General features: G+C 48.3%; 1 long non-coding RNA gene across 7 annotated transcripts; it reads left to right on the forward strand.

The window, feature by feature from the left end:
• The first annotated feature begins 5,285 nt into the window (after positions 1 to 5,285).
• LOC113905372 lies at positions 5,286 to 47,505 on the forward strand. Of its 7 annotated transcripts, none has more exons than XR_003514645.1 (7): positions 5,286 to 5,366; positions 18,539 to 18,655; positions 29,286 to 29,826; positions 31,016 to 31,076; positions 37,648 to 37,798; positions 38,530 to 38,692; positions 39,122 to 39,420. It is a non-coding gene; the product is annotated as an uncharacterized LOC113905372 (long non-coding RNA). The 7 variants fall into 7 exon arrangements; XR_003514647.1 differs by having other exon boundaries at positions 31,062 to 31,076; XR_003514650.1 differs by lacking the exon at positions 37,648 to 37,798 and having other exon boundaries at positions 29,286 to 29,385; positions 29,574 to 29,826.
• Positions 47,506 to 71,708: the final 24,203 nt, after the last annotated feature.

A 71,708-nucleotide genomic window follows, 5' to 3' on the forward strand; every position in this document is an offset into this window, starting at 1 on the left:
CCGATGATTGCATGGGCCATCTGCGTATGAAGCTGGCTCTAGTTAGAAGAGGTGAAGAGCGGTGAGAGGTCCCTGCCACCACCTGATGCCTGGGGACTGGGCTGGCTTCATGTGGAGGCCAGACCTGCAGCGGTGGATTCTGTGAGGGGCTGGTGGATGCAGGAACAGTGGATAGTTTGGGGGTGCAGAGCTGAGAAGGCTGGGGAAGGAAGCGATGGTGCAGGGGTGAGCACAAGCCCATCGTGCCGACCCTTCCCTGTAGAGACCCTCTCCTTTTGTTCTCCCCAGGCCTGCCTCTGAGCAGGCAGGGCCAGGGTCTCCCTTGAGAAGACTGCAGCCCAGCGGATGTGCCTCCATTGTAGCTGGCGAGAGAAGAGACCCTGAGCTGGAGACCCAAGTAAGCGGTGCCTGGGCTCCAGGACTGTAAAACCTGTGAACTGTCAAATGAGGGTTAAGCTGCTAAGTTTTAGGATAATTACTAATACATCCCATAACGGTAATAACAACTGGACTCGCTGATTGATTCATCCATTCATGACCTTAGTCCTCATCTATCCATCCATCTATCCATCCATCCACTCATTCATTCACTCACTGAACCAACAACCCTCTGTTACGTACTCACCATATGTCAGGAACCAGGGTCATGTCACCATGAACTCTTGACATGTGAGCACTTTACAGTTTACAAAGGACCCTGTTGAGTGCCATCTACTCTTACAGTGTAGTAGAAGCAGCCTGAGGCCCTCAGGCCCACCCCTCTGACCAAGGCCAAGGCCAGCTCCCTGCTTTGTCTTTTTCCACAGCAGACGATGCTGAGCTCAGACTGTGACCCCTACTCCCCTCCCATCTGTTTGGTCCGCATGCACCAGGATACGGTCAGTTCAAGCTTATCTTGACCAGGGAGGCTGGTGTAGGTTGGTTTCTGAGCCTCAAGTCCCCAGAGAGTCAAGGGTGAGAATCAGAATCTTCTAGGCAACTGGACAAAAAACACATCTATAGTCCCTCTCCAACATGGGAGTGTCTTTCCTGGACTCTCATTCCTGGGTCCAGGACCTTGGAGAGTGGGGGAGGGGTCGTTTCCCATCTGCCTGAAGCCCTCAGATGTGGAGGAGGGGCCACTGGTCTGATCCGGCTCCATTCCTGACCCACACTGACCTGGGCAGGAGAGAAGGTCAGGCCAAGATGCTGTCAGTTAAGATGCTTTACTTAGCTGGCAGAGGAAGAACCAACTACTGCAGGTATAAGCAAATAAAAAATGTGTTATCTCGTGAGATAGGCTGTGTCCAACAAATGCAAGCATAAACAGATAAAAGATGTGCTATCAAGTCCAGAGGCAGGTTGCTTAATTCTGTGACTCAACAATATCACCCACCTGCGGGCACGATTCTTTTTTTGCTTTCCTGGTTCTGCCATCCTCAGAGTGGGCCATTCCCTCATGGTCATACAGTAGCTGCAAATGCTCCAAGCATCACAGCTTCACACAGCTGCAACCAGAGGCAGAAGACCTGTTGTTCATTTTTTCTTAAGAGCAAGGAGACTTTTCCTCAAATTCCCTGGCAAATTGTCTTGCTGGCTAGAATTATACCACATGTCACAAAGCAGGGTGACTGGGGTTACCAGGACTGGCTTAGATCAATTGTGATTCACTCCCCAGAGCTGGGAGGGGCCCAGTCTTTCCTGGCCTCTAAACAACACTGAGCTTGGTTAGCTACAAAGGTCCACGCTGCCCTTCGCCTTCCCACGCTGGGCTTTAGCCGTCAGGGATTCTGTCCTAACTCTATGGCCAGGCCCCTCCCCTCTGGTCAGCCAAGGACAGGAGGGTATCAGAGTTCTCCTGAGACAGAGGGCTCAGTGTGGGTCAGAGTCCTGGGCTGACGCAGAAAACTTGTCGCTGTCCAGCCCCCAAGTCCCGGGGGTGCTGATCTCAGCACTCTGCCAGCCCCAACCTGAACTCACTGCTGCTAACACTTACATCATTTATCAGCTCTGCCCTCAAGTCTTTACGTGGGCTAGCTATTCTTACAGCCACTGTAGATGGAGTGCCATCGTCACCCTCATTTATCAGAGAAGGGAATGGAGACAGAAAGGTGGACGGCACAGCTAGAACTCGGTAGAGCTGGGATGTAAATCCAGGCAATCTGACTCCAGAATCTCCCCTTGTATCAGCTGCCCTACTGCCTCCGAGTCCTGACTCTGTCCTCTCAGCACAGGTCCCGGGATCACAGACCTCCTGGGCCAGATGGGGCCTTCCTTAGAGGCTGATGAGGCAGTGGGGCAGGCAAGGAGCTCTGGTGCAGGGCTGGGCTGCTCATCTGGTGGCCTCAGAAAAGCCACATGGCCTCTCTGAACCTCCGTTTCTCAGGTTTGAAAGGGAAATTATTCTTGCAGCAAAGGAATGTTGCGAGAATTAGAGATAATATATGTAGGTAGGTAGACATTTAGCTAGTCTATGTTGGGAAGATAACAGCTATTGTTTATGAAGCCAGATAGAGCTAGGGTTAAGTTACAAGATTTACGGGCTGTGTGACCTTAGACAAGTCACTTTACCTCTCTCATCCTTTAGTGTCTTCATCTGTAAACTGGCGATAACAACATTGACATTATAAGGCTGTGTTGAGGAGGAAATGAGACAATGCCAATGAAAACACTTTGTAAGCTGTTAAGGCTCTCCCCACATGCACAGTGTCATCAGTATCTCCTGGTGACTGGTCCCCTCTTTTGTGCTTGGAGCCCTTCAGGGTCACTTCCCATCACAGCAGGCAGCCACTTCCTTCTCTTTCCCTGCATGTGTTTGCCAAGGATCCCAGTGATGCCATCAGTTCATGCATCCGTCCACAACTCATTCAACAAACCTATGTACCTGGCGCTGGAGGTCTGGTAGATTAAAACCTTCAGTGTCTGGTCTTGGAATTTGCTGTCTAGTGGGAGAGACAGTTGTTAACCCAGTTGCCATCCAAATAAATATATTATTACAAACTGTGAAAAGTGCATGAAGTTGCACGGTGAGCTAGAGGAACTCACAGCAGAGAGGAAGATCACAGGAGGCCTCCCTGCGGAGGTGACACTCAGGCTGAGACATCATTCATGTGGTGGTCTTGCTGTGATGAGTAGAGAGGGATACAGGAAGGATCCAAGGCTCCTTCGTGGCCCTGTGGACCAAGGACTGTGATTCAGCTCATCCCTGGGTACCATAGACCTTCTCACAAGGGCCAGGCTGGCTCCAAACCTCTTCTCCTTGTAACCCCAAGTCTGGGATGGGTCCTTGAGCTCTCCTGGGCCTTGCCTGGGAAAGCCAGAATCTCAGTCCATGACATGGAAGCAAAATTTCCTCTCGCTCTAGGAGGAAGTCTCCAACTTCACATGAATGTATGCTTGGGCTGAGCCTCAGTTTCCCCATTTGAAGGGGTAAGGATTCCTGCTCCACATACCTCCCATGTGAGCACAGGGAACCTGGGGCTGGAGGTGCTCTGCAAAGCCTAAGAGGTGCCTGCTTACATCAGAAACTTCTTTGCCTCCCTTTTTTGTATGTTACTAATCTTTTCTTCACTTCTCAAACTTCTTTGTTGTATAGAACCGAGAATGCGGGCGCAGGGGGTTAAGCCCTGGGTCCTGTGGCTGGTGGGGAAGCTGGGGGCTGTCTGGCCCCAGAGCTCAGGTCCCCATTTTGGACCTTTCCCAGAGCTGGGGCTCAGGGGAGTTCTCAAGGGAATGGGAGGGTGGAAAAGGGGTGGAGGATGGGCAAACAGGGGTCACTGGGGGCTTCCCCCATGCCTGGAACCCTCTTCCCCAGACAGGCACACGACTCGCTCCCCACTTCCTACAGATCTCTGCCCAGAAGTTGCCTACCCAGGAGGTCTTTCCTGACTGCAGATAGGAAACAGAACACTCACCCTGGGGTTTCCTGACCCCTTACTTAGCCCATGAATATAGCATCTCTTCACCATCTGACCTGTCTAGTGACTCATTAACACGGTTATTGTCTATGGCCCCTGACTGGAACGCAAACGCTAAGAGAGCTGGGCTTCTTGTCTGTCTTGTTTGTTGCGGTATCTCTAGTGTCTGGAATGTTTTCTGGTACGCAGTAGTTGCTCAGCATATAACGGTGGGATCAAAGTGAATGAAGGGATGAATGGAGAGAAGGATGGAAGGATCCATGCGGGGATCTGAACTCTGGTCTTGATGAGGAAAAGAGAAACTCAAGTCCAGGGAATCCCACAGCTGCTGTTACTGGTAAATCTCTGGATGGGGAAGGAACTCAGGCTTGACTTTTGCTCTTGCCAGTTCCCTTCTGGGCATAGCATCTTGTCCCAAACATGCTCAAACCTCTTGTCCTAGAAAATCCATCAGAATTTCAAACTTCAGGAGCAATAGGTCAGGAGCCAGACTGAGGGTCAAATCTCACTTCTGTGGCTTCCTTGCTGTAGGACTTTGGGTAAAGTGACTTGGCTGTCTAAGCCTCCAGTTCCTCATCTGTAAAATGGGTACAATCTTAAGTCTGCACGGAGAGTGTTGGTGTGAGGACCAAGTGCTTACATGTAGAGTGCTTAGCCTGGAATGTGAGAAGGGCTTAATAAAAAAAATTTAAAACAAACAAACAAACAATTTGCTAAGTGCTAACCCTGTGTGCTTATTTCTCACACCCACTCCCTGGGTTAGGTACTGGCATTATTCCCATTTTAAAGATGAGAAAACTGAGGCACTGAGATTTTTGAGTTATTCACCCAAGAGCTCAGATCCAGTGAGTGGGGACTGAAACAAAATGCAAACAGCTGAGACAGATGTGATGATGGAGCTGTGAAAGGCCTCCTGGGCTGGGGTCAGGAGAACACGCTCTGGGCCCCTAACTTGTCAGGTGACCTGGACTGCTTACCTGGCCAGGTGCTGAGGAAGCCCAAGGGAGGACAGCGTCTCACTGAGGGGGTCTGGGGAGCAGGCCCTTGAGATGATGACATTCTGTGTTCTGTTTCTAGGAGCTTTTCTTGGGGGTGGGGGTAGGGTGAAGGAGGAAGCTTCTGGTTATGAAATCCATGCTTGCCCATTTTAGAAAACATGAAAATGACTTAAAAGTATTAAGAAGTAAATTAAAGTGATCTGAAATTTCCCTACCCTGAATATCCAGGGTTGGCTGTTCCGTGCATCTATTTGTTCAACAGTGTTTCTTGAGCCTCCCATCAGCCAGGCTCTGTTCAGGGTGTGTGAGAACAAGCCAGTCCCTGCCCTCTTTGATCTGACGCTTAGAGTGGCTAAGACTTGGGACGGCCTTGATGGGTGTGGTTCTGCGAGGGGAGAGGTGGGGCTGGCTGGAGGCACACAGAATCAGGACCTTACCAATTATGAGATTTGCTGTTCCGCGTTCTCCACTAGTAAGTGTGAATGCTTTTCATCAATTATTGAATGCAGCTGGGGGTGGAGAGGAGACGCAGGCGGGGCCTGGCAGGAGCGGAGGCTCGGCGACACTTTGTCTTTGGGCCAGGCCCTGGGACAGATGCCGGATTTCTGAAACTTCTGACCTAGTTTCTTGTTCCTTCTGGGTGTTTGTGTCCATCAGGGCCTGGACTCAGCCTCACCCCACCCCTTGTGGCCCAAATCCTGGGGTCGTGTGAGTCATCCAGGGGGATGCCCTGAAAGTCAGCCTTCCAAGTCACCCAGCCCTCCTGTCTTGCTCAGCTCAGAGTGGGCTGGGGCCCTGCTGAGGCTCACAGCAAGCAAGGCCACAGCCATGGCCAAGGTTAGAGGCCAGGCTCCTTGTATTCTGTATTCTCTTTCTGCTGCCAGCCAGATCTGCCCTAAGCCGGGGTCTGGAGACAGGCTAAGTTCAGCTGGCCAGCCCCCTGCCCCTTTTTCCCTTCCCCTGCATGATCAAGCTTGCTAGAGAAACGGCATCTTTGCCAACAGCTCCTTCTAACGCCTCCTCCTCATGGTGACATCAGAGTACACAGGAGAGGGCAGTGACTCTGCCCTTGCCCTCATTTTCTTCAAGAGCTCAGGAGGCCACCATGGGGCCTGTTTATCTCTCGGCCTTCCCCTCAGCCCAAGAAGCAAGGAAGAGTCATCTTGGCTGACCTGGGCTGGTGGCTCCAAGATGGGACAAGGTCCAGGCTGGGAGGGGGGACTATGAGGTCATCTGGTACCTGGTGTCTCCTCCCCCTACAGGTGAGCTGGTCCAGGCATGGAGTGGGGCTAGGAGAGAAGGTTCTCTTTCTTTCTCACCAGGTCAGGGGAGGATGCCCACCTCCTCTGGGTAAGGCATATACACACACTACCATGTGCGTGTGTGTTAGGACAAATAGGACAACGCACGTGCCCACTCACCCGTGTGTACCTGCGACCACCAGACCGCAGTCTGCGTGGACAGAGGCGAGGGCTGTGCTTTGTTCACTGCTGTGTTCCCATTGCTGCAACAGTGACTGGTGCATAGACAGTGCTAGGTAAACATCCGCCTGATGACGGCTAAGTGGGTGATGGATAGATTTACACCAGTGGATACTCACGCATGCGCCTCTGTGGGCGTGCACCAACGTCCATCCTACACACACCTGCCGCAGACACTAGCCCACAACAGGTACACAAAGACAGGAGCACACAGGCGTGAACCCATGAGTCCATGGGCCCGGGCCAGAGTGCACACGGAGACTCACATATGCACAGCCAAGCCCCTAGTGCACATGCGTGTGGACGTTCCCACACACGTTTGTCAAATTCAAGAGCACTGGACAAACCTGAGCGTGCCCTGGTTCAGGTGCTGTGCTAAGTGCCGGGCGGACTTGGGATGCGGAGTCTGGAGGTGGCCTTGCTTGAGCTCTGCCCTCAGGATGGAGGATGTGAGGTGGTATTCAAATAAACAGTGCCAGGGAGTGGAGGAAACTGTGTCTGCGTGTGGATAGATGCGTCTGTGTGTGCGCGCATGGGTTCAAGAAACCCTCGAGCCATCAGAATGGGGAAGCGGGTTCCCAGGTGTATCTCCGGAGGAGTCCAGGGGCGCGGGCTGACCTGAGCGGAGGCCGAGGAGCAGGGAATGTGCTCTTTTAAAACTCATCCGTGGCATATGCTCCTCTGCCAGTGTGCACACCGTGGACACGTAGGTCCGGGTGTGCACAGATGCACACGCCCTTGGGTACATAGGACACCCCCACAGGTGCTCACAGGTGCTCACCTCCGCAGGTCATGCACCCGGACCCTGCAGGTCTGCAGGACCTCTGACAAGGCCTGCAGACACCTCAACTCCTCTTGAGTCAAGGCGGGTACACCGGGAGGCTCCCTGAAGGCAATAGGAGCTCCTCCGAGGACTCTATGCATGGCCTAGCTAATCCATTCCGGATGCGGATTATTGATGGGGGCTTGCATCCTCAGGGTAGGAAGAGGTCTGAGATGTCATTGAGTCTTAGAGATGACCCTGGAGGAGAGAGCTTGCTTCAGCCAGCCTTTCTCCTGTCCCTTTAACCACACCAGGCTCTCTCTCTGGTCTGGGGAAGCCCAGAGTGGTGGAACCCTGAGGTCAGGACGGAGGGCTGGCTCCAGTTGTGAAGGGGCCACCCATGAACGACCAAGCCAGTTCCAAGATCTGTTACACAGGGGACGCTGAAGCTCAGAGAAGGGAAAGGTCTTTCCCAGGGTTACACCGAAAGGCACCAGCGAATCCGAGATGAGAACACAGGTCTCCAGGGCACTTACTATATGTAGCGCTGGGATGCGGTAGGGTCTCTCAGCAGACCCTCCTTCCCTCCCCAAACAGAAATCAAGTTTCTCCCCAAACCGCCACCAGACCTTCCCACGAGGTGATGGTTTCTAACCCCACTGTCTGCCCCAGTACCTTAAGCGGTAGCATTTCATGCAGAAGCAGGGGTCTGGACGCAGTGACCTCCCGATGCCCCACCAGCTCATTGGACAGGAGCGCTGGGGGTGCAGAGCCTGTAGCTCAGACCCAGAGTTTTGTGACTGAGGTCAAGGACGGTAGGGAGAGATCCTGAACCTGGAGTCAAAGCCCTTGGTTTTAGTCCCTGGTCTTCTAACCGTGTGAGCTTAAGTATGTCCTTTAACTTTCCTGTGCCTCGGTTTTCTCATCTGCACAATGGGGATAACACTTTATTTTGCAGCTTAGTTTGTAAGTTAAATGAGCTTAATGCATGGAAAGTTCTTCTCTTTGCAAGGGAGGTAGTACATGCCCACTCTAGAGATGGGAGCAATGATTCTTTTGGTTAAAAGAGTGATTATTGGATTTGTTTGTATGGCCTACAGCCTGGCACAACTCTTGCATATAGTAGGTGCTCTAAATCACAGCTGGTTATTGCCCAAGGGGCTGGGGTGGGCGGCTAGCAATGGCTGAGAACTTGGTGCTATTTCACCCTGAAGTGGGAATTTGGGAAGCCTTCCTCTCAGCCTCAGCACATGCACAGTGTCTATCTGAGCGTGGGAGCACGGCTGACAAATGTCCAATGCACAAAGCAACTCAGCCCAGATCAGGCGCCTGATCCCGCACCAGTGCATCGGCTTGAGAAACGAGTTTCGATTTCCGTCTGCCTGTGATAAACAGGCGCTCTCATTTGGGGGCTGCAGGCTGCAAGCTCCTAAGCCTGATGCTTAGGGCTTCGATGCTGTGGGCCCAGAGAGGCCCTGCACCTCATCCATGGGCTCTGGGAGAGACAGTTGAAACGTAATCCCAGGGATTTTCTGGTGATGGCTGAGCACCGGGAGGCCTACGGGCTGCTGGGAGATGGGATGTCACGGTTGAGAGCAGCCAGGGGGACACCTCAGCTCCTTCATCCTTCTGGGACTCGGAGGTCTGGGGAGTGGGGCTCATTCTGGGGACTGGAAAAGTGGATCCTGGCTGAGGCAGATTCTCCTGGGGCACTCTGGCAGCCAGGTTTAGCAAATAAAAGCATAGAATGCCCAGTTCAATTTGCATTTGGGATAAAGAACAAACACTTTAAAAATATAAATAGATTGCCAATATTGAGCTAGATGCACTAAAAAAATTCTTTGTTTATCTGATATTAAAATTCAACTGGCATCCTGTATTTTATCTGGCAGCCTTATGGAAGCCCCGCTAGCACCAGATGTGTGACCCTGGGCAGAATGCCTTTCTCCTGATCTGTGTTCTGTCCAGTAGAGTGGAGATGAAGCGCCGCCCTTGCGGAGCTGTCGTCAGGACTGACAAGATAGTGCAGACAGGTGCTAGACAGTGGTGGCTCAGAGTGAGGGCTCTAGAGCCAAACTGCTTGCATTGCTATCCTGACTCTGCTATTTCTGTGTAACCCTGGATATGTGCCTCAGTTTCCTCATCTGCAAAAAAAAAAAAAAAAAAAAGGATGATTTCCTTAAAGAGTTATGAGCAAGATTAAGTCATAAAATACATAGATAAGTGCTTATCATAGTTCCTGGCACACAGTAGGTGATATGTAAGGATTAGGACTGTTAGCATGGTTTTCTCAGTATTACTAGTATCGTTATTATTGATTGTCCCCTTTTAGTGGCCTCTTAACGCTGTTCCCTTCTTAGCAGCCATCTTCACTTTAATGTGAATTATGGAACAGAACATTTTCCCATAGGGTAGTCGTGAGCAGAGGTTTGGGAAGGGATGATGGAGAGGGAGAATGAGAGCCTGAAGGAAAAGAGCACTGAAGACCATTGGCCCCACACCTCACACCTGGCTCTTTGGAGAAGTCAGGCGGGGAAGAAGAGGGGGGAGCATTCAACAAGGAGTCAGAAAACCTGATTCTGCTGTGTAATCCCTGGCTGCCTTGACACCCAACACCCTGAAGGCCTTGGGAAGTGAGCAGAGATAGAAGTGGCTGACCTGGCTCCCAAGCTTGGAGGCAAGGGTTCCAGGGACCTCCTTTCAGGCATCTGAAACCCAACGTGTCAAAAAACAAACCCCTCATTATTCCCGCACTCCAAACCTGTTTTTCCTGTAGTGGTCCGCATCCCTCATGACTGCAAGTCTACCCTTCCGGTTGTTCAAGTCAAAAACATGCACCTCCCCTTGGCTCTGCCCTTCCTTCCACACTCCGCATCCAGTCCATCAGGAAATCTTGGTGGCTGTACCCAGATCCCACGTCTGGTGACTTCTCCCCACCCCTGCGAGGGCATCACCTAGAGTATTGCAGGGATCTTCTCGCAGGACCTCTCCAACCCTAGGATTTGGCTTCTCACCTCCTCCCAAGTCTTCCTTGACCATGAAGCACTGGGCTGGACCAGAGTGATCCTCAGAAAATACATGTGAAATGAAGTGTGACTTTGCAGGGGAGATCGGGGGTTTGGGGGCAGGGGACAGGAGGCAGGCTCAGGCTGGACCTGGGCTCAGTGAGGCAGTGCGTGAAGACAAGCCACCAGGCTCTCTGAGTAGCTTCTCCAGGAAGAAACCATTTTTGCCAAGCTCATTAAGCTGGAGTCCAGGTCTCCATCAGCAGCCTTTAATGTATCAGCATCTGCTGGGTAGAGGTCTCTCAGTGAGAAGCGGGCTCTTAGCAGTCCCAGGGAGAGGGCTCTACCTCTGTGGGGGGCTTGGGCATCAACTCCCCGCTCCCTGTCCCCCTACCTCTTTCCCAGTTCACACCCACTGCATCTACAGGCGGGCTAAGAATCTTGGGGGGAGGACTCGGCTGATTTTAATGTAAATGAATCCTTCTTTCTTGCTCTCCAGCAGCCCCGAACTGCTCTAAAAGAATAATTAACGGGAATGAAAACTCCGGCTCGGCTCTGAACTGCTTCTCTTGGAGAATTCACAATTCTCTTCTTCCAGGTCCCATGTCTCCTGCCCCTTCAAGCTCCCCAAGAATGATTTCAGCATTTCAGCTGCAGAGGGGCATCCCTGACCTTGTCCCCACTTTGGAGAGGCCATGGCATGGAGGCCTTCTTGTAGGGTGGCCACTGGCGGGTCAAGGTCAGGAGAGGGAGCCAGGGGTGGTGGTGCGGGCACAGTCGGCCTGAACCACTCTGCAGAGAAAAGAGGCACAGGCATTTGGTGGCCTTTTCTTTTCCTTCATTTTTCCATGTTAATTTAATTTATTTATTTGACTGTGTTGGGTCTTAGTTGCAGTGCGTGGACTCAGTAATTGCCTAGTACAGGCTTAGGTTCCTCTCTGCATGTGTTGCCCCTTGGCATGTGGAATCTTAGCTCCCAACCAGGGCTCGACCCCCGTTCCCTGCATTGGAAGGCGGACTCTTAACCACTGCACCACCAGGGAAGTCCTAGTGGCCTTTTCTGACAGAGACGGAGGCATCTCTCCTGGCCCAGCCTATCTTTTCCACTCTCCTCCCCTCTGCCTCTCCTTCTCAACACCCCTTCTTCTTCCAAAGCTGATGGTAAAGTTGGGACAACCACCTACCAACCACCATCACAACTAACCCTTACAGGGCGCTTGAGACCAGACGTTTTCCAAGAACTTTGCGTGAATATTGAATCTTCACAACAATCCAGTAAACTGGCCACTATCACAATTCCCTTTCATGGAGGAGGTGACCGAAGCTCAGGTAATGTCACTCATTCAAAGTCACCCAGCTAGTGAGAGCCAGAACCAAGATCCATGCCAGAACACGTGACTCTGGAGCCCTGCCCTGGGCCCTGAGCCCTGGCTAGGATGGAGCAGGAAATCTGAGCTCACAGGCCAAGTTCTGATTCATCAACCAATCCCTCTCTCTCAATACTTACCCTCCTGGAGCCCTTTTCCTGCCGCTATCTCGTTCGCAATCACCCCACCCCCACCCCAACTCCAGCTCTCTCTTTCCCCACAAATGGCCCTAATCACGGCTGATCAGCTCAGCCGTCTGGCAAGGATACAATGGGGACCTGCGTTCTCAAGTGAAATTAGACATAATAAAGAACAAGAGTGTTCAGCCTCAAAAGCCCTTGAGAAGTCCCAGAAGCCCCCTTCAGGATCGCCAGCAAGGGCCCGTTTACCTCCTTGGCCACCACGAACACCGTCTGCTTCCCTCTAAGCCTGCCCTTAAGTTGCGTGTCCTGGCCCGCTCACTTCCTGCTGGACGGCCCTGTTTCCCTATAGGGTTGAAAGATTAGTCTGGAGGCAGTATTGCACCCTGCTTTCTCCAGGGTAGAGAGAGAGAGAATCGGAGTTCTGTGACGGACTGAACAGGCTTTTGTGGACTAGCCTGGGAGCCAGCCTGACTTTACAAATTTTGTTTCTCTGGAAAATGCATGCTGGGTCCCAGCAACCTGGCTTATTCACTGACCGAGGTGGACATGGCTTATCAATTTGGCTTCTTGTAACCTCAAAATGCCTTTAGCATCGGCTCAGCTTAGAGGAAGATAAAAAGGCCCTTTCTGCCCTCAGTCTTCCCGACCTCAGCTCTAGAAATATTAAGACACCCCCAACCTCTTCACCCCATAACTCACTTTGGAATGCTAGTAAATAGCCCAAGGGAAGGAGGGGTGGGAAAGGAGGAAGGAGACAGCTGGGTGTGTTGGACAGAAGAAAAGGAGATGGCCTCTGTGTTCATTTGCTGGGGCTGTCTTAACAAAGACCACAGACAGGGTGGCTTAAACAACAGAAATTTATTTTCCGGAGGCTAGAACCCTAAGGTCGAGGGGGGTTTCTCCTGAGGCCTCTCTCCTTGGCTTGCAGATGGATGCCTTCTTGCTGTGTCTTCACATGGCCTTCCCTCTGGACGGGTCTGTGTCCAAACTTCCTCTTATAAGGACACCAGTCATGTAGGATTAGGGTCCACCCTGATGACCTTATTTTAATTCAATTAAGTCTTTAAAGACTGTACCTCCAAACACAGTCACATTTTGAAGCACCGGGATTAGGACTTCAACATATGAGTTTAGGGGGCGTAATTCTGCCCCAACAGTAGCCACTTACCCATATGGAATTTCAAGCACCCTGTATGGCCTGGTGTGTGCGTGCATGCTAGGTCACTTCGGTTGTATTCAACTCTTTGCGATCCTGTGGACTGTAGCTCCCAGGCTCCTTGGTCCGTGGGATTCTCCAGGCAAGAATACTGGAGTGGGCTGCCATGCCCTTCTCCAGAGGATCCAGAGGATCCAAGCCCAGGGACTGAACTCATGTCTCCTGTGTCTCCTGCACTGCAGGCTGGTTCTGTACCACTAGAGCCACCTAGGGCCTGATGGGGGACGTTTAAGCTTGACAGGAGGTGGTCCCCACACAACATGAAGCATAATGGAAGGTGCAACGAACACCTGCTGTTTCCCCCACCTTTGGTAACTGATTATTTGGGATCCTGAGGCAATGAAGTGTAGATAGAGACTGATTCAGCTCATGGCATCTGTAGAAACTTGATTGACACCAGGATGCTGTCGGCATCTTGGGATCAGGCCAAGAGTGTTGCACATCTAAAGGCAGAGGAATTTCTTCAGAATCTAAAGTTTAGATTTAAGCTTTTGTGAGTCAAAAATTCCTTCTCCCACTGGGTGGGTGTTTCTCACCCTCCATCCCCACAATGGCCAGGACAAGTGGCGAGTGCTTTATAGGAGGAGCAAGCCCTCCAGTGCCCCTTATATCTGCAGTGTGAAAATGTTTGTCTTTGAAATTCTCACCTAAGAATTTCATCTCCCTCTGGTGACTGGCCCATGTGTCCTGGAACCTTTTTGGATGTATCTGGGGTTTACTTGGCATCTTCAAGTAAGGATATTGATTGGGTCATTTTGTGTGTGTGTGCTAAGTCACTCCAGTCGTGTCTGACTCTTTGCAACCCCATGCACTGTAACCCTCCAGGCTCCTTCTGTCCATGGGATTCTCCAGGCAAGAATCCTGGAGTGGATTGCCACTCCCTTCTACAGGGGATCTTCCTGACCCGGGGATTGCACCTGAATCTCTTACGTCTTTTGCATTGGCAGGAGCTTCTTTAGCACTAGGGCCACCAGGGAAGTCCAACCAGCAGATTATCAGAAACCCCAAAAGGCAGAAAGCAAGCCTGTCACCTACGGGAAAGTGAAACCTCTAAGCCAACATAGAGCAGATTTGTCCCAGGAAGACTCTTTTCTTCAATCAGACAGTGCAGGGCAACTGAGAACTGGATCCCAGGGAAGAAGTCAGGAAGAGTAGGGAAAGAGTGAATCTGACTTCAGACTTTCATTATTTGACAGAGGAATCCACTATGGCCCCCCTTCAATGGAAAGGGCCCAAGGTTTGGGTTCTAAGAAGACCTGGGTCCATATCCCGGTTGTGTGACCCTGGGTAAGTCACTTAATCCCTCTGGATCCTGTTTTTGCATCTGTAAAATGGGGATGGTGAGGGACAGGGAAGCCTCATGCTGCAGTCCAGGGGGTGGTGAAGAGTCGGACACGACTTGGCGACTAAACAACAATAAGAAAATGGAGATACCCAAAAGACATTGTCTGGAACAGTGATGAGCCTGGTGCCCGGCACATCACGGGTGTTTAGTACATACCAGCTCCTTTCTTCCTGCTCTCCCTTCCCTTAATCTGTGTCTCTGGGTCTTTCCACACTCACCTTGTCCAGACAGGGTGACCATCACACCTCTTCTTGTCCCTTCTCCATAGGGCAAAAGAGCCTGATAATGCAGTGTAAGTTGAGAGTTCTTAGGCTTTCCCACCTATAAATCCCACCTGAAAGTGGTTGGATACAGTGATATCCGAGTTGCTTCCTGCCATGAATGTGATGCTCTAGGTCTGCACAGTGTTGTTATGAGGCCAGAAATATTATTTTCATTTTATAGAGGAGAAAACAGAGGCACAAAAAGGTTGAGTAGTTTGTCTGAGATGGAGTTGACAAGGCAGGCTGATTTCCAGTCTCTGTGTTCATGACCATCCAGCCGTTCTGTCTCTCTAGAAAGATATGAGTGATTATTATAATAAAGACTCAGCTCTATAAGGATGTCTTATTCACAAAGAAGACATCAGGACCCATGAGTCACTGACAGTATTGTCCCCCATCCCTCCCCAGTCCTGGGGAGATGTCTGGGTGGAGGAGCCTCTGGGCTCCAGGCTGGTGGATTTCTCCCACCTCATGTACTGACTTCCTTTTGTCTAACTGCCCATGAAGCAGCTTTGCTCTCCTGAGCCCTGGGGAAATCAGGCTGGAAATCAAAATGCTGGCCCTCCTGTGGTCCAGGTGGAGCCCATGGAGAAATGCTGCACCCCTTCGGAGAAGTCTCTAAGACCCTGGTATTTGGGCTACAGAGCCCCAGAGGCTCCTGGATCACCTTCCCAATGCCCTGGCAGAGGGCTCTGGGGGAAGCCTGGGTATCTGGAGCGGGGGTGGTGGTGACAGCCCAGATGGAATTCAGGATGAGTCCAGGTAAGTGCCTAACGGGCTGCAGCCTGGGCTGAGAGCAGAGAGGAGTGAGTGGTATCCTGAGTCTCCATGGTAGTCACAGCACAAGCCTAAGGGGGAGGCACGTAGATTATTAGCAACCCCAGAGGGCAAAAGATCCTCATTTTTCAGAGTGGAGACTGCAGTCCAGAGAGGGGAGGGAGCTGGCTAAAGTTCCACAACATGTTGGTTGCAAAGTTGGGACTAAAGTGGATCTTTATAAACCCTGTGGGCACCTCCCCCACCTCTTGAGTCAATGCTGAGAGGTGTGTAGGATAGAGACCCTATCTCTGGATTCTAGTCTCCCTCCTGTGACCTCTATTATTTAGCATTGCACTGCCTAACCAGCCCAGGGTTCCAGGCTTGAGAGTTCAACCTAAGACCCTTTCAGAGAAGTCTTCATCAGCCACCAAATTTATGGGCTTGAACAAGCCATTTCCCTTTAAAAACAACATATGGCTAAATGATGCCTGGACTCCTGCCCACTGTATTTCTTTTGCTAAGTGACCAAGCCAGAGATATTTCAGCTGGAGGTGTTTCCTAAAGCAAGAAAGACCATAATTTAGGAAGGAAGGGATGACTGAGGAATTAGCTTTAGTTGGGTACTTCTTATGGACAGGCGTGCATTAAAGGCTTTACATGCATTTAAATTTAAATGTCACTTAAATTTCATGTGAGTAGTGTGAGGCAGGTATTATTTAATTCTCATATTACAGAGGAGAAAAACTTAGGCTCAGAGAGGAATTTCTTTGCTCTAAAACATGGAGCTAGTAGGCACCAGAGCCTGGATTCACATTCAGTGCTGTTTGACTCCCAGATTCCAACATATATTGCACCAAATTGTTCTTTTAGGAAAATCATGAATGTAGGAGAGTTCCCCCCTAGTGAGGCAAGAACTTGGATGACAAACCCCAAGTCCTGAGCCTTAGAGGAGGAGGAACATGAGGACCTTAGGGAATCAGCCACCTGCTTCTTGCTGGTGCTCTGGATTTCTCTTGTGATGTGGGCAAGTGCTCATCCCAGTAAGCCCATGGGACTGAATGTCCAGAAGGGGACACTGAGATCAGAGTGGCCCAGCTTAAGGTAGCATTATGTTTGGGGCAGAGTTAGAACTTGAACCCGGGTCTCCAGTAGCTCAAGAGTTCTGGTGGCATCCCAGGCTCAAGGGAGCTGTCCGTGGTACCAACCCCATATCCACAGTCTCTACCTTGACTTCTTATCTAGTTTGGATTCCTGCCTCAGAATCAGGAGACAGTCTGACTATTGTTGTTGCTGTTGTTCAGCCACTAAATCGTGTCTTACTCTGTGACCCCAGGACCTGCAGCACGCCAGGCTTCCCTGTCCTTCACTATCTCCCAGAGTTTGCTCACACTCATGTCCACTGAGTCAGTGATGGAGAGAGACAAGGCTCTGAGAGGGCAAGGCCACACGGCAGATCTCTGTGCCGTTGGAGTTATCACACACTGTTGCCTGGGGACTGTGCATTTCTAGATTGACATTTCAACTTTTCTTGTCTCTTTGGTTCACCACAAATGTTGTTTGAGACCAAGCTTTAAGTTTGTCTTGAATATTGACCCTGTTAAAGTAATAGAATGAAATATCTTACAAACATGATATTTGCTCATTTTCAAGGCAATTTTACTTTTACTTTTAAAGTAACCTTTTGAGCAAGACAGAAAGAATAGAAATTAGAGATGAAGCAGAAGAGATTCAGAAAGACTGAGTGATTTTCTTAGGGTCATCCAGCTACGGGGTGGTAGAATCAGGATTGTATCTGGTTTTTTGGTCTTCTTACCCTGATGTACCTTGTACATGCTAATGTGTGCTCGGTCGTGTCCGACCCTTTGTGACCCCATGGACTGTAGCCCACCAGACTTCTCTGTCCATGGAATTTTTCCAGGCAAGAATATTGGAGTGAGTTGCCATTTCCTCCTCCAAGGATGCAAACTGTATGGGGACCCACAATCCAGACCAAAGCTCCCTTCAAAGACTGGAGAATGAGCATGAGAAACAGCTGAGGGTTGAGAGACAGAATGCCGAGGAAGCAAATAGAAATCAGAATGGTGTTTTCTGTCATCAGAGGTTGTCATAACCACAACGCTCTTTCTCAGTAGTGTGTGGACCCTCTTTGGGGCTGGTAGATTCTGAAGATATGTGCAAGGTGATTGTAACATATAGATTGACCCTCAATCATGGGTCCCAACGAGGTTACACAAATATCTTTGCTTCTAAATCAGCTCATCTCCATGTATGTCACTTCCCAAAGTGGGATTAGTGGAAATTTTCTGTAACCACTCTGAGTGTGTGCATGCTTACAGTTGGGCATATGTCAGCCCAGCCTTTCTCCCTTTATTTTTCCTTTATCTCTTCCTTTCTTACCTTACCTTCACCCATCTCTTCACCGAAGCAGAGGCAGGTGAGGAACAGGTGACCAAGGACCCCAAGGAATGATGGTGAGGGCTGGGGGTGGGGGAAGCTGGGAATGAGGAGTTTCAGCATGACCATCTTATCCAATCAAGCGATGAAAGAAAGCTGCATCTCCCCTCCTCACCCCTCACCCCACGCTTTATCTGTAATAAGCTCCCTTTTCCCAGATTGCCACGGAGGAGGAGGAGAAGGTAGAAAATTATTCTTGTTCTGCTCCTAGAAAACTTTAAAATGCTATCACCATGGAAACTGCTCTTGAACAGTCATGGAGCATGCCTGTGGGAGAGGGTAAGGCGAGGGAGGGGAGGGGCGGGGAGGGTGAGGAGGACGTCGGTGTGAGATGCTCACAGGTCTCCCCACCACTTCAGGTCAGTGAATTCTTTCTGTTTAGTTGACATATGATAGAACCAGGCTCTCTGGCCTGAGAAGTATTCCTTGGAGGTGAGCAGGCACAGAGACGTCCCTGGACTGGAGAGTGTATGTGTGAGAGTAGGGGAGGGGTAGGGAGATAAAACAAGACTTCTGTACTCAAATAAATTTGTAAACTAGACAAGGAGAAAGAACTGACACTTTCCAGAACTTGAAACATGCCAGGCACTTTATTATATACTCTTTTTAAAAAAATCCTGACACAAAGCCCATTTAACTCCCATTTTACAGAGGAGGAAGCTAAATTTCTGGGATGTCTGACTTCTCCAAAGACACATCGCCAGTCAATGCCAATCTGGCTCCAGATGCTCCTCATGTTGCTATTTATTCAGTGTTTACTCATATCAGGTACTTCTCTAGACACTTAATGGATTTATAACTCATATAGCCATGTGAACAAGGATTTTTTTTTTTTTTTTAACCACTAGCTTACAGAGGAGGAAACTGGAGCTCAATGAGGTTGAAGAATTCTCCCGAAGTCACATGCTAAGGAGTGGCAGAACCAGGATGAAAAGGCAAGAGGCAGGGCTGGGATTTGAATCCAGGTAGGTCTGATGCTGAGTCCAGTGCCTTTTTAAACCACATGTTGCAGCCAGATAATATACAGGAGCGTGAAGGGGGTGAGGGAATACCAAGCATGAGCAGAGACCAGGCTGCCTCCACTGGTCCATTGGGCAGACCAGGGTCACACAGGCACCTCTCACAACTTGTCTCTAAGGCACTGTTGACCCTGGAAAGTCTGATCCAGTCTCCTCGCCCTGGGTGAGGAGAAGGCTCCATGATGAGCCCAAGGGACAGGGGCTTGGATAACAGCAGAAGATCCTATCTGAACCAAGAGACAGGAGTGGGGTGAGTGGAAGGGAATGGTTGAACAAAAGGGAACCTGTAATGGATAAAGCCCCTCACAGCTTAACTGGGATGTACTTCCTTTCCCTGAGGGAAAGGGGAAGGAAATGTATCAGTCAGAATGGGCTAGGTGACACTGCGGTAACAAACATCCCCAAAGACCAGTGGCTTAATCCTCTGAGGCTTATTTTTCATTCATTTATTTCTCATTGTATTAGTTAGCCTTGGCTAAAGTAGCAAACCTGCATTTAATATTTCTCCCAGTTCGGTGGGTTGGCTGGGTGGTTCTGGTCTGTGCCAGTTCAGATGGGGCTAGATGGTTTATGGTAGCCTCACTTACATGTTTGGGGTTTCAGCTGGGACAAACTGGACCTTTCATTATGTGGCCCCTCTTTGTCCATTCACATGGTGGCAGAAGAGTTTCCAGCCACGAAAGAGGGCAAACTCCAATGTGCCATGGCTTTACAAGTCTTTGTTTGCATAGCATTTTCTAACATCCCATTGGCCAAAGCAAGTCACATGGCTGAGCAGGCTCAAGGGGTATGGGAAGTTGCAAAGTAACGTTGCCAAGGGGGAGTCCATATAGGAGTGGGAGGAGTACTGCAGCCATATTTACAATTTACTACATTCTGCTCCATCGAGTGTCAGCAGAAGCGATGGTTTGGGGGATGGGAGGTGGAGGATCTGGCTCATGTCTTCCTCATTCCAGGGCCCAGGCTGGTTGCGGCTCTATCTTATTGCTGCCATGATTACTAAGTAGGAAAAACAGAGTGTGGTAAATTGCACGAGGGCTCTTAAAGTCTCCATCAAGGAGTGATGCGCTGCTTCTGGTCTCAATTCATTGGCCAAAACAACTCATATGACCACATCCAATTTCAAGGAGGGAGGAGTAGGAGCCTACCACAGGCTTGGAAAGAGAACCACAGACATTCAAAGAGCAGCACTGTTGACTACTGCAGCATCATTTATGGAATCCTACTATATGCAAGCTAAGAATATCATCTCAGAGTATTCTGGCACCTTTCTGTTTTCCAGCTAGTGAAGCGGAGTGGTTGAGAAACCCACTTGAGATCACACATCTGATAAGAGGTAGAGCCAGGATTCAAGTAGAGGCAGGACCCCAGAGATGATGTGCTCCAGGCTGGTCATGCTTGTCCCCTACCTCCACAGAGAGAGGACAGAGAGAATTCACAGCTGACCTCGATTTTGTGCAAGGAGGTGGGTAAGGTGGCCTTGACATCATTTATTCACTCAGTCAGCTATTCTCTTGATCCATAATCATTTAAATGCCACCATGGACAAGAGGAGGAGGGAATAAGACAGACCTGGTCCCTGCCTCCATGGAGCTTATTGCTTGAAATACCTACTTTTGATCCCAAAGGTCAAGGATTTCATGATGTCCTTGCTTTAGGAAGTGGAGAGTTTCTAAGGTTGGGGAGGCTCACGGGGTTCCCACTCTAACAGGGCTTCCCCTGATCAGCAGAGCTGTCTCAATACCTGGGCTTCATGGAAAGCCTTGGGGAGCTGGCAACCTCAGCGCAGCATCCTGTGGGAGCACACAGCTCTGCAGTCATGCGTTCCAGGCTGTGGGCAGAGCCTCTCCTGGCTGTCTCCTGCATCCAGAGAAGGTGTTGGGCTCACACAGGAGTGGGAAGGTTCTGGGAACCCACACAGATGAGCTTCTCGGCAAGTGAGAGCTGGGGAGGGAGGCCATGGTCTTACGAAGCCACGAGGGCCCTGAGAGCTCCCAGCCCCTGTCACCCCAGATGTATACTGTACCAAAGAACTTTGCAGTCACCTGGCCCAGCCTTCTTCCCCGTTCCCCGATCATGCTTCAGAGCTTAAAGCTTGGCTGTTGCATGCTCATCATGCAGTCGCCGAGCTCCCCCAGGAAACAGTCTGTTCCGAAGTCCTTTTGATTTTACTTGGCTACTTTGCTCAGGAGCCCACACAGCCCACATGCCAGCAGCCACGTGGAGCCAGCACATGCCAGGATGCCGCATGTCCTGGGTGCAATGACACCCTTGTGGCAGACGGGCTGCTGGTGGGGAGGGGGTGTTTTTTGTGAGCGTGCCTAGCCCCAGGCAGATGGGCCTGGCTCTGCCCGGCTGTCATTCAGAAACGCCGAAGCCTTAACTCACTCTGGCTCCAACGAGTACAACTATTTATAAAAGATGAGGCCTGCGGGGGAACAGGGAGAGGCTGAGACATCTGCTCCCTCTGCCAGGGTGGCCAGCACTCAACCACACTCACCCCCCCTCCAAGTCTCATCACTCTGGCTGGAGGAGCATTAAAAGCCCCATCAGCTCCCCGATGAGCCCCACCAGCCCCACCTCTCTGCCTGCCTGTGTCCCACATGGACCAGCTCAGGGATGTGACTGCAGGTGAGGGGTGATGCTCTGCTCACGGTGGCGGCTCCCTTGTCCCTCTCCCTTCCACATCCAGCTTCTGGAGGGGAGAGGGCAGTTTCCCTTGGAGGGCTGAAGCTGGTCTCCCTCCCTGAACATGGAGTGGCATTTGTTTGCCTCTTCCAGAGCTGGTCACCTGGGCTTATGTCCTCTCTGAGACTGGAAGCATCTTGAGGGCAGGGACCACGGATGGTTCTTTAGTTCTGTCCCAGAAGCATGGCCCTTAGGGTCCTACTGGAGCAGGCGCTTGCATCCAGCACCTGATGGGGCTGTACCACGCTGTGGGGCTGGAGCTGGCTCTGGAGCCTTTTGGAGCGGGAGAGACCAGGATTTGAACCCCAACTCTGTGATCCTCTCTGCACCCTAATTGATCAAGTAGAAATGAAAGGAATGGCTGCCTCTCACTGTTGTAATAATAGTGCATACTACCTGTTATGATATTTTTCACTGTTCAGTGAATGACTGAGCTCTGACTTGAGGAAGAGGTAATAGGGAGCCACTGTAGGTGTTAGGGCAGGAGCATGGCACGATGGAAGGCATGTTGCAGAGACTTGGCAGCTGAAGGGAAGAATAATAAGAAAATAATGATACAAAAAACTCCATAACAATAAGAACAAAAAATTAAAGAGTGTTTTGGCTCTCCTTGCATCCTTTTTTCTTAATCAGACAGATCACCTGGAAGTCATTCTGGAACAAAGCCATGCGCAGGATAGAGAGAGTCAGGGAAGGGAAAGCATGTAAGGGGAGCAGGGAGACAAGGCACTGATGGGATCTGGTGGCTTAGGGAAAAGATATGACGGAAAGGTGGGCTTTAAGGGAGATTTTTGAGGTGTGGCTTTCTCTACTAATATGCAGGCAAAGCCAGAAAGGCAGCCATGTCAGCTAGGGTTACGTGTGTGGCTTTAGCTACTATCCAGCTGTGTGATCATGGAAAAAAAGTACTTGACTCCTCTGAGCCTGTTTCCTCACCTCTAATATCCAGAGAATGCGTTGCCATCCTCCCACACCAAGCAAGCTCTGTTCCATTCCTCCTGCCCCTGGCCCGGGGCTACCCCTGGGAGGCCAATTGCACAGAAAACATCTTGGTCTAGCTGAGTCCTTTCTGTAGAGGGTGGGTGGCTTCCTTTGAAGGACACATGTGAACTGGCCTTGAAAGCGGGGATGTGAGAGCGGGAAACTAGCAGGGAAGAGGCACTCCTGCCAGAAGGCACAGCAGGAGGAGCGACATGGAGGCAAGGATGGGTCGAGCGCCTGACTTGGCTGCTGCCTCGTTATCTGTGCTTCTACCAGGGCTGTTATTGTACACTCTCCAGGCACCCGGTGGACTCCAGCACTCAGAGAGCACTTGCAGGTGGGGATTGGACCCATTTCTTGGTTGGGATAAGTTGAGGCAGAAAGATCATCACTGCCAAAAAGGGAGAACAGAATTCGGAGGTCTTTTTGGCATAGTGGGCGGTAGCGAGGCTGTCAGGGAGCAGGCTGGAGGGGGAGGGTTTGAACGCAGTCACGTTAGTTTTGCTCCCAAATTGAAATTAAAGATCATTTCAATTCCGGATGCTGGAAATGTCTGAGTTCATTACTTACCAGGATTTTGTCCGTGCTCTTGTTCTAGATTCAATTAGAGCAATTTAAGGTAATTAATTAAATTTGTTATTTGATTAATAAAGATAGAAATTCAGCTAAGTTGCTGGGAAGGAGGATGCCACATTGGGATTTGCTAGCAAAGGTTTGGGAAGACTCCTCTCTTCCTCCTTTCTGCTCCCCCAACCCCAACTTACCCACATATCATCCATGGACCCCCTACCACTCCAGTTTCACCAAGGACTCCGAGGTTCAAAGTCAAGTCTCTGTGTGTAGTTGTGTTCCAAAAGGAGCAGGGAGGCTGGGCTGGCTGGATAAACGTGGTCCATGGGGGAGAAGAAGGGAATGAGGAAGAATGCCGTTAAGGCATTGCTTTAATTGGAGCGGGTGGGAGGATGAGTAGGGGCCAGAGGGATTGCAGCAGGCTGGGAAGCAGCTGGATGGGCACAGAAGCTGGTGGCTGGGAAAGTGGCAGGAAGTCAAGGGCCAAACTACAGAGGTAAGTAGGGAGGAGGGAAGGGGTGGGGCTGCCCAGCAGAGGCTGGATATAGATATTAGGTGCCAGCATTGACAGTGGGTCAAACCAGGAAGGAAAGGTCAGGCCAGACACCAACACGGAAAGTCAGTGTGGGTCCAGGTTTACAATTTAGAGGATTTCTAAGTGTGATACAAACCTTAGAAATTCCACAACATCCAGATGAGTAGATTTGATGATATCAAAAGGACCTTCATGGAAACAAGCACTGTAAGAATCAAAAGACAAATGAAAACATGGGAAAATACTCGAAGCTGTTATCGCAGACAGAGGCTGAAATCTTCAATATATAAAGAGCTTCCACAGATCAATAAGAAAAAACTGTGAGAAATGTGGAAAGTGATTAGGTATGGACAGTTTCTGGGAAAAGAATTACAAACGGATCTTAAGCATATGCAAGGTTGCTCATTTTCTCCTATAATAGGAAAAGAGAAAATTAAAAATAAGCGGATATACCATTTTTATCTATCAGCTTGAGCAAGGTTAAAAAATATAATCTACTGAGTCGGAACTGGTATGGAACAATAGGTACTCTCCAGTAATGTTGGTCCTACCTCTATGGAGGACAACTTGTTATCTATCAAATGGTAAGCATACATATTTCTTGACCCAGGGATTCAGCTTCTTGGAACTTATCCTACATATAACATGATAATTTATTGCAGCACTATGATAGCTTGATGAGAAAGAGCAGAAGGGATCATGAAGAGGAGACTGGCGAATAAATGATCCAGGTAGTGAAATACTATGCAGGCATGAAAAAGAAAGGAGCAGCTCTCTATGTCCTGATGAGAGAAGATCACCAAGACAGGTGGTTGGGTGAGAAAAAAAGCAAGGTCCAGAACTACGTGTATCGAATGCTACTATTTATGCAATATAGACTGTATAAATGTGTGTGTGCTTTTGCTTATAAAGGTGTAAAGTCAGTCACTTGAATCTGGGAGCAATACTGCCCCCTGGGGAGGAAAACCAAGTGACTGGGAGACAGGAAAGGAGGGAACTTGCTTTCCTGTATATTAACCCTGTTACGCCTTTTGAATTTTGTACCAAGTATATGTGCATCCTATTTAAAAGAACAAATCAAATAACAATTAAAAAACTAAGCTAAGCAGGCACACACAGGGTCAGACGCCCAAATCTCAGATGTCTTCCACAGAGGCTAGCCTCGGATTTTAGATTCCTTTTCATACAGAAACCATGCAGGGGTCTCCTTGGGAGCCCCACCTCCTAATGTGATGTGGAAGCGTCGCTTCGCTCAGAAGGTGGACTGGATTAGCAGATAAGGGGCCATGGAGCAGCTCACCTGGCTTACCCCCCGGGCTCAGGCCAGGGAGCATGGGGTGCAGGAGGGGTGGGCTTTGACCACACACATGATAGAGCAGAAAGAACCCGAGTTAGGAAACCCAGTTCCAGCCAAAGCCCTCCTCACTGGGCCTTCAGTTTCCCAACTGCAAAGCCAGGCCATTTGGGCCAGATGGCTTCGATGGGCCCTTTGAACTCTGGGGAGTGGTGCTTAGGGGGTCTCATCCAGGACTTGGAGGAGTAGTGGAGCTGGCGGAGCCAGAAGGACAGGTGGGCCGTAGTGTCATCTCTCCTACATGGCATTTGTGGTTTATGAGAAGCTCTCACAACCTCTTCTCACTTAGGGCTTACAGCAACCCGCGAGATAAGTGATGGTTATCCCCATTTTCCAGATGAGAAACTGAGGCTCAGAGAGATAAAGAACGCTTCCCAAAGTCACACACCTAGGAGGGTTCAGATCTAGTCCGAACGACTCAAGGCGTCTTCTTCTCTCATGCCACAGCTGCCTCCTCCTTGCCTGCTGATTTTTTAAAAATAATTTTACTATTCATTTATTTTTGGCCATGCTGGGTCTTCATTGCCGCTCAGGCTTTTCTCTAGTTGCGGGGAGCGGGGGCTACTCTCTGGTTGCAGTGCGTAGGCTTCCCCTTGCAGTGGATTCGTTCCGGAACACGGGCTCTAGGGCTCTAGGGCTCTAGGGCTCTAGGACTTCAACAGCTGTGATGTGTGTGCTCAGTGGCTGTGACTTCCGGGCTCTGGAGCATAGGCTCAACAGTCGTGGCTTAGTTATTCTACAGCATATGGGATCGTCTTGGATCAGGGATCGAACCCGTGTCTCCCGCGTTGACAGGTGGATTCTTTACCCCTGAGCCACCAGGAGGCCCTGGTTAATTTAATTTTATGGTGGAGTAGAGAGGGGCCACATCTGTCCCAGCTCTGGGAAGCCAGCCTAGCTCTAGATCCTTGCCCTGTAGATGCTCATGGTCAGGCCTCAGGGGGCCTCTCCACTGGCCATTCCCACCCCCCTGACACTCCAGGTGACTCTGTGACACGCCCTCCTCCTCTCAGCCTTATAATTAGACACAGAGGCCTTGGGCAGTTGACTTGCCTCCCCCCTACTCCAAGCCCATCCCTCTTCCTCCAGGTGATCTTATGGAGACCTCAGTTCTCCCACACGGACTCCTCTCTCACTCCAGGCTGGGTGAAAGGGCATGAGTCTGTCTGGGAAGCCATTTCTCCCTGTCCATAGCCTGTCCAGTTCCTGTTGCGACCTCAGCTGCCATCCTTTCTTATCTCCTGCTGTATCCAAGACAACCGACAGCTCCTATGAGGCAGTGAGAAGAGAAAGGTGCGGCAGACAGGGTCAGTTCAACAGTCAGAGCTTCCCGGCTGAGGCAGCCACCTGCTCTGTCTGAGGATCTCATGGTGGGAGGGAGCAGACTGGGCTGTTTGTGAAATTCAAGGAGGTATGGTGGTGGTGGCAGGGGGCTTTAAAGGCACTGAAAAAGAAGCTTCTTTAAACACCAGTGCCCCAAGCTCTGGCTGAGCCAGCCTTTATTGAGAGTTGGGAACTGTATGAGTGTAGAATCAGAAGAACTGGGTTGCATGCCTTCCTCCAGCCTGACCAGCTGTGTGAACTCAGGTAGGTTTCTTGACATCTCCGAGCTTCTGTTATGACTCTGTTCATGGACTCACTGGGAGTGCTTTAGTCACTAAGTCATGTCTTACTCTTGCAACCCCATGGGCTGTAGCCCATCAGGCTCTTCTGTCCGTGGGATTTTTCCAGATAAGCATACTGGAGTGGGTTGTCATTTCTTTCTCCAGGGGATCTTCCCGACCCAGGGATCGAACCCAGGTCTCCTGCATTGAAGGTGGATTCTTTATGACTGAGTCAGCAGGGAAGCCCCTGGACTCATTAGGGGCCTCAGTGAAACTTAATATATGTTGTAAGCACTGAAACTTCAGTGCCAAAGAGCATGTGCTCTGGGGTCAGAAAGGTTGTGTTTGAATCCTGGGCTTCCCTGATCACTCAGCTGGTAAAGAATCCGCCTGCGATGCAGGAGACCTTGGATGCACTGGAGAAGGGATAGGCCACCCACTCCAGTATTCTTGGGTTTCCCTGGTGGCTCAGCTGGTAAAGAATCCACCTGCAATGCGGGAGACCTGGGTTCGATCCCTGGGTTGGGAAGATCCCCTGGAGAAGGGAAAGGTTACCCACTGCAGTATTCTGGCCTGGAGAGTTCCATGGACTGTACAGTCCATGGGGTCGCAAAGAGTCAGACATGACTGAGCGACTTTCACTTTCACTTTCTGCTATGTGAACTCAGCCAAATGACTTCTCTGTGTCAGGTGCTTTCACTATGCAATGAACACCCCACAAATCAGTGGCTCAATCCACAGCCACTAATTTAGCTCATGGTTTTGAGGGTGAGCAGTTTTGGTTGGGGCCAGCTCAGCAGTCCTCCAGGTCTGGGGAGGGCTCGGCTGATCTTGGCTGGGCTCGCTCGTGTGTCTGCTGTCAGTTGGTGGGTCCCCTGGGACTGGCTGATCAATTTGCCTCATTTGGGATGAACAGAACTTCCGGGTCTCACTGCGTGTGGTTTCTCAGATGCCATCATGCTAGTTTGGGCTTATTTATAGCCCAAATTCTTGAATTAAAAAGCTTCAAAAGTGTCCAGAGAGCAAGCCTCAATGTGCAAGCATGCTTCAGGTCTCTGCTGGCAACAGGCTAACTTCTGCTTCATTGGCCAAAGCAAGTCAAGTGGCACAGCCCTGAGCCAGGATGGGAGGGCACACCGGACTGCATCCCACGAGCAGATCGGGGGCCATCAATGAAGCAATCTATCACTGCATCCTTGGGCCTCAGTTTCCTCTGTAAAATGAATATAATCTTGTATCTTCCTCAAGAGATCGTTGGGAGGCCTAAAATGAAATGAGCAAATGTATGCAAAATGTACACATCTTTTCAGTACCGAGAGAGAATGAGCAATCCACAAGGTGAACTGTTAGCCTTGTTATCAGCAGGAGCCTTGAGAGAGACAGCCAAAATCCTGTGGTGGGCTCTGGGATAGTGACCATGGCACAGATTCCTGAAGGACAGCTGTGGGCCTGCTTTTCCTCTCAGAGGAAATGGGCAGTGCCAGGGAAAGTCAGTACTATGGCGAGGGGGGTTCTCTTCACTTAATACTCTGGCTGCAGGGAAAAGGGTGCCCACTGCAGCTCCCGCTGGGGATTTGGCCCTGAGGTCTGCCCCAGGATCCAAAGAATGGCTTTGCTTCTCCACTTCTCTCCCTCCTCCTGGGCTCAGGCACTTCTGGATCAGGAAGAAAGTTGTCAGCTTGTCAGGGCCTGTCAGGGCTTGATCCCTGGGTCAGGAAGATCCCCTGGAGAAGGAAATGGCAACCCATTCCAGTATTCTTGCCTGGAGAATTCCATGGACAGAGGAGCCTGGCTGGCTACAGTCCACGGGGTTGCAAAGAGTCAGACATGACTGAGTAACTAACACTTTCACTTTAAGCAGCTGTTAAGCTGGAATCCTAAATCTCCCCGTTGAAGCTCATGGGGATCGTTAGAAAACCCTATGTGTCATGCTCTCTGCAATACTGTGTCTGCCACAGCCCACATTTGCAGGGTGCTGCATGACCTTCCAGAGAAGGCAATGGCACCCCACTCCAGTACTCTTGCCTGGAAAATCCCATGGACAGAGGAGCCTGGTAGGCTGCAGTCCATGGTGTCGAAAAGAGTCAGACACGACTGAGCGACTTGACTTTCACTTTTCGCTTTCATGCATTGGAGAAGGAAATGGCAACCCACTCCAGTGTTCTTGCCTGGAGAATCCCAGGGGCAGGGGAGCCTGGTGGGCTGCCATCTATGGGGTCGCACAGAGTTGGACATGACTGAAGCGACTTAGCAGCAGCAGCATGACCTTCACAGGTCCACTGAGTATAACGTGGTAACTGGCAGTACTGGGCATGTGATCTGGAGTTGGAGTTGGCCTCTGTGATGTCACTATGAGCCAGCCCGTGTTCCTGGGCGATTGTTACAGCTCTGGGAAAAATCCAAGAGGCTGCCACCTTGGTGAGCTAGTGCAAGCCATCCACAAAGAGGGGAGGAGGACTAACCTTTGATCAGACCTTTGAAAACAAGATTCACGCAAGTGCCTCCATAGACCTCAGCTTGGCAACCACAGGTCTGGTACAGCCCCCTCACTTCTTTGGTTCCAGGGATCCTTTCTGAGCTCACCCAGGCAGTCCCAGGGAGGTGGCTGGTCATCCATCCATTCACTGAATCTTCATTCTCCCTCATTATCAGGCCCCCTCCCAGACACTGGAGCTAGGACGGCGAGCCACATCAGATGCGGGTCCTGCCCTCACAGAATTCACTGTCTAAGGGAGACAGAGATTAACTGATCAGAAGAATAAATGTAAAATTATATGGCCAGATGGTTTTCTTTTTGAAATATTAATCTTCCTTCCTTCCCTGGCATTTCCTCTTCTTTTATAGGGCATTTGGACTCAGAACATTCACTGCCTCAGGGGACAGACGACCCACCAGAAGTTAGAAGTTGGTTCTTGTCTTCTGAGTGTCAAACACTGATGCCTGTGTATGTGTGGGAGCGGGGGTGGTGGTGAAAGAACAAAATATTTGGAAGATGCAGGATGCTCCAAGTCCCCAGACCAGACGATGCTTCCTCGGCTGAGGGAAGGTGGAGTGATGGGAGGAACGTGGGGGTGCGTGTTGGAGATGGGCCACGTGCTTGCCCTGACCCCTCCCTGTTTTCTACTGAAATAGGTTTGGAGGATCTGGGAACAGAGAGGACCTCCCCGTCCCCAGGCTAGAGGCTGAGGAGTTGGAAAAGACTCCAGTCTATTCCCAGAGCAAGTGTAGCATTGACTGCCTGGAGACTCAGAGCACAGTCCTAGGGCAGCCTTGAGTCTTCTGGGGCTGGGCCAACTCCTCCGCCCACCAGCTAAGCCTCACCCTGGAGGCAAGAGTAACCAATCCACCCAATTCCCCTGCTGCTGGACCCCTCCTGGACTACCAGGTGGGCTATGCACCTTTTGTTTTGGGGAGGAAAATGTTTATCTGAGTTTGTTTTTTTTACACAAGCATATTAGTCACTGAAGCTCTTTGGGCTTGGCTGCTGCTGCTGCTCGGTCCGACTCTTTGCGACCCCATGGACTGTAGTCTGCCAGGCTCCACCATCCATGGGATTTTCCAGGCAAGAGTACTGAAGTGGGCTGCCATTTCCTTCTCCAGGGGATCTTCCCTATCCAGGGATTCAACCCAGGTCTCCTGCTTTGCAGGCAGATTCTTTACCAGTTGAGCCACAAGGGAAGCCCAAGAATACTGGAGTTGGTAGCCTATCCCTTCTCCAGCAGATCTTCCCGACCCAGGAATTGAACTCAGGTCTCTCGCATTGCAGTCAGATTCTTTTACCAGCTGAGTCACAAAGAGAATACTGCGTTACTGCAGCGGCCACTTCCCTGCTCTGCCCAGCCAGGAGCATTCTGGTAAACATCAGTCAGGTCTTGTCATCCCTCCGCTTAAAGTCCTCTGAAGGCTGCCTTCTCACTCAGAACAAAAGCCGGTGCCTTAACCCACAAAGCTGATGGGATCTGGCCCTTCACACCCCCTACCATCTCTTCCTAACCTAACTCCTCCTCCTTCCTCATCCTGAGGTACCACTGACACTCCTGCCCCAGGGCCTTTGCACTTTCTAGTCCCTCTGCCTGGCACTCTCTGCTCCTGAGATCCAAGCCCTCCTCCAGGGGATCTTCCCAACCCAGGGATCTAACCCAAGTCTCCCGAGGCTCCTGCATAGAAGGCAGAATTTTTACCGCTGAGCCATAGGGGATGCCCCACCCCTTGAGCCCCGCAGCACCTGACATGGTTTTCTGACAGCCAGACATGCCCTGGGCTGCTGCCCCCTCCTCTTACCTGCCCCTGCCCATGCCCTGAAAGGTGAGTCAAGTATGAGGAGTGGGTAGAGGAACCACTGGCTCAACTCTCAGCTATAGGGTTTCCACTGTTCCCAGAGCTACTGTGGGCTAGGCTACCCAGAGGGGCCGGCCTTCCAGACACAGAGAATCTTTGAGTCGGAGTTGGGGATGGGGGTGTGGGGGGGCGTGGGGGAGGTAGGAGGCGGGGATAAGCTTGGCCACGCCCCAAGCTGGGGCCGTGACCTGACACAATGTCCATGCTCTCTCTGAACGTGTTTCCTCCTTGGGAAGAAGAGAACCACTGTCCGTGTTCCCTGAGGAACTTGTCTTCTTGCAGTGCCCATCGAAACTGGTAAGTCTGGTTTTTTCATTCATTCAACAAAAATTTACTGAGCACCTACTATGTGCCGGGTACCATTCTAGGTGCTGGGAACACAGTGGTTAGCAAAATAGCAGCCCTGTTGTCCTCATGGAGCTTATGTTTCTTGGCATAAACAACAGGCAGTTGAATGATGTATAGTGTAGTGTCAAGTGGTGAAAAAAGCCATAAGGAAACAGTAAATACAGAAAAAATAGAGATTGGGGGGTGATCTTTGGAGTGGGATGCTCAGAGAAGGTGGTGGAAGAGGAGGAGATAGTATTGAGCACCCAGCTGAATACTGAGAAGGTACAGGCCCCAGGCCCAGGATCTCAGAAGCAGAAAGCGCCAGCAGAGGGAATAGAACGTGCAAAGGCCCTGGGGCAGGAATGTCAATGGTACCTCAGGATGAGGAAGGAGGAGGAGTTAGGTTAGGAAGAGATGGTAGGGGATGTGAGGGGCAAGATGCCATCAGCTTTGTGGGCTAAGGCACTGGCTTTTGTTCTGAGTGAGAAGGGAGACTTCAGAGGACTTTAAGCGGAGGGATGACAAGACCTGACTGATGTTTACCAGAATGCTCCTGGCTGGGCAGAGCAGGGGAGTGATGCGGTAATGGCTGCTTCAGGAATGCAGGGGAAACACGATGGCGGCTGGGCCCCCAGGTGGGGGTGGGGGTAGGAAGAGGTCAGATTCTGGATATATTCTGAATGAGATTTGAGCACTCGGGACCCCCCTCCACACTGGCCTGCCTTCTAGGTCCCACCCCTGGAGCCGTCTCCTAGTTCTCCATCCCTAACAGGGATGGGCCTGCGCTCAGCCTTTCTGCGGGGTGGTGCTGATGGGGAGCCAGTCTTGCTCCTGGCTGGTGCCTGGCATGGCCAGGGCCAGGCTGCGTCAGCTGCCAAAGGAAACTCCCTCTCCAGAGGGAGGGCAGGGGATGTTGGGTATGGATGCCTAGGCGCACACACACTGCTTCATTCATTGGACAAATATTTACTGAGCATTTACGATGTGGGAACAGCTCTGAACCACACAGACAAAGCTCCTGACCCCATGGAGCATCCACTTTTGTGGAGGGAGAGAGACACCAAACAGGTAAGTGAGTGAGTGATATAGTTCATCAGAGTTCGGTAAGTGCTATGAAGAAATGTAAGGCAGGGAGGTGGGATTGGAGGTACTCCACCCCAACACTCCATCTTCTTTACCTGCTAGCTTTCCTTGTCTTCCTCAGCACTTGTGTCCTTCTAATATTCTATATGATTTATTTCCTTATTAAGTTTAAAGTTAACTTTCTGCATGCCCCCTCCCCAGTCTCCTGCAGGAAAAGACACCCCTTAAGGGCCAGGCTCTTTGTGAGTCTGGTTTATGAGTTCAGAGCATGAATGAGTGGGATGGGAGGGGTGAGGAGGAGAGCAGTCCCTCCCGACCCGGCCCAGAACCCTCCTACCCTTAGACCGGCAGCTCCAGTCCAGCAAAGGGACAAGGGGGGCGGTCTTCTTCACTCCCTACCTGGTCACCCAGGCTGGGTGTTGGCAGGTGGGTGGGATGGTGCAACCTGGGTTATACTGGGCACAAGCTCATCCTGGAGCCCACCAGGAGTCCTCCTGCAGTGCAGGGGCAGGGGACAGAAGTCTCGTCTCTGCCCTCCACCCCATTCCCTGCTGCCCCCCAGGATCAAGGGCAAAGGCTTTTAATTCTGCACAAAGTCCAAGCCAGTGTCACAGGTCTGGGGTCTTCAAGGCCAACAGCTCTCACACTGCTCCAGAAGTGAGGGGAGGGTCTGCTTGGCAGCTGCTCTCCTGTATTTCTCCCCATCTGATGTAATTGCTTTATCCTTACTGAAAACCTGTGACAGGGAGGCTTGGACTGACGGGCCCACTGGGACGCTAATGCTTCCCCAAGCCCCCTCAGCGCACTGCAGAGACGCTGGGAAAATGGGTCAGCCCGGCTTCAGGGCCCAAAGACAAGGAGGGGGGTCGGGGTTGGGACAAGAGATTGGCAGGTGGGCTGGAAACTCTGTCACAACTGCCTGGTGGTCTAGGCCACAGTTTCCTAAAAATGGAGGGGGGGGTGTATTTTGTGACAAAATGCTTAAACAAACTTAAAATGACTTACTTGTTATTGGACTTCTCAGGACCTTTATATGTTAATAAGACGTGTGATGCTAAGAGGAGCCAATGCAGTATTTCTCAAACTCCTGTCCACGGTACCCCTCTTTTGTGGAGGATCTTGAAGGACCAAGGTTCCTCAAGGTTCCTTTGAGAAATGCTGGTCTATGTCAACAGCCATCTGAGATATGAGGCTTCCTGCTTCCCTCCCTTCCTGCCTCCTTCATCTTTGCCTCTATTTTTTTCCTCTGCTAATCCAGCTTGCATAAGACTACTGCCCCCTTAAATCATAGAAAAACACTTGACTCTGCTGTGGGCGTTATGGAGCTACTGAGTTATGCAAATACAAGGAAATCAGACTTCTTCACCTGGCGTTCAAAGTTCCAGTCTGGCTTTCAATTTAGCACCTGCAGTTCCCCTTCCTTGCTTTGACCAAACCTTTCCCCTTACAGTCCCAGGATAGCTGTGGACCTTTGCTTTGAGCCTTTGCTTTGCTAGAATATCCCACTTTCCTTCTTTTAGGTCACCTCCTTCAGGTAGCCTTCCCTGATTCTCCCAGACTCGCCTCAGAAGGTGAGAACCCCTAAGTGTTCATTTAAAATGACTATAAAAATCACCCCCTATATAACCTCAGAGAATAATTATGGGCACCCAAAGGAACAAGTTTATCAGGGACTCATAGGGTGGTCCAATGGCCTTAGGAAGATTGGCCACGGGCCTTCTGACTTTCTCAAAAGGAGCCCTAAAGCATTTGCAGTGAATGTAATCTCAGAATTCCCAATCCAGGCTGGTCTTTGGCTAATTTAACTTTTCCCTTTGATGTTTTATTGCGAAAAAATTCAAATGTATATAAATGTAGAGAGACTATTACATTGAGAGCTCCTCCATCTGTCATCAAGCTTCAACAATGATCAGTCATGTTTCACGTCTACATCTACTCACTTCCCTGTGTCATTCTGAAGTGAATATACCCCAGGCACTGTATATTCTACCCATATCCAGCTTGCTACATTTTTCTACAATTTTTTACATAACCACAATATAGTTATTCCACTAAAGAATTAAGAATAAATTCTGAATATCATCAAATATCCAGTGATGTTTAAATTTCCAGTTGCCTTACACACCTCTTAAGCTTATTTTATAGTTGGTTTGAATCAGGAGCCTAAGGAGGTTGGTTGATATATCTGTCTCTTTTAATCTATAATCCTTCTCAATTCCTCTCTTTCATTTTTAAAAATAGAGTTTGTCTTTTGGAACCGTTTTAGGTTCAAAATTGAGAGGAAGGTGCAGAGAGTTCCTGTACATCCCGTGTTTCCAGCCTGGCACAGTCAGCCCGTTTTCAACGTCCCCACCAGGGAGGTGCATTTGTTACAGTCAGCGATCCTACACTGACACTTCGTAATCACCCCGAGTCCACAGTGTGCACGAGGGTTTATTCTTGGTGTTGTACATGCTGTGGGCTTGGACAAATGTAAAATGACATGTATCCATCATTATAGTATCACACAGAGTATTTTCACTGCCCTAGAAAGTCTGTGTCTTCTGCCTAGTCATGCCTCCCATAAGCCCTGGCAGCCACTGATCTTTTTACCGTGTCCACAGTTTTGCGTTTTCCAACATGTGATATGGTGGGATTCAAACGATATGATCCTTTTCAGATCGGCTTCTCTCACTTACTGATACGCATTTAAGTTTGCCCCCGGTCTTTGCACGGCTTGATAACTCGTTTCGTTTTTAGTACCGAATGTGCCACTGTCTGAAGGTATGGAGTTTATCCACCTACCTCCTGGAGGACATCTCGGTTGCTTCCAAGTTTTGGCAATTACGAATAAAGCTGCTATAAGTATCCGCGTGTAGGTTTTGGCATGGACATAGGTTTTCAGCTCCCTTTGGGCAAATGCGAAGAGCACAATTACTGGACTGAGTGGTAAGAGTATGTTTAGTTGTGTAAGAAACCGCCAAACTTCCTGGCAAAGTGACTGTACCGCTCTCCTTTTATTTATTTATTTATTTTTTAAAGAAAACGATGCTTGTCCTGTGTTTTCCCTGTGTGGACTTTACCGGTTTCATCCCCATGGTGTCCTCTAACTCATCCCTCTGTCTTCTGTAGTCCCGGTAAATTGACAATTCGTTTTTGAGGCTTGAGCAGGTACAAATTCGGCTTTTCCATCAGGAGACACACAGCGCCTGCCGTCTCCAGTCTGGGGATGTTAGCAGCTGTGGATGTTCAAGATCTAGATCCATTTATCCATTAGGGGTTGCGAATGGTGAGATTCTCTTTCTACCATCCTTTCTTCATCTGCAGGCAGGAATACTTCTAAAAAGAGAAATGTCCCTTATCTACGATTTGGGTACCCAGTGGCACAGTATGCATGGAAAAGGCAGGATAAATGCTTCATTCGTTCCCTTTATTTACCAACTAATTACCTTTTAACGGAGTGATGCTGACAGCTAACACTTGTAGAACACTTACAGATCACCGAATGTTTTTATCAACACTATCTCATTTCATTATCACAACAACCCTGTGAGGTAGCCGGGACAGATGGTGCTATATTTTTTATCTTTCATTTATTTTTTTTGCACATGAGCAGACTAAGGTCCAGAGTAAAGTGACTTGCCCACCCTCAGAGAGCTACTGGAATAATCATCGCTAACATAACAGAGAGCCCTAACTCTGTGCCAGACGCTGTTCCCTCAATATCAATGAACACATTTCCTTCTCATGACAACTCCAAGAGCCAGGGAGGGGGCAGTGATTACCCCCAGTTCACAGATGGGGAAGCCCGAGGCCCAGACAGGTTAACTAACCTGTTAGTAGTAGTGATAATTATTTATTGAGCACTAACTGTGTGCCAGATGCCTTGCTAAGTGCTCAGAACAACATAACACACTGCTCTGCCATCTGGTGTGTGATGAGTTCTTGCCAAGTGGCAGGTACATTGAGTCTTCACAGCAAGTTCATGTGAACGCTGTGTCACAAAGAGGGATACTCCTGGGGTCACAGGGCTGGTACGTGACTGGGATGGGTCCCAATCCGGCTCCAGGCTGTCTCATGCTGCCTCCAGCCGCCGCACAGCCAGGACTTGAGCCCAGAACTCCATGCCTGTGTTTGGACCTCCTCTTCCTCCACTCCCCGGCATCCAGAGGGTCTGATTTGGAAGAGAGATTTCTTGTGGGTCAGTAGCTGCCTCCCACCTTCTCTACCCACAAAGAGAAGCTGCCATGTTTATTAATTGACAAGGGAGGAAAGAGGCTACAAAAAAAGGGGAAGAAACTTCATTAGCTGGCAAAAGAATTCAGTGGTTTTAGTGCCTTCACCGCATCCTCGGATGTAGGGGGCTTGGTCCCTAACTGGTGTTTCCCACCACTTTTCTTCCAGAACTGGGATATGAAGCCCACTCAGTTATGCAACAGGTTGAGAGGACAGGGCGTCTTTTGACCCAGCAGGGAGGGATGGGGGCCTAGACCAAGAAGTGCCCCCTTTGTCCTGGGCACCCTGAGTTCCCATCAGACGTCATCACAAGGCCCTTCTCCACCGTGGCCTCAATAATACTTGTGCCCCTGGGTTAATGTCATTGCTGCCGCAGGCTGGCACGAACAGTCGCAAACGGATCTCCTTACAGAGATTCCCTTGCACGATGAGAGGCTGTGGCCTGCTTCCGGCACGCAGAGAGGCCCTCTGGAAGAAGGCAAAGGTGATGGGGGAGAAGACAGGAGGAGGATAAACAAGAACCAATTAAACCCTCAATTCGAGCAGAGTAAATGAATTTGACTTTAGGTGATCAAGAGGGAGAAAACTTCTAATTAGACACATGGCAACCCTGGGGCTGAGCAGGCTTGTGACTGCCCTCATGCCCGCCTCTCGTCACTTTTTAGATAAATGTTAAGGATTAGAATGAGATGTAATTAGAATCCGTCAATCCCGTACATTCGCTCCTGGTGGGGTTTGACGACTGCTCATCTCCTTTCTCTTTTGTCTGGAGTGCCCATCCCCTCTTCTCTCTTCTGAGTTCTGATTGGCTCCTGTGACAGCCAATCCCTTTTTTTTTTTCTTTTTCAAATTAATTTATTTTAATTGGAGGCTAATTACAATATTGAAACTCCAGTACTTTGGCCACCTCATGCAAAGAGTTGACTCATTGGAGAAGACTCTGATGTTGGGAGGGGTGGGGGGCAGGAGAAGGGGACGACAGAGGATAAGATGGCTGGATGGCATCACTAACTCGATGGAAGTGAGTTTGAGTGAACTCCGGGAGTTGGTGATGGACAGGGAGGCCTGGGCTGCTGCAGTTCGTGGGGTCGCAAAGAGTCGGAGACGACTGAGCAACTGAACTGAACTGAACTGAACTGAATTACAATATTGTAGTGGTTTTTGCTATACATTGACATGAATCAGCCATGAGTGTACAAGTGTCCCGCACCCTGATCCCGCCTCCTACCTCCCTCCCCAGCCAATCCCTTTTGAGCTGGAGGAACCCTCAGGCCTGAAGACCAGCTCTCAAAGACCAAGAGAGGGTAGGGAGTCCAGAGATAAGTACCTGGACCCAGCAAACTGGTCAGCGGTTGCAGACCAGAGGCACTTGGACAAAGTCTGTCCCACAGGTGAGTTTAAAGAATTTAAAATGTATTTCTGGCACTGCCAAATCTGGATATTTCACAAAAATATTTGGATTTTTTTTTTTTTTAAACATTGAAGATGTCAGTTCTGTTGGTATTCCCACATGGAGACAATTGACTCAAACTGAAGAGCAGCCACGCTCGGAGACAGGATACTATTGCCCCAACTCATGACATCTCTTTGTCAGGCCAGATTTACTGGTCCGGATGGTTATTCAGCCCCTGAGGCATTTGAGTGGTCAGTCTTCTAACCTCAGTCCTCAATCTCCAGGTGATGGGAGATGCCCATGGGTCCACCTGGAATCTCCCTGCCGCTTGTGCTGAGTCCTCTGCCTGGAAAGCGCTTCCTCGGCCTCCATTCAAATGCTACGTCATCCAGGAAAAATTTCCTGTCTCCCCCAACAGGAGTTGGTCTCTCTGCTCTGGCTCTCAGAGTCCTGGTGTCCACCCCAAGATCACACGTCTTTGGTGTGTGATGGTGAATCCACTTGCCCCAATGGGCTGTGAGCTTCCTCACAGCGCAGAGTCAGGTCTGATTTGCTCTGTCTCACTTGAAGTGCCCAGCGCAGGGCCTAGCCCAGGGTAGACACGCAGTGGACACGGACTGAAGGGAACTGAACGCTCCCTGGGTCAGGACCAGTCCAGGCAAACATCTTTGCCTCTTTCCCAGGCCCTCTTTATACTTTACTAGTCTCCTTTTTCTCCTCCTTTTGTAGGCTTCAAGCTTGCTGGCTGGAGATCATTTACAGAAAGATCTTTGGGAATTAACACATTCTTATGGCCAGGGAATTCAGCTTGCAATTGAGAATGAAGAGATGCTGTGCTTAACACAATGGAAGATGTGCTAATGGCGGACTTCTGGCATTGGACAGTGGACAGGTGTGGGCGAGATCCTTTTCAAAAGCGAGTAGTGCTAAGTGACATCTTCAGTCCGTGATTTTAATCAATCTACTTCCCTTACTGGGCTATGACCGGGTGTCACAGGGCAGTTCACTTGACCTCTCTGGACTTCAGTATCCTCCTAGGAAAAACGATGGTAACAATACTGTAGTATAAGTGCCTGATAATGAGGTTTTTTTTTTTTTTTTTTTTTTCATTGTAAGTGCTTGACCTTAAGCTTTCGATGGCAGAGGCATCCATTTCAAAGATACCCATCTCGATAAACACATTGCCAGCTAAACAGCTAGATATACAGAGCCACGCATGAAGCTCCCCTTTGGAAAAGCCCTGGGTGACCCAGAAGATTGATTGCGGGGGTGACCCTGCTTTTCCATTCCCATGTGTTAATTCCTATTCTTATGTTTTCAGGTCACCAATAAAGAGCAAACCTGCAAAATCCATCCTCAACCCCAGGTCCTCTCTCTCTCTCTCTTCCTGTGACCTTATCCTGTGGCCCTGAGCATGACATGTGCCCTCAACGTGTTGCAAGTAGTAAACCTTGGTTTTTCCAAAGTTCCCTGATGGTGGTTTCTGAGCTGCACCTCACAATTACAATAAGAACCACAAGGGCCCGTCCAGTTGCAACACTGGTTCCAGTTGTGGAAATGCCTTTGGGGCTCCTCACAAGTAGTCTGGGCCCAGGTGAGGGTCCCCAGGCATTTCTAGCTGCTAGCATCTCTTAATGGTGGGCCAAGACTGTTCACATTTATTTTTTTTTGGTACACATTTCTTAAACAGTGAAAGTTTCCATATGACCCAGCAATTCCATTCCATCCAAAAGAACTGAAAACATAGGTCACACAAAGATTTGTGCATGAATGTTCATGGCAGCATTTTTCATTATTCATCGCAGCCAAAACTGAAAACATGCATGTCCATCAGCTCATGGGTGGATAAGCAAAATGTGGCCTATGCATACAACAGAATACTAGTCAGCCTTGAAGCAGTCTCCTGATATGTATGAGAGGAGAGATGAACCTCAACACCATGACGTTATTTGGGAGAAACCAAACAAGAGACCTATTGTGTGATTCTACTTATAAAGACTGTCTGGAAAGCAACCAACCTATAGAGGCAGAAAGGAGGCCTGGCGCAGGGAGAGGGAAGAACGAGGGTTAACATAAATGGGTACGATGGGTGATGAAAACGCTCTAAAACTTAGCTAAGGTTACTAAAAATCATTTCATTGTAAACTTGGCGTAGGTAGATTATAGGATGTGTAAAACATCCCTCCATAAAGTTGTGCAAATCACCTTCTACACCCAGTGGGGGTGAAACTCACATGAGGTGGCGTGTCCAGCCCAGTTCTCGGCCCATCCCAGGGGCTTTGTGATGGTCAGTTCTGCATTTTTCCTTCTTTAAAGCTGTCTTTGACTCAGGACAGTTTCAGTGACCGGGGGAAAACACTTGGTGATTTCTGGTTTCCATCTAAGGCATTACCTTAAGGACGCTCGGCCTCACCCCCCAGGCTCTGTTGGCCTCCAAGACCCTTCAGTCCTTCCTCGTAGATGGCCTTGCTCCTGCCCCTTCCAGTGGCTTCCTCCACCCATGACACTTATCACCTCGTTCCTTGCCCATGGTGACAGCTTCTGGCCAGGCCTCCTTCCCCCTCACCCTTTATTTTAAATTACAGTTTTATTTATTTAGTGGCTGCTCTGGGTCTTCATTGCTGCACAGGGCTTTCTCCAGTTGTGGTGCAAAGGCTTCTCGTTGTGAAGCCCAGATTTAGTTGCTCCACCGCAAGTGGCATGTGGGATCTTAGTTCCCAGACCAGGGATCGAACCCGTGTCCCCTGAACTGGCAGGCAGATTCCTCACCACTGGACCACCAGGCCTCCCTCTTGCCACTGGATTCTCATTAGTCTGATGCAAGCTGCCAGGCTGCTCTTCAAGAGCCCTGAGCTCACAGACCTTCCCTGCCTCCCTAGCTCCTGAAGCAGAAAACCGAAGCCATCCGTCTGCAGGCTCTGTAGCTGGTTTCCTCCCAGTCTCTGATTTCACTTTCTCCTGCTGCACCTTCAAATGACTTTCTCCCTGGCTGGCACCTGGCTCCCCATGTTCCCTCTCTGCCCCTTTGCCCAGGCCATTCTTCCTGCCTTCCCACTGCCCCGGTCCCCATGACCACACCCACCCACCCCTGAGTACCAGCCAGCAGCCACACTCAATTGGAAGGAAGAAGGGGGTTGGGAACCAGGCAGATCCAGCTGATTCTTGACCTGGCTCTGCCACCCAGCAGCCAGGATGCCTAAATGCCCCAAGCCTCTGCTCCCTCATCTGTGAAATGGGTCTGATGTTAATATGCAATGTTTAGAGCTGGTTAGTGTCTTTCTTCTCACAAGACTGTGATGTCAGAGAGGGCAAGGATCATGAACGTCATACCTCCCTGTTTCTCTTCAGGATGTAGGCTCCTGGGGCCCTAGAACAGTCTGGCACAGGGCTGTCTAATGACTTGTCTGTGAATGAATGAATATCTTAGTTGGTTTTTTTTAGTGCCTAGTAGGTGTTTTGTAAATACCTCTTCCTCCCTCCTGCCTGCCAGTCTCCCAACAAGAATTTCAGTCTGGGGTTCAGACTCTTCCTTCCTCAGCTCTGTCCTTGCCTCGCCCCGACCTCCTGGCTCTGCTCCCCTCCAGGCTTGCCTCTGACCCTTGGAACTTGATCTCTTTGGTGTTAAACTCCTGACTTTCAAGTGTAGTGACAGATGGATGCAGTTACTCATTCATACATTCAAATAATATTTCCCAGGGCCCCGCTTTTGTGCCAGGCATGTTCTAGGCTGGAGACAGTACAGAGCACAGATATCCCGCCATCATGAACTGTTTTCCAGTGGGGGAGAAAGATGACACAGTCGTAATAATAACTAACTAAGCAAGCCGTCTTTTGGAGTGTCTGCTGGCAACGGATGCCACAGAGAAAATCAAGCAGGGAAGTGGGTGGTGGTGACAGTTTTGAAGCAGGTGTCAAGACAGACCTCACAGAGAAGATGACATTGGAACAGATGCTTGAAGGAGGAGCTGTGCTAATCCCTGGGGGCCGAGCGTTCCAGGTAGAAGGAAAAACCAGTGCAAAGGCCCTGAGGCAGGAGACTGCCGTGTCAGGGGTGGGGGGAGTAGTGGAAGGGGGGCCAGGGTGGTGATGCAGGCCAGTCAGAGGTCATGGTTAAGACTTGAACTTTTGTTCTGGGTGGAGGGAAAGTCAGTGGAGTGAGATGATCAGACTTACCTTTTCAAAGGATTCCCCTGCCCATCGTGCCGAGAACAGACCGTGGTAGTAACAGCAGTTAACATGCATCAAGAACTTGCTTTGTTATCAGGGCACAACTGAGTCTTTTACCCATTTCGGCTCATGTAATCGTCACAGCAGCACGAGGTGGGTACTGTTAGCCCCATTTTAAAGAGGGGGTTAAGTGAGGCTCAGAAAAGCAAGTTCCCCAAGTTCACACAGCCTGTAAGTGACAGAGCTGGGTTTGAACCCAGGCAGCAGTCCGGCCCTGAACTCAGGGCTCCTTCTGCTCTGCACTGCTTCAGGTGGGTAAAGGCATTCACAGCTGTGTGATCTTGGGCAAGTTACATGACCTCTCTGTGTCCTGGGATCCTCATCCACATGCCAACCTTTGCTCAATCGTGTCCAACTCTTTGCAACCCCATGGACTGTAGCCTGCCAGGCTCCTCCATCCATGGGAGTGAGTTGCTATTTCCTTCTCCAGGGGATCTTCCCGACCCAGGGATCGAACCCCAGTGTCCCGCACTGCAGGCAGACGCTTTACTGTCTGAGCCACCAGGGAAGCCACTATACCAACTTTAGAGGTTGGCAAGATAAGGCAAGGTCCTGTGGGTAATGTTCTTTGTGTAGTGGGGTAGGATTTCCTTGTGAGCCTGGCTGTCCGGCTTGATCGTCACCTCCCCCCGTCTCTGCCACCCTCAACTGCCACTCCTGCCTCCAGCAACGTGTGAGGTGACCCTTGAAGATGGGGTCTCACAGTGGGATCTTACCCACTCTTGCTTTTTCCCTGGGTCTCAGTTTGCCCTTCTGGAGGGAGGAAGAGCCCATGTGTTATGGCTGAGATGCTGCCCATCTCTACAATTTCCTGACGGCCCTTGGTAACTTTTGCCTACCCTCGCCACCCTCCTGCCCCCATCCCTGCAGCTCTGGCTCAGGACCCCCGAGAAAATAGAGCACCCAGGAAATAAAAACCTGACCACGCCCCCAGCCCTGACTCAAGTCCCTGTGATTGGGAAGGCGGCCAGGCCTTCTTATGGTTGGAGATGTTTAAACTCTTTGCACGTAGGGGCTCCACAGAGAGAGCTGCCTGCAGGGTCGGGTCGGGAGCAGCTGCACTGGCCTGGCCGCCGCAGACCCCCAGGGGCCTGAAGCAGATGGCTTCACTCAGATTCAAATTATCCACCCGCTCAGCTCCAGACAGGCATTCACCAGCCGTGGTCTGTCTTCCTTACCCTGGAGAAGGAGCACGGGAAGGAAGGAGGGGGTGAGCAAGCCCACCCATGGAGTGGGAAGGCCCGTGGGCTGGGGGATGTTCCAGGAACTGACCCCAAGGAATGTGTTTGTGTTTGGGAAAAGGGGCCTAGCTTTTGAGTCAGTGCTGTTCTAGTCCTGACTCTGCTGCTTCCCAAAGAGGTTGCTCTTTGGCCCTCTGTTTAGCTGTCTGTGAAATGGGTATCCGTTCCTCCCAGGAGGAAGGGGTGGTTCTGAGAGAAAGGCCTGGGGCACGGTTGACGGGAAAGATCATGCCCTGCTCAGCACATCCTTCCATCCCCGCACTGGCCATGCTGGCTTGTGACTGGGAGCTCCATGTGGGTCTCCCAGTAGCCTGGGGGCTGGAGCTGTGTTTGGTTCATTCAGTGTCCCCACTGCCCTGCACACAGTGAGGTATGTACTCGGTACTCCAGAGTTCGTTGCTGAAATGAATACATGATGGTAGGAGTTCACCACTGAATGTTTATTTTTCTTTCCTTTTGGTTGCTGTCAGGGCTGTTTTTTGACAAAATTGAGATTAATATAGTTTGTTTCAGAGCCCAGCCCATTTTATTCTCATGTTCTTTTCTCTCTTCTTTTGGTATCTTCTATCCTCTTCTATCATCAGTCAGCTGTCATGCAGAAAATGATCATTGTGTCTAATTTATACTAAAGTGAAGATGACTGATAGAACAATCTCTCATTCTTTCATTTCTGTAATAGCCAATCCCTAATTCAAAGGGACGAGCCTTAATGGCCAAAGGGAGGCAGTTCAGTGCTCCTTTCCAGGCTCCTCTCCTCTCCCCATCTTGTACATTTCTGGTCTTACCAAATGAGCTAGCTCAGTGGCTCACTAGGACTTCAGAGATGATCCTGGCTACCCAATGCAGGATAGAGCAGATGGTCCCCAGCTTCTGCTTGAAATGCCCCTAAACAGAAAGGACAAGTGGCAGAAAGCTCACTACCTTTAAGGCAACCCATTCCATCGCTCTGACTAATGTTGAAACTTTTCTCCATTAGTTTGTTTTGCCCTTGTCTGGCCTCTGGAGCCAGAGTCAAATGGAGTAAGTTTGTCTCCTTTTATCTAAGAGTCTTTCCCTTAAACAAAGACCTCTAGACTTGCTGTTTCCTTAACAGCCTGCATACACCTTCCTTCCACCTAAGCTTTGCTCCCTCTCTCTCTCTGTACCTTCCTCCTTCCAAGGTCACTTTCCAGTGTGAAGTCATAGCTTGCTCTTGGTTTATTTCTAGGGCAAATATGATGGGCAACACCTGAACCCAATGGCTTTGTGGTTCTTTTCCAGCTCAAGTTCTCAGATGTCCTTCGAGGAAGGTCTGGAAAGTTCTGTCAGCGTTAGCGAAAAAATAGCGGGGAGCCTGGTGGGCTGCAGTCCATGGGGTCACAAAAGAGTCGGACATGATTTAGTGAGTACACAATAACAACAACTACACATTGTTTGCTCACTCTGTGCCGTATGCTATTAGGAGGAGCTTCTTAAGTATTGTAATAAAATCCTCATAGTAATGCCTCAAAATAGACCTTACCATTATCCCCACTTGGAGATGGGAAAACTGAAGCACAGGGATGTGCTGTAATGTCCCCAAGATCCAATAACCGAAAGCAATGGAGGCAGGATTTGAACCTACGTTTTCTGACTTCATAGACCACACTCTGACCACTGAGATCTGCTAAACATTTGACCTGCCACATGCACACACACCATGTAGACCACACATACATCACGCACCACACACCCGTGCTTCCCTCACGCTTGTTTCAGTTCCTGATGTTCAAATGTTCTTCTCACCTTTACTGAGCTGTTCCATTCTTTAACACTCACATGTTACGTCTTCCAGAACCCCCTCTTCCTCTGAGCACCCACCTCACAGCCCCTGACACCTTATCCCAAAATTGGTTCCTCAAGGGTGGGGAGCCTTGTCTGGTTCCTTTTTATTCCCCAAGACCTAGAACAGGGGCTGACACGTCTTGTGAGCTCAGTCTGTCAGCCCTGTCTGACTCTTTGCGACTCCACGGACTGTAGCCCTTCAGGCTCCTCTGTCCTTGGGGTTCTCCAGGCAAGAACACTGGAGCCATGCCCTCCTCCAGGGGACCTTCCCAACCCAGGGATCCTGCACTGCAGGTGGATTCTTTACTGACTGAGCCACCAGGGAAGCCCTGACACATGTGAGGAGATCAGGAAATGTCTGTTGAATTTAACTGAGTCGACTTGCCATGGAATGTGGGAAATACCACTAATCCCCCAAACCTTTGTTTTCCCATCTGCAAATTGGGAGCAATAACAGCTGCCCTCTTCCTCCTGTGAGGGTTTGGTGGGGCTCCTACACGGGGTCACACGTGGGGAGGTCTTCTGTAACGTACACAGCCCGTGTATGCGGAGCACGTCGTGGGGTTGGTGGTGACTCCTCACGGTAGGTACTCTCACCAGGCTTGAGTGCCTTTAGCTCTCTGAGCCTCAGTTTCCTCATCTGCAGCTCTGGCAGGTGCACAGGGTGTTGAGGATCAAAGGGGACTTTATACAGTGTTAGTCCACTGATAGAAGAATGGGCTGTTTTCCATTTATAAAGCAGGGGACGCTAACTTGCTTGGCGTGAAAGGAAGAGCTAGCCCTAAGCAGAGACATTTTAAGCCTTCTCTTTTGAGCTGGTGAAGAACAAAGAATAAAACAGAAAGCAAGACAGGGAAAGAAACCATCTGTTTGTGGGCCCAGCATTCCCAAGCAGAGATGCGTGCATGTGTACACACACACACACACACACACACACTACAAAGGCTGGGGAAATTCTGGGAGATCAAGAAGTTCACTCCAGCCAGTGAAATCTCAGTGGGGACCTCATGGCCAGATAGGAGGAGCCCTGAAGACTTTTGATGCCAAAACTGCCTGAAGGCACAGGACTGAAGTGTCCTGGTATGTCTGACGGAAGAGATGCCCATGCCCTCGAGCTCAGAAAGGCCAGTCTGCTGCTGCCACCTGACAGGCCCCTTCCTCCCTGACACGTCACCCCCCTCTTGGAAGTTGTTCCTGGTGTTTATTGGGTGGAACAGCATTTCATTTTACATATATTGCCGAAGGAATAAGGCACTCTTCCAAATGCTTTATAAGTGTCAGCTCATTTAATCCTCAGTACAACCCAGTGAAGCCCTGCTATCATCATCCTTGTTTTACAGAGGAGGTAACTGAGGCCCAGAAGGTTGCAGAGCTGATGATTCTAACCGAGATTCCAGAACAAAGAGTGTGGCTGCTCCAAGCAGAGAAGGAATGGACGGTCGGGCTGCTGACTCTGCCCTGGAGTGAGGGTAGCTGTGTCTTGGAGGCTCTCACCAGGGCTCGGATGGGCTCAGGGCTCAGCATGGGGCCTGTGTAGACCTCTTTTCGCAGGCTAGAATGGGGGACCCCACCATGTTATGATTCTGGGACCAGCCACGGCAATAAGAGGGTGAAGGTCTTTACAGGAGGTCTCTGTTGCCCAAGACAGCTGGGTATCTGGAGATCACACAGGCTTGAGGCCCCAAGCTCCTCTCACTATGCTGCCTCCCAAGCCTCCAGGGCCCCGACATGCTTGGTTCCCCAGCCAGGATTGGTCTTTCTCCCCCAGAGCCCCCAACCCTCAGCCCTCTGCCCCCACCCCGACCATTTCCAGCAGACCTTTCCCACCTCAACCTAAACCTTGCTCTCCCCTAGTGCTTTTCAGCCCCCAGACTAATGTTTGTACATTCTAAGTCTCCAAGATGCCTGCCTTATAGCTCTTTATTTCACCTGTAATTAAGTGATTCATCATGTAGTTGAAATTTTTAAAATTGCTTTATTGGTCTGCCTATGTTTAAAGTGTAAAACTTGATACATTTTGACATACATTTTCGCTTATTAAACCAATACTGTAATCAACATAATGAGCGTACCTGTTGTCCCTAAAAGGCTACCTCGTGACCCTCTGTGATTCCTCCTTCCCAACCCTTCCCCCATCTGGTCAACAATGGATCTTCTTTCTGGTTGGTATTTTCTAGAATTTTCTACAATAACTGGATGATCCTAGAGTATAGACACGTTTTATCCTGTCGTATACACACTTTCACTCAGCATAATGATTCTGAGATTCATCCACACTGTTGAGTGCATCAGTGATTCTGGTTTTTAGCAACTGAACAACAAGTATTTCATTATCTGGAAGTATCATCATTTGTATATCCATTTATCTGTTGATGGTTGCCAGGGTTAATTCCAAGTTTGGCCTATTACAAATAAAGCTTCAATTAAGTTTGTGTATAGGTCTTCATATGAACATAGGCTTTAATTTCTCTTGAGTAAGTATCTAGGAGTGCAATGGCTGGATCATATAATTGGTACATGCTTAACTTTTTACCTCGGAGAAGGCAATGGCACCCCACTCCAGTACTCTTGCCTGGAAAATCCCATGGATGGAGGAGCCGGGTGGGCTGCAGTCCATGGGGTCGCTAAGAGTCGGACACAACTGAGCGACTTCATTTTCACTTTTCACTTTCATGCATTGGAGAAGGAAATGGCAACCCACTCCAGTGTTCTTGCCTGGAGAATCCCAGGGACGGGGGAGCCTGGTGGGCTGCCGTCTTTGGGGTCGCACAGAGTCGGACACGACTGAAGTGACTTAGCAGTAACTTTTTACCCAGCTGCCAAACTTTGCCGAAGTGGCTGTACCATTTTACACTCCTGCCAGCAGCGAATGAGAGGCTTAATCCAGCTGCTTCCTCAGTCGGGATGGGCAGTCCCTTTGGTTGTAGCCATTTAAATAAAGGTGTGATGGTATCTCACTGTGATTTTAGTTTTCATTTTCCTAATGATTTACTGATGTTGAGCATCTTTTCATTTGCCTGTATACATCCGTATATCTTTGGTGAGATGTCTGTTCAAGGGTTTTACCCACTATTATTATTTTTTAAATTGGGTTGCTGTAGTTATGATGTTAAGATCTTTCTCTACTATGAGAGTGAAAGGTCTCTGAGGGTGGGGGCCATGTCTGCTCTGATCAAGATTACAGCTGGGGCTTCAAGACACAGCACAGTGCCCGGGATAGTCAGCACTCAATAAATGTTCCGTAAGTTTTGAATGAATTAGTAAATGAATGAATGAAAGAGGGACATTTCCGTGTGTGGCTGGAATGGAGCGAGGTCAGGAGAACCAGTGAAAGCCTGAGGAGAGGGGACAGGTTGGGTCAGCAGAGAAGGGGAGAAGCAGAAGATAAAAGGATAGGATGAACCTGGAGACTGAGGATGGGGCCAGGTGAGGCCGCTTCCACACCTGGCTTTGGATCCTCCAGGGTGGTCAGAAGCTGTTATGCAGAGCTAATTCTACCTGAAGTGTCAAGGACTTCCAGGGCCACTGCAGGCCTCAGTCTCCCCCTCTCCATCACATCCGTACTCCAGTAGCCGGGAGGGTTGTCCCAAATGAGTGGCTGACTCGCTAATGGGGGAAAGGACAGGCCTGATGAGAGACTTGTGGGGGACTTTAGGGCTGAATTCAGTCCCAGCTGCGTGCCCTGCCCAGATTGAACAGTCCCAGACTTTAAATGTGAAATAGTGTTGCCTCGAGGGCTGAACTGACCCCATAACCATGAGACTGAAAACTTGCCAGCTTCCTGCAAGACGAGACTGGAGCCCACAGAGGAAACTCTCCAAGTAGTCTCAACACCGAGGTCCCTTTCCCACCTCTTTACTCCCCCTTGGCAGAGCAGTTCTCATGCACATGGAAGACATCACGTCTAGACTTTTAGAGTTATCTCCCAGTGAGCTTATGCACCAGTCACTGGGCTGTGGCTGGGTGGCAAAAGCTTAGTGAAAAGCAAGCATTTACAATAGGCCATGAGTTCTGTAACCCTGCTTGGCTATCTTCTTCATTTTTAATATCTGCTGCGTCTCAACAGGAGGATGGCTTGAAGGTTCAGGGCCAGCCCCCTGGGGCTCAGGGCTGGAGAACAAGGTCTCCTGGCCCCCAGCACGGACCCCACAGTCCTCTCCCCAAGCCCCAGCTCTGAGGACCCAGCAAGCTTTAGAAAAGCAGATTTGTGTGCAGAGACCCTAGGAGAGTTCAAACTTCTAGAAGCCTGCAAGGCCTTGGTGATCACCCCAAATTCCAGGAAGATCCCCTGGAGAAAGAAGTGGCAACCCACTTTAGGATTCTTGCCTGGAGAATCCCATAGACAGAGTAAGCTGGTGGGCTACAGTCCATAGGGTCACAGAGTCAGACATGACTGAGTGACTAACATTTTCACTTTCACAGAGTTGAAGCAGTGAATTCCACCATGCTGTTGAAGAAATCAAGAGGGAGTTGAACAAATGTGGTCATTAGTGCTATTTTCTAGATATTTCTAGCTCTCTGTTTTCTGGGGATATGGTAGGGTTGTACTTCCTGGACCCCTTGTTGTTGGCTGAAGTCATGTGACTATTCTGACCAATGGATTGGGAGCTGAAGTGATGTGGGTCACCTCCAGGCTAGGGCATTTAGTTGCAGATCTAAGGCCTTCCAGAACATTTTTTCCCTCTGCCATTGCAACCAGCAATATGGGAGATGATGGCTGCCCCATTAGTCTGGGTTCCTAAGTGAGAAGGACATGGGCAGATACAGAAAAGAACTAATCCTGTAGGGCATCTCCTGTGCTTCAAGTCAGTTACATGAAATATCTCAATTTGCACAACACTTCAGGAAGAAGAAGGTGGAGCCATCACTGGTATGGTCATGATTGTCATTTTCCAGATGGGGAGACTGAAACTGGAGAGGGAATTGGTCCATCTGACATCTCCCAACTGAGATAGAATTTGAACACAGGTCTCTGATGGAAAAGTCCTTGCTTTTTCCAACACATGCCACTGTCTGAATTGCCCAATAATCACGTAGTGACTTCTGTTACCTGCTTCTGGGGTTGAGGTCTTTGGGGCTGGAGCCAGAGAGTGAGGAGACCCTAAGATCCTGGACACAGCCAATCCATTTATGGATGCTTCCTTCCTTCATCCATCCACGTCCATTCAGACAGCTAGTACTTACTGAGCATTTACTATCAGGTCTGTCTGTCATGGCAGGAACTCCTGACCAAGCCTGGGCCAAGGATGGGGAGAAGAATCATGAATCAGTGAAAGGTGGAGCAGAGAAGCAGGGAGCTGTGTTATTAAGGACAGAGACTGCCATGGACGGGGCTTACATGGAGTGATGGGGCTCAGGGTGAACAGCAGCAGTATCGAGAGCAGTAGTCATCATCTGCTGAGCGCCAACTATGAGAGGCTAAGGGTGCTTCCCATAAAGCATACTTCCTGCTCACAACCAACCTCTGACATCACCCTTGTGAGCCACATGTTACAAATAAGCAAACTACAACTCAGAGAATTGAAGTATGAATAATTTGTTGAAGGTTACACAACCAGTGATTAGTAGGGTCAGGATCTGAATCCATATCTGTCTGTTCCAAAGCCAATGATCTTAGCCCATAATATACCCTGTTTCTCCTTTTGAACTGATGATGGGCGTCCATTCAATGACCCTGCATGTTAGAGAAGCATACCCTTCCTCCAAATGGAGATAAGCCCAGCTTGACAAGTTGGAGGTCTGTTTTTCATTTTGTGAAGGACAGGTGAGAACACAGTCATAAAGTGAGTCCATAGTCACTCACTCACAGTCAGCGTGAGTTCGGGAAATGGCAACCGAGGGGTCACTTGCTAATAAACTTCAAGTAATAAGTCGAAGAGCCAGAGGATAGTCAGGCCTATCTGACTCCGAAGCAGGTGACACTCTTGTATCTGTTGGGATTCTCCATCTACCTTTGACCCATGCATTCCTTCTGCCATTCAGTCACTATTCACTGAGAATCTACTATGAGCAGGGTGGTGGTGGTGGATTAGTCACTAAGATGTGTCCAACTCTTGCGACCCCATGGACTGTAGTCTGCCAGGCTCCTCCATCCATGGGATTCTCCAGGCAAGAATATTGGAGTGGGTTGCTATTTCCTTCTCCGGGCCCAACCCAGGAATCGAACCTGGGTCTCCTGCACTGCAGGCAGATTCTTGACCAACTGAGCTATAAGGGAACAGGGTTCCATGCTCATGCCAAGGACATGATGAACCGATTTTCTCCATGTCTTTCTCACCACGTCTCTCTCCTCTGGCTGTTCTATTATTTATGGTATTTTGTTTGTACCATATGGGATGTGGGCTCTTAGTTCCCCAGCCAGGGATCAAACCCACGTCTCCTACATTGGAACCATGGCGTCTTAACCGTTGGACCGCCAGGGAAGTCCCCATGCCTGTATTTATTTTTGTGGCTTGTGCTGAGTTTCCATTGGCTTGGTTGGCAAATGCATGACACTGCTGACTCATTTTGAGAGTGTAACTACCAAGGCTCAAAGATTTTTTTTTCACTGTGTTCCCCTACTAAGATACATCCCCGCTCCAGCCCCTGCCCAGTATTGATCTCCAACTGGATATGACTATAAAAGTCTCTTAACCTCACCTCTTACTCTAGCCACGGGTGCAGTGACCAGTCTCACGCAGACTTTGTCTAGCTTTGTGCAGGCATAATCAGAAAGTACCGCCCTCCAGCCTTGGCACATGGCTCTTGCTTCCTGTCCTGAGACCTCTCCATTGTTCCTTTTGGAGAGGCCTCCGGGATTCCTCTGATTAATGATCAGCTTCAAGCGTGGGGGAGCTGGTGCCTGTGGAGCCACCCTGGATCGATGGGAGTGGAGACTGATGGATGATGCCTCCTCGCACACTTCTGAGATGTGTTTCACAAGGCCCCTCAGAGGGTCGTCTCCATGATGCAGCCTTGTACTGACTTTCTCTCGCTCCCATTTCATTCTTCCTGTCCTGTTTTTGGACCCCTGGGTTGTTCAGTTTCTTTGTGACCCCACGGACTGCAGCACACCAGGCTTCCCTGTCTTTTTCTCTCTCCTGGAGTTTGCTCAGATTCGTGTCCATTGAGTCAATGGTGCCATGCAACCATCTCACCCTCTGTCAGCCCTTCTCCTTTGCCTTCAGTCTTTCCCAGCATCAGGGTCCTTTCCGATGGGTCGGCTCCTCACGTCAGGTGCCTAAAGTATTGGACCTGGGACCGCTTCCCAAATGAACTACCTGTACGTGCTTTTGTTTGGGCTCTGCTTTAGGGGAACCCAGGCGAAGATGTGTGTGCGCTCAGTCATGTCCAACTCTTTGCGACCCCATGGACTGTAGCCTGTCAGGCTCCTCTGTCCATGAAAGTTTTCAGGCGAGAATACTGGAGTGGGTTGCTGTTTTCCTCCTCCAAGGGAGCTTCCTGACCCAGGGATCCAACCCACGTCTCTTGAGTTGGCAGGCAGATTCTTTACCACTTGGGCCACCTGGGAAGCCCAAGGCAAAGATGACCCAGTCTTTCTGAAACTTAGTGTGTCTTTAAATGGAAGAATAAGACTTTGCATTTATCCAGATTATGTGAAATCTGAATCTCAGATGGTCTGGCATCTGAACTAAGGCAGAGGGGTCAGATCAGAGGATCTGAGAGCTAAACTTGCCAGGAGGGTTTTATTTCCTGAATGAGGAGGGTTCACTAACAGAGGTTCTGGAGGTTTCTGGAAGCCTTTGGAATTTTGCCGACTCTTCCTTTTCAGGCTTAATCTGAAAAATTAAAAAAATATGTTTATATTAGTGAGCAACTTGCTTTGCTTGTTCCTTCCCAGGTCTCTGAACTTGAGGAAACAATCCAGAGATTTTATTTTTTCAGCAGAATTACAAAAAGGACAGAGGAATGGGAGCCAGGCAGGAGGCCAGGACAGATGAGGGGAGAAGATGCTACCAATAGAGAAGGAAATAAAGAGGGACAACACGTCAGAATCTGGGGAGGAGCACAGTTCACATTGGGCAGTAGTGGGAGACCTGGCTTCTCTTTGTAGCTGGGCGACCATAACCCAGAAGACGATCCAGGCATTGCAAGGGGCAGGGAGCAAGCAGGTCTGGTGGCCAGAGGGATAAAGAGACTAGCTGGGTGCAAAAACGTGGGGTTAGGTGGGGGGTCCTGCAGGGGTGGAGGTACTGGGCCATGAAACCCTCCTCCCCTGCTTCATGCTCCACGGAGAGGAAGGAGGAACACTGAAGGTCAGTTCTGCTGATGCAAGCCCCGAAGAAAGGGTTTCAGGTCTGACAATACAGCCATAGACAAACACGGCAGATCCTTCTTGATCCGCAAATGGATGGGAACTGGGAAGGTGAATGTGAGGATGTAGAAACAGCACTAGCTTGAGTCTCATTATGCCTCTTATGAGTACAAGTTAGCCTCTCTGGGTCTCAGTTTGTTGTTATTTAGTTGCTAAGTCATGTCCTACTCTTCTGAAACCCCATGGATTGTTGCTTGCCAGGCTCCTCTGTCTATGGGATTTCCCAGGCAAGAACACTGAAGTGGCTTGCCATTTCCTTCTCTAAGGGATCTTCCCTATCCAGGGATCGAACCTGCGTTTCCTACATTGGCAGGCAGATTCTTTACCATTGAGCCACCTGGGAAGCCCTGGGTCTCAGTTTGCTAACTTGCAAAATAGGAATGGTAATGCCCACCTCACAGGTCTGTTGGGAGGCATGACAGTTAATTTTATGTGTCAATTTGGTTATACTGTGGTATCAATGTTTGGTTAGACTGTGGTATTGATATTTGATCAAATACCAGTTTAGACATTGCTGTGAAAATATTCTTTTAAGAAGAGATTAGCATTTAAGTCAGTGGACTTTGAGAAAAGCAGATTCCCTCCACAATGTGGGTGAGCCTCATCCAATCAGTCGAAAGCCTTAATTGAAAAAGACTGACCTCCTCCAAGAAAGAGGGGGTTCTGCCAACAAACTGCTTTTGGGCTTGAGTTGCAACACCAGCTCTTCTCTAGATCCCCGGGTCTCTAGCCTGCCATCCTGTGCCTCAGAGTTTGGGCTTACCAGCCTCCACAGTCGTGTGAGCCAATTCCTTAAAATTGATTCTCTCCCATCCCCCACCCCACACACATTCTATTGGTTCTGTTTCTGAAGAATCCTCATACAGGAGAGCTAAATGATAAAAATATAATGGCAGATGCCAGACCCAGAAAAGTACATCCTGTGATTCCATTTATATAAAATTAGAGAAAAGGCAAACCTAAGTTATAGTGGAAGGAAAGTTATGACCAACCTAGACAGCATATTACAAAGCAAAGACATTACTTTGCCAACAAAGGTCCATCTCGTCAAGGCTGTGGTTTTCCCAGTAGTCATGTATGGATGTGAGAGTTGGACTATAAAGAAAGCTGAGCGCAGAAGAATTGACGCTTTTCAACTGTGGTGTTGGAGAAGACTTGAAAGTCCCTTGGACTAAACGAGGTCCAACCAGTCCATCCTAAAGGAGATCAGTCCTGGGTGTTCATTGGAAGGACTGAAGTTGAAGCTGAAACTCCAGTAGTTTGGCCACCTGATGCGAAGAGCTGACTCATTTGAAAAGACTCTGATGCTGGGAAAGATCGAAGGCAGGAGGAGAAGGGGATGACAGAGGATGAGATGGCTGGATGGCATCACTGACTCAATGGACATGAGTTTGAGTAAACTCCAGGAGTTGGTGATGGACAGGGAGGCCTGGCGTGCTGCAGTTCATGGGGTCTCAAAGAGTCGAACACGACTGAGCGACTGAACTGAACTGAACTGAAGCTATAGTGACTGAAAGTAGACCTTTCAGGGCTGGAGTTGGGAAAATGGACTGCAGATGGGCACAGGCAAATTTTGGGGCTGGTGGAATGAGATGTGAGTGTGTGTATTTGTTAAAAATTATTGAATTGTATCATTAAAAATGGGAGTAATTGATCCTGGGACAATTGGATATCCCCATGCAAAAGATCGAAATTGGATCTTTCCCTCACATTATACACAAAAATTAGCTCAAAATATAATATAATAGCCAAAACTGTAAAACTCATAGAAGAAAATATGGTGTATATTTGTGACCTCAGTTCAGTTCAGTGGCTCAGTCGTGTCTGACTCTTTGCGACCCCATGAATCGCAGCACGCCAGGCCTCCCTGTCCATCACCAACTCCCGGAGTTCACTCAAACTCAGGTCCATTGAGTTGGTGATGCCATCCAGCCATCTCATCCTCTGTCGTCCCCTTCTCCTCCGGCCCCCAATTCCTCCCAGCATCAGCGTCTTTGCCAATGAGTCAACTCTTTACATGAGGTGGCCAAAGTACTGGAGTTTCAGCTTTAGCATCATTCCCTCCAAAGAAATCCCAGGGCTGATCTCCTTCAGAATGGACTGGTTGGATCTCCTTGCAGTCCAAGGGACTCTCAAGAGTCTTCTCCAACACCACAGTTCAGAAGCATCAATTCTTCTGTGACCAATCCTTATAAAGTGTGATAGTTACAGCACAAAAGAAAAAAGAAAAAAAAAACAGGTAAATAGGACTTTTTCACAATTAAAAACTCCAAAGAATGCTATCAATAAAGTGAAAGGACAACCAACAGAATGGGAGAAGATATTTGCAAGCCTTGTATCTGATAAAGGACTTATACTTTGAATGTGTAAAGAACCACTACAACTTAATGATGAAGAGACAAGTAATCCAACCAAAAAATGGGCAAAGGATCTCAATAGACTTGTCTCCAAAGACAGACAAAGGGCCAATAAGCACATGAAAAGATATCCAACATCATCATTAACCATGGGATTGCGTGCTGTGTGTTAAGTCGCTTTGGTCATGTCCAACTCTTTGCGATCCTATGGACTGTAGCCCTCCAGGCTCCTCTGTCCATGGGATTCTCCAGGCATGGGTTGCCATGCCCTTCTCCAGGGATCTTCCCAATCCAGGGATCAAACCCCAGCCTCTTATGTCTCCTGCATTGGCAGACAGGTTCTTTACCACCAGAACCACCTGGGAAGCCCAACCATGGGATTAGGGAAATGTAAATAAAAAACACAATCAGATACCACTTCATACCCACTAGGATGAGTATAATTTAAAAGACTCATAATAATAAGTGTTGGTGGGGATGTGGAGAAATTGGAATATTCCTCCATTTTTGGTGGGACAATGAACCAATTCAACTGCTTTGGAAAGTTGTCTGGCAGTTCCTAAAAGGTTAAACATAGGGGTTAACATATGACTCAACAATTCTACCTCTAGGTATATGCCCAAGAGACATTGAAACACGTGTCCATACAAAAACATGTACACAAAGTTTGTAACAGCTTTATTCATAATAACCGAGATGTGGAAACAACTCAAAGAATGAATGACTAAACAGATGTGGTACATCTATACAATGGAATATTATTTGCCAGTAAAAAAGATGAAGTACTGATACATGCTACAAAATAGATGGACCTTGAAAAACATGCCGAGTGAAAGAGGACAGACACAAAATGTTACATGTGACTCCTTGCATATGCCCAGAACAGGCAAACCTGCAAACAGGAAGCAGAAAGCAGGTTAGTGGCTGTCTAGGTGTGAAAAGAGGGCGTTGGAAGAAGTGGGGAGCAACTGCTAGTCTGGGTGGGCTTTGTGGGGAAAGGGACCAATGAAATGTTCCAAAATTAATTGTGGTGATGATGGTACAACTATATGAATACACTGAAAACCACTGAATTGTACACTTTAAATAGGTGAATTGTACAGTGTAATATGTAAATTATGTCTCAATAAAGCTGTTTTTAAAAAGTGCATTTTCTCTGCTGATTGGTGATATTGAACACATTTCCATTTACATGTTGGCTATTTGTATGTCTTCTTCGAAAAAACATGTTTCGTTTCTCTGTCCCTTTTTAAATGGATTGCTGTGTTCTGCTACTGATTCGTGCGTGTTCTTTATGTATCAATATATTGGATATTAGGTCTCCCCAGGTGGCACTAGTGATGAGAACCCACTTGCCAGTGCAGGAGACATAAGAGACGTGGGTTCAATCCCTGGGTTGGGAGATCCCCCTGGAGAAGGGCATGGCAGCCGTGCTTGCCTGGAGAATCCCATGGACAGAGGAGCCTAGCAGGCTACAGTCCATAGAGTTGCACAGAGCCAGACATGACTGAAGCCATTTAGCAGGCATGCCTCTTGGGTATTAGGCCCTTATCAGAATTTGCAAATTTTTCTCCTTCCATAGACTGCCTTTTAACTTTGTTGATGGTTTCCTTTGCTGCACAGAAGCTTTTTGACTTGATATAATCCCACTTTGTAACAATTTTTGCTTTAATTGCATTTGCTTTTGGTATCAAATCCAAAAAATTATTGTCAAGACTGATGTCAAGGAACTTATTCCCTATGTTTTTTCCTGGGATTTTTATGGTGTTAGGTCTTAGACTTAAGTCTTTTACCCGTTGTAAGTTAATTCTTGGGTGTGTGGCATAAAATAGGATTTCAGTTTCTTTTATACGTGGACATCCGGTTTTCCCAGCACTATGGTATATTCTTTTCTTCTTTGTCATAAATTATTGACCACATATAAATAAACTGCCTGGGTTTCTTTCTGGGCTGTCTATTCTGTTCCGTTGATTTATGTGTCTGGTCTTCTGATAATACCATACTCCTTTTTTGATTACTATAGCTTCACAATATACTTTGAAAGCAACGAGTGTGATGCTTCCAGCTTTGTTCTTTTTTCTCAAAGTTACTTTGGTTATTTGGGGTCTTTTGTGATTCCATGCAAATTTTAGAATTTTTTCCTATTTCTCTGAAAATGCCATTAGAATTTTGATAAAATTGCATTTAATCTGTAGATTGCTTCCACTGATCATCAAGGAAATGCACATGAAAATCACAGTGAAATACTGCCTTACCTCTGTTAGGGTGGCTCTCACCAAAAAGACAAGAGGTAACAAGTGTTTTGAGGATGTGGAGGAAAGGGAACCCTTGCACACTGTTGGTGAGAGTAGAAATTGGTGTAGCCAGTGTGGGTGGGAAACAGTATGGAGGTTCCTCAAAAAACTAGAAATAAGACTACCGTATGATCTAGCAAGGCCACTTCTGGGTGTCTGTCCAAAGGAAATGAAAACAGGATATTGAAGAGGTATCTGTCCCCTGGTGTTCCCTGAAGCAGTATTCACAATAGCCATGATTTAGAAATAACCTAAAGGTCTGTCAACGGATGAATGGATAATTAAGGTTTGGTGCATTTATACATATACATATACATATACACACACACACACACGCACACACGCACAGTGGGATATTGCTCAGCCATGAGAAAGAAGGAAAGCCTATCATTTGCAACACCATGAATGCGTCTCAATGGCTTTATGCTAATTCAACCAGACAAGGTAAATGCTGCTTGCTATCACTTATATGTGGAGTCCCACTCAGAAAGAAGTCAGATTCAGTGAAACAGAGCAGAATGGTGGCTGTCAGGGGCTGGGGGAAAGAGGGAGGGGGTAGGAAAAAGGTATAACTTTTAGTTATAAGATGAGATATAATATAAGATGAGTTTATATCTTATAACATATATAAGATTATATATAGCAATATAATATAATAATCAATATGATATAATATATATTATACATTATACAATATAAGGTGAGTTTAGTTATAAGATGAGTTATAAAGTTATAATAACTTTTGGTTATAAGATGAGTAAGATCTGAGGATCTAATGTATATCATGGTGAATATGGTTGATAACCCTGTATTGTATAATTAAAATTTGCTAAGTGAGAAGAACTTAAAAGTTCTATGTTCTCACCAAAAAGAAAAAATATAAAAAGACAAATATGTGAGGTGATGGCTGTGATAATTAACGATGCAGAGAACCCTTTCACCAGGTACCCATATCAAAACAACACGATGTGCACTTTAAATATCTTCACAATTTTATGTGTCAATTATACCTCAACAAAGCCAAAAAAAAAAAAGAAAAGAAAAAATGAGTGAGTTCTGTTGTATACTAACTGGACCTCAATCAAGGTGAAGATTCTTGTGTGTGTGTGTGTGTGTGTGTGTGTGTGCTGTTGCCATCGTCACTTTCAGATGAAGGAACAGAAAACTGTGGCCCAGAGATGCTCAGTGTCCAGTGACCTGCCTAAGGGACCCAGGTCCCCGCTGAGCCTTGCACAAACGGAAAGTTTCCAGGTCAGCAGGCTTTGGTAGCAGTGGCACCAGGGTTCTGGTACATGAATGATGGCAGCCACCTCAGACACAAAGCTGCTGGGGTCGGGAGAGACCCAGGAACCACTTTCAAGGGAGAGACCTACAGAAGGCAGCTGTCTGGGGGCTGCTAAGAGCTCTGTGAGCTGTGGAGAGTGTCCATGTGAAACTGGGGGGACGCAGTGCTTGTGAGGGGAGGGTGTGTGTTTAAGCTGTTATCATCAAGGCTGCACATGTGCCAGGCCCAGCAAGGAGACTTTCCTGAATAACGTCATCTGGGTCTGTACTCACAGCCCCCTGTACTGCTGCTCCCCAGTATCTCAAGGGAAGTAATGAGGGTCAGGAGCCAAGGTCACTAGTTATACTGCCCACCCGTCACTCCCAGGGCAAGAGCCAGGGCCTGAGATCATCCTTTTCCTTCTGGTGCTCAGAAGGCCTCCCACCCCTTGGCCTTCAATCCGCTCAGGGCTTCTCAGATCTTATACATCCCTGGCCAGGCCTGTGGGAGGCATTTCACCCCAGATCTGTGTATAAAGGCTGTTCTCCCAGAGTCTCCAGGCCATCCAGGACGAGGGACTGGTCCTTTCACAGGATGGTCAGTGTCTTGGCCTGGGGTGATGCCAGCCCCATAGGCCACGGACCCCATGCTGAGACCTGGGTTAGAGTCCTGGCCCTGTTTCTGAGTTGCTGTGTGACCCATTTACTGGTCATCACTACCCCTCTCTTAGCCTTGGATTCTCATTTCTAAAACGAGGATCAGACAGGGTGATTGAAGATCTCTGCAGCCTCTGATGCTGTGTGGGTCCCAAGTAAGGTCAGCCTAGGGGAAGGGGCGTGGGGAGGGAAGGTCTGTACCCGCAGCCTGTCTGGTGGGTAGAGTCTCAATGGAGGCAGGGCGTGCTGATGAGCTGAGTCTCAGTTGGCTATGTTAACTTACCTTGACCTTGGTGACAAGGCAGCATTGGATTTTGTAAGCTTGAGTTTCCCTAGGTTTAACCCCCGTGGATGTAGCCTCCGAGGCCATCCAGGCGGAGGCATCTGGTTGAAAGCGTTGCTCTCACTGGCTCCCATCGGTCCACGGAACACTCGGCCTGGGGAGACTTCCCCCCACAGTAGCTATTTTGAAAGAGCTTCTTTCTCCCTGTGGGTCTTCCCATTTTAGGACATCAGCTCTTTCCTCCTGCTGTCTGGACAAAGCAGATGGGATTTTGGGGAATCAAGAGGCAATGTGATGGTTGCGACCCTTCGTCAATGCCGTTGCTGCACAGCAGGGGCCCAGAAGCTGCACTAGAACTTGTTCCTGTGTTAAATTCATGTTCCAGGGGTTTGAGTTCCATGACACATTTCTCTCCAGAGTGAGGGAAGAGACTCCAGGCAGAGATATTTACAAGACCAGAGAGGGACGGGGCTGGGGGGAAAAGAGCAGGGAAAAGAGTGAGAGAGAAAGAAAAAAGAAAAGAGAGAAAGACAGAGACAGGCAGAGAGGCTGTCTCTAAACTCTGAGGCATCAGGACAGAAGTCTTAGAGCAGAGAGACTGATACAGGTGGGGTTGTGCAGGTCAGGGGAGGTTGAGAAGAATCCACTCCAGGTATGAATCCTGACTTCACCTTTTCTGGTTGTCTTGGGTAAAACGAAATCACCGGGTTTTTGTGAGGGTAAAACTTAAGGTATGTAATTTTCATATCAGTGCCTGGCATATGGATGGCACTTAATCAATGTTCCTTCTGGACACCTTTTATCATGGTTTCCCTCTTCAGAGAGACTGCTTTCCCCTTTGGGGCCTGGGGCCTGGCACTCGGCCCAGAGACTGACCCATAAATGTCAACAGCTGAAGGAGCTCAGTAGCAGGCAGTGCCCTCCCAGGAGCGCCAGGCTGTGGATGCATAGGGCAGCTACTTCGGGTGCAAAGCTGGTTGAGGGTCTTCGGCTCGTGCAAAGACCCTTGTATGTATCATTGCACCCAGATCTCTTTCTTACCTATGGCCCAGGCCTCTGTTAGCCCCTCTAGGTGCACTGCAGAGCCTCTCCCCCTCTATTCGGCTCCCTGAGCTGGCAGTCTAGTTACCACGGAAACCAGTGGTTTCACATAGGACAAAGCACAGGGAAACTCAGCGTTAGAAACTTGCAAACACATTATGTAACACAAAAAAAGAGTCTGGGAGACAGAGGGCAATAAAGGTTTCATTGCCACTTGTTTAAGGAAAAGAAAAAAACCTCCACAGTCCCAAAATGAAAGGGGTTTCATTGTCATATTTCTATTTTCTCTTTTAATTGCTTTCCCCATTGATGGCTTTCCCACCCCCACCCCAATCCCCCGCTTTCAGGCAGACCCTAGCAAACCACAGTCCAGGAGCCTTGCTGAACACATTACCAGCCCTGCAGTCCTGGTGTTCTTCTTACACTTCCTGTCATGTAAGTGTCTTCTCGCTCAGAGTCCCTGAAGCTTCCTGAGCATCCCTGATTGCACAGGTATCATTAACCCTGCTTTTACTTCCTAATGTCAGGGCAAAGCAGAGCCAGAGAACAGCGGTATCCTCGCCACCTCTCCAAGGACTGTAGTCCTCGTGCTGATGGCAACCCCCCTTGGGCTTACTTGGTCTCTTAATTCTAAAATCCTTGGATGGTGGGAGACTTCTACTTTTAGCCAAGAGAGAGTAAGAGATTCAGAACTGCCCTCAGGTTGAAAACATTAAAAAAAAAAAAAAACTGGGCAAAATATATGAAACAACTGTTTTTCGAACGTTGGACAGAAGATGATGTAGGACTGTGAACCCCAAGGGAAGAAGGGAAACAAATGAGTTGAGCCCCTTGGTAGCCCAGCAAAATGCTTGGAGGCACTTTTCAGGGAGCAGAATAAGAGGGAAGGAATCTGAACAGAGCCCAGCTGTTCCTGCTGACTAGACGAGGCAGAGATTGGAGTCTGTGGAAGCTGAAGCCATTAGCACTTGCAGGACTTAACACAGAGAGTAAAAAGTAGGAGGGAGTGAGGATGGGGGAGGCAGAGAGAGGGAGCTTGCAGCTCTCTATAGAGGGATGGTCCCAATATCTGGCAGAACACTGGTTTTCGAATGTGTGGGGTGAAACCCCATGCAGTTGGGATAAGTACCCCTGGAAAGCAGTAGGCAGAGAAATTCCCAGAGCTCAGGGAAGGCTGGGAATAGTTTATATTCCCCACTATCCAGAGTGGCTAGACCTCAAAATACATAAAGCATCAGACAGAGTCTTCTGAAATACTTAATAATAGAACTAAATCAGCCTTAGACTAAACACTTCCCTGGACTCACCCCAACAAGGCTTTAAAAGCAAGACTCAGAAGGATCAAACTGATCTCAAATGCCTTAACTTCATGCCCCAATATTCTTTAAAGAAATACAATAAAATCTGGCGCCCTAAACATAAAATTGACGATGTTTAACATCCAATGTGATCCATTGCCCCAGAGAAAAATTAACCAACTGAAACAGATCTGAAAATGACAAAGATAATAAAATTAGCAAGTGGTGGTGTGAAAACATGTATTAAAATTTGCTCCATATATTCAAGAAGATAGAGGAAAACATGAATATAGGATGAGAAATGGAAAATACAGAAAGACACAAATGAAGCTTCTAAAGATGAAAAATGCAATATATGGGATGAAAAATACACTGAGTGGAACTAAGAGCAGGTTGGAAACGGCAGAAGAAAAAAATTAGTGAAATTGAAGATAAAGCAATACAAGCTTAAATATAGCACAAACTTGTAAAAGATTTAAGAAAGAGAAGCAGAGAGAGAGGGAGAGGGCACACTGGCGGCCTATGGAACCATACTAAACAGCCTAACTTTTGTGAATTAGAGACCCAGAGGAAGAGAGAAGAGTGGTGAAGACAGAACACAAATAGCATGATGGTATATTTAAATTCAAACACACTGGTAATTACTTTAACTGTATATGGGTTAAATGACCCAATTAAATGGAGACATGATCATTTTGTCAAAAAAAAAATCAAGATTTGATTTTATGCTGCCTTCAAGAAGCCATTTTGAATGTACTCAGATTAAAAGTAAAAGAGTGGAAAAAGATATACTATACAAACACTTATCACAAGAAAGTTGGAGCAAATATATCAACAGCAGACAAGGTAGACTTCAGAGCAAGGAACGTTAACAAGGCAGCTCATCAGGAGGACACAATAATCCTATATGTGCATATGAGAGAGTCTCAAAATGCACGAAAAGAAAACTAATAGAATTGAAAAGGGACAGAATGAAAGCTACATGTGCAACTAGAGATTTCAGTACTCTCGACTTAGCAACTAAACAACAACTCTTAGCAACTGATAGAACAAGTAACACAAAGTCAGCAAGAATATAGAAGATCTGAACAACACTATTAAAATTGACTTAACTGATCTTCATAAAATACACCACCCAACAATATCAGAACACACATTCCTTTCAACTGAATATGGAATGTTCACCAAGATCAACCATATACTGGGTCATAGCACAGGTCTCAATACAATTAACAAGGTTTAGATCATGTAAAATATTCTCCTTGACCACATCTTCAAATGCTTCAAAATTCGAAAACACATTTCTAAATACTTCATGGATCAAAGAAGAAATCACAAGCAAATACAAAAATATTTAAAGCTGAATGGAAAGGAAAATTTCCATTGATATTATGTCAGTATTTGCAGAATGTAGCTAAAGAAACGTGTAGTGACATTTATAGCAATAAATGACGTTACAAAACACAAAAGATCTCAAATCAAAGATCTGAGCTTCCAACTTAAGAAGCTAGAAAAGAAAAAAGCACTAACTAAATGCAAATAGGCAGATGCTAGAAAATACTAAGGATAAGAGCAGAAATCAATGAAATTGGAGAAATGAAAACATATGCTCTCAGAAACACTTGTATGCAAATATTAATAGAAGCTTTATTTATATTAGCCCCAACTGGAAACAATACAAATAACCACGAATAGGAATGGATGGGTTTCCCTGGTGGCTAAATAAAGCACAGTGTATCCATAAAATCAGATGCTGTGCTCTGCTTAGTCGCTCATTGCGTCCAGATCTTTGCGATCCCATGGACTGTAGCCCACCAGGCTCCTCTGTCCATGGGATTTTCCAGGTGAGAATACTGGAGTGTGTTGCCATTTCTTCATCCAGGGGATCTTCCTGACCCAGGGATTGAACCTGTATCTGCTGTGTCTCTTGCACTGAAGGATTCCTTACGTGCTGAGCCATCGGGGAAGCCCAGATGGGGTGCTACTTAACAGTAACATTGAATGAGTTACTGGTATATGCAAGACATAGATGAATCTCAAAACTGTTATGCTAAGAAGCTAGTCCCAAAAGGGTACAGGCTGCTTTCATTTATATGGTATTTAGGAGAAGTTAAAACTGTAGAGATAGATCAGTGGGTGCCATGGGCTGGAGAGGGCAGGGGCCTTACTGCAAAGGAGTAAGAGGGGACACGAGGAGCTAAAGGAAATGACCTTAACCGTTGGTAGTACTTACATGACTCTATTTGTCAAAACTCATTGAATGGGACACTTAAAGTTGGGGAGTTTTATTATCTGCTCACTAAACCTGAACAATACTGATTTAAAAAATCCTATAATGGTGAATCTGGAAGAAATCTTGGAGACTTTCTAGTCGAACACACTCGTTTTAGAAGAGGTGACAGTGACCAGGGAAGTGGATGGGGCCGGGAGTGTCAGGCAGCTCTCAGACGAGGCATGTAGAGAGGGTGACAGACAGCTATTTGGCTGGAGCCTGGGGGTGGGGGAAGGGGGCCATGGGGTGGATGGTGCTGGGAGACGAGGCAGGTCACGTGGGGAGGGGACCGAGTGTCCCACACATCAGACTGCTGTTAGTGCTGTGACTTCTTGGTGCAAATCAGATAAAATAGGAATCCCTCTGGGTGGATCGGTTAGACCAGAGTCACCTACCTCTTCTGGGTTGCCCAGTTAGGAAAAGAGGGCAGATGAATCAGTGAATGGTACCAGAGCACACAGCTTGGGAAGCAGATGTCACTCCCTCTAGTAACCTCTCAGCCAAATGCCCGCATGCAGGGCACGGCTGTGAAGCAGGCCTGTGAATGCCTAGTGATGTCACCTGGGCAAGCGTCACTCAGAGGCGACAACAGTTTTCTGAGCAGTCGCCCCATCTATACACACCCAGCTGCCGCCCCTCCCGTGGGGTGTGGCGTGTGGCTGAACCCCTGAGCTTGCACTCCAGTTGTTTGTCTTCCAAGCATACATCTCCCTGTTCACATGGCAGGTAAGAGTATTTCCAGCAAGTACACAGCAGTGTGTGAACCCTACAAGGCCTCCGTCTATGGCACGTGTCCCTTTTAGCAGGGGTCCCCAACCTCCAGCTATGAGGCTTCCCTCATAGCTCAGTTGGTAAAGAATCTGCCTGCAATGCAGGAGACCCTGGTTCGACTCCTGGGTCGGGAAGATCCCCCCTGGAGAAGGGATAGGGTGGGATAGGCTACCCACTCCAGTATTCTTGGGTTTCCCTTATGGCTCAGCTGGTAAAGAATCTGCCTGCAATGTGGGAGACCTGGGTTCAATCCCTGGGTTGGGAAGATCCCCAGGAGAAGGGGAAGGCCACCCACTCCAGTATTCTGGCCTGGAGAATTCCATGGACTGTATAGCCCATGGGGTTGCAAAGAGTCGGACACGACTGAGCATCTTCATTTTCACTTTCACTTTCTTTCCAACCTCCAGGCCACGGACAAGTACCTCCTGTCAGATCAGTGGCAGCATTAGATTAGAAATAAAGTGTACAACAAATGTAATGCAGTTGAATCATCCCTAAACCATCCTGTATCCCCACCTCCACATCTCCACCCCTGACCTTCACACCCCCCATCCTCTGATCTTCCATGAAACTGGTCTCTGGTGCCGTTACAGAGTCTCCCAGCAGAGTGCTTAGCTAACATCTGCCCCTCTAGGAGCATAAAAACATTCCTGGTCACACGTACCCTACACCAGAGCGCCCCTCCTATCGTGTACACCCTAGCTGCTTCCTCCTTTCTCCATGACATACACAAACTAGAGGTTTCCCTACAAACTCCCGTCATGGCAGACATCGTGTTGTGAAAACCAGTGTGTAACAGTGGTAAAGAACCCGCCTGCAATGCAGGAGACACAAGAGATTCAGGTTTGATCTTTGGGTTGGAAAGTTCCCCTAGAGGAGAACACGGCAACCCACTCCAGTATCCTTGCCTGGAGAATCCCCGTGGACAGAGGAGCTTGGTGGGCTATAGTCCATGGAGTCACAAAGAGTCAGATTCGACTGAAGCGACTGAGCACCCACTCATCACGCACAACACAGGTTAGTTTCCCATTTCAATCAGAAGCTGTTTATTCTTTCGAAAAGGCAGCCAGTGCCTCAGTTTGCTCATCACTACCAACGAACGTTTGAAGAGTCTCTTCTCTTCTCCCAGATCTGCCCGTAGATATCAGCCTCTGTTCTAGGAGCTGAATCTGGGGGTTGGTGGGGGGTGGGGGGCGGTGGCAGGCAAGGGAGATCTCAGATGCCTCCCTCTCACCTTAGTCCATATACCAGGTTCCCTGGTCTCAAGAGAGATGCCAGCCTAGGGTCCAGAGTCCTCTCTCTGCTTTAGCTGCAGTAGGAAGAAAAAGTTCAGGACCACAGGCCTCCAGATAGATAGATGCTCAATAGAACCATGGAAACCAATTTTCCAGGATTTCCCCAGGTGGGCTTTCTACTGACTCACAACAGGCAGGAAGGCCTACTACAGTTCCAGTCGTCAGTCCCTTGCCCTTTTATGTCAGCTGCCTGGGGAGACAGGGGTCTTCTTAGTGAGAGCTGGGCCAGACTCTGCTGTCTGAAGACCAGATCTAAGGTGAATGGTCCCCATAGGGTTGGCCTGTGGGAATTCATTTATCAATTTAGCCAAGATTTACTGAGTACCTAGCATGTGCCAGACAGTACTCAAGATAAGAGTATACAGCAGTGAAAAGAACATACAAAAACATCTCTGCATGAATGGAACTTCCATTGTAATGAGGGAGAGAGAGAGAAAGAGGAAATTGATAAACAAATCAGCATCTGTCAGTTGACAATAAGAGCTATGGGGGAAAAAAAACAGATCAACAGGGACTTCTCTGGCAGTACAATGGTTAAGACTCTGTGCTTCCATTTCAGGGGTCACAGGTTTCATTCCTGGTCTGGAATCTAAGGCATGCTGCATGGTACAGCCAAAAAATTATATAAAAATAATAAATGTGTAAAAAAAAATAGATCAAAGTAAGGGAGGGCACTATTGTTTTTAATAGAGTGGCCAGAGTTGCCTCACCCAGGAGCTGACATTTGAGCAAGGCTGGAATTAATAGAAGTGTGTCAAGCTAGTGTCTAAGATAATAATATTCCAGATATAAGAAACAGCAATTGCAAAGATCCTGGGATCACAGCCTGCCTGGAATGTTTGAGGAACAGCATGAGGGCTAGTGTGTCTGGAATGAAGCGAGCAAAGAGAGTGTAATAGTTACTCCCTGTCTAATCCGTCATCAACTCCTGTGAAGTATACCTCTAAGATATACTCCAAATCTGTCCATTTCTCTCTCCTTCTAGTGCTATCCCTGAAGTCAAGCTACTGTTCTCTCTCACCTGGACCAGGCTCTCTGCCTCCACTCTCACCCCTCCCCCTTCCATCCATCCTGCATACAAGAGCCTCAGTGATCTCAGAGAGAAGTTATTTGTAAATTGGATTATCTTCCATCATCTTTCATTTCCTCCCTGTGAGAATCGGATACTCTTTGCAATACGGATGTCCAGTGACTCCTATTAGAGTAGATGCAGTGTATTTCCTTGTCCTGTTGATGGTGGGCTTGGTCAGGTGCCTTGCTTTCACCAACGGAATGTTAACGGACATGATGAAAATTGTGCAATGGCTTTAAATGAGCTTGTATGGTTTGGCTTGCTCTTTTATGTATTTACTGTCTTCCATGAGGAGAGCATACCTTAGTAAATAAACACTGGTCCCAGAAGGAGAAATGTATGGAAAAGACCTAAAATAAGATCATTTGTGTGAACTACAGCCACGCCAGCTGACTTGTAGACTCAGTGAGATAGAAAATTAACTTGTTGAGAGCCACTGAGATTTGAGAGGTTGTTTGTTATGGAGCAATATTGTGGCAATAGCTGACATTCATTTGTCATTATATTTAATATTTAAAATAAAGTCCAAACTCTATACCATGGACTACATGCCATACATTATCTGACTCTACCCTGCCCACCTCTCAGGTCTCATCTCATGCCATCCTCTCTCCCTTACACATGACATTTCAGCCACTTCAGCCTTTTTCTCCTGAACACACTGCTGAATGTGACTCCCACCTCAAGCCTTTGAACATGCTGTTCCCTCTCTGCCTAGAACTCTCCTTTCACAGATTTCTACATGGTTGACTCTTGTTTTTCAAGTCTCTGTTCGAAGATCTCCATCTTAGAGTAAGCAGACAATCAACAATTGCTCTGGATTGCTCTGTTTTCTTCTTGCTGCTTATTGCAATTTACTAAAACCTACTGTTTGCTGAAATTACTTTTTAAAATTATGTTAAAAAATAAAATTATTTGGCTTGTTTATGGCCTTTTTATCTCCTCAAATATGTAAAATACATGGGAACAGTGGCAATGTTATATTCAACTTTTATGCCCAGCGCCTACTAGAATGCCCAAGAAAAGTTACCTCTTGAAGGTATTATTAAAATTGATAAGCCCCTAGCAACACTGAAGAAGAGGAAGAGAGAAAGCACAAATGCTGCTCTCTGAAATGAAAAAGGGACATCACTACACATCTTAGACACTTAAAAATAAATGAGGATATCTTGACCAGTTTTATGCCAATGAATATAAAAATTCTAAAGAAATGAACAATTCTATGAAAAACACAGCTTACCAAAATGGACACAAAAAGAAACAGAAAATTTACATAGTACCATAGCTATTCAAGACTGAATCCATAACTGAACATTTTTTTTTCACCAATGAAACCACATGCTCATATGGCACCACAGTGGAATTCTTCCAAACATCTAAGGAAGAAGTACCAAGTCTTCCAGGGACTAGAAAAAAAAGAGAGAGAGAGAGAGAGAGAGCACTTCTCAGCTTGTTTTATGATATCAGCATGACTTTCATTGCATAATGGATAAAACATCACGTTGTTTTATAAAATGGACAATATAACATCATGTTATCATCATGTGTTATATAGAATGGACATCACAATCCGGTTGGCTTTATTCCAGGGCTATATCTATTGAGATGATTCAGTAGTTCCCTTTCTTTTCTTTGCTCTCTTAATATTATAAATTATAATATTATATATTATAAAGATTAAACCAACCTTGCATTCCTGGAATAAGCTGAGACTCAACTCCACACGGCCTCAGCTTCGTTATCTCCTCTCACTCTCCCCTGGTTCACTCTACCACAGTCACGTGGTCTCCCACTACCCCAGGAACTCTCAGGCATGTTTCTGCCTCAGAGACACCGCGCTTCCTGATCCTCTCCCCGGACGGCCTTTCTCCCAGATAACCACCTGCCAAGCTCCTTCACTTCCTTTTCTCAGAAGCCACCTTCTCAGGGAGGCTTTCCTGACCACACTATCTAACATGTCTATCCCTCTCCACCCCTGATAATGTCTAGTCCTCTTTTTCGCTTCATTTTTGTTAATCCTTAGCACATAACATACTATACATCTTATTCATTTTGTGCAATGGTGTATTTTACATGTCAGCTTGACTGAGCCCTGGAACGTCCAGAGAGCTGGTGAAACGTTATATATGGGCATGTCTGTGATGGCGTTTCTGGAAGAGACAAGCATTTGAATTGGCGGATTGAGGAAAGCAGTTGGCCCTTTCCAACACGGGTGGGCATCATCCAATTCATTGAGGGCCTGGATAGAATAAAAAGGTGGAAGAAAGTTAAATTTACTCTCCACCTGATTGTTGAGTTGGAACACTGATTGCCTTCTGCCCTTAGAGGTTCTGGTTCTCAGACCTTCAGACTCCGACTGGGATCTACCCCACTGACTCCCTGGCTTTCTGGGCTTTGCACTGTACACCGGCTTTCCTGGGTCTCCAGTTTGCGGATTGTAGATCACAGAACACCCCAACCTTCATGTCATGTGCCAATACTTTATAATAAATTTTGCTTTTTATATAGCAATTTTTATTGTATGTATAATACATTTTGTTATATATATATATATATTATATATAGGCTTGGTTCTGGGCTTCCCAGGTGGCACAGTGGTAAGGAATCTGCCTGACATACAGGAAATGCAAAGCCCACAGTTTCGATCCCTGGGTCAGGAACAGCCCCTGGAGTAGGAAACAGCAACCCACTTCAGCATTCTTGCCTGGAAGATCTCATGGAAAGAGGAGCCTGGCAGGCTGCAGTCTCTCCATGGTTTAAGCTACATTTGGTTTTCTATCTTCTCTGAAGAACACTGATGACTACATTTTACCTATTGTATATGTTCTTGAAGTAGAATAAAACCTCCATGAGTGATTTTTGTCTGATTTTGTACTGCTGTATTTTCAGCATTTAGAACGGTACCTGACACATAGTCGGCCCTGTTAATAAATACTAGCTGAATGAAAGAGTGAACAAATGAATGTTCTCAGTGTCCACAGCAAGATATACGTTCAGGAAACACTTACTAAGGACTTGTTACTTTCCTCGCTGTACTGGGAATATATAGAGTCAGGCCCTATCTCTCCCTTCCAGCATGGGGTTCTGGGTTGCGGTGGGAGAGACTCAGATATAGAAACAATTCAATTCAATGGGTGAAATGGAGTGGATCTTTATGAGTTGAAGTAGTTATGCTCTATAGTTCAGTTCAGTTCAGTTCAGTCGCTCAGTCACATCCGACTCTTTGCAACCCCATGAACCGCAGCACACCAGGTCTCCCTCTCCATCACCAACTCCCGGAGTTCACTCAGACTCATGTCCATCGAGTCAGTGATGCCATCCAGCTATCTCATCCTCTGTTGTCCCCTTCTCCTCCTGCCCCCAGTCCCTCCCAGCATCAGAGCCTTTTCCAATGAGTCAACTCTTTGCATGAGGTGGCCAAAGTACTGGAGTTTCAGGTTAGGCATCATTCCTTCCAAAGATATCCCAGGGCTGATCTCCTTCAGAATGCACTGATTGGATCTCCTTGTAGTCAAGGGACTCTCAAGAGTCTTCTCCAACACCACAGTTCAAAAGCATCAATTCTTCAGTGCTCAGCCTTCTTCACAGTCCAACTCTCACATCCATACATGACCACAGGAAAAACCATAGCCTTGACTAGATGAACCTTTGTTGGCAAAGTAATGTCTCTGCTTTTGAATATGCTATCTAGGTTGGTCATAACTTTTCTTCCAAGGAGTA

The sequence above is a fragment of the Bos indicus x Bos taurus genome, chromosome 15 (genome assembly GCF_003369695.1).
Source record: "Bos indicus x Bos taurus breed Angus x Brahman F1 hybrid chromosome 15, Bos_hybrid_MaternalHap_v2.0, whole genome shotgun sequence".
In the NCBI taxonomy this organism is placed as follows: Eukaryota; Metazoa; Chordata; class Mammalia; order Artiodactyla; family Bovidae; genus Bos; species Bos indicus x Bos taurus.